The sequence below is a fragment of the Myotis lucifugus genome, unplaced genomic scaffold (assembly GCF_000147115.1).
Source record: "Myotis lucifugus unplaced genomic scaffold, Myoluc2.0 scaffold_65, whole genome shotgun sequence".
Taxonomy (NCBI): domain Eukaryota; kingdom Metazoa; phylum Chordata; class Mammalia; order Chiroptera; family Vespertilionidae; genus Myotis; species Myotis lucifugus.
In genome coordinates, this window is record NW_005871113.1 from 2,321,062 (window position 1) to 2,393,150 (window position 72,089).

At 39.2% G+C, this 72,089-nt stretch overlaps 1 pseudogene; it reads left to right on the forward strand.

Annotated features, from left to right (window-relative positions):
- Positions 1 to 21,412: 21,412 nt before the first annotated feature.
- LOC102443096 lies at positions 21,413 to 38,935 on the forward strand (annotated as a pseudogene).
- Positions 38,936 to 72,089: the final 33,154 nt, after the last annotated feature.

A 72,089-nucleotide genomic window follows, 5' to 3' on the forward strand; every position in this document is an offset into this window, starting at 1 on the left:
AGAGGTGGTCTGTGTCCCTTCCCCTTGAACCTGGGTGAATCTGTGTGCCTGTCACCATCTAGTGCAGAAGTGACGCTATGTGACTTCCAACATTAGGCCCTAAGGAGAGACAGCTTCCTCCTGGCTCTTTTTCTTGGGATGCTTTTGCTCTTCGAACCCAAACTTCATCCAATGAGGAAGCCCATGCCACATGCAGAGGCCTTGCAGAGGTGGTTCTGGCTGACAAGCCTCGCTGACAGTCAGCAATGGCTACCACTCATGTGAGAAGGGAAGCCTTTGAGATGACACCACAGCTGACAGCATTGACCGCAACTTCAAGGAAGTCCACAGAGTAAGACTGCTAAGCTATGCCCACTCACCTCCCAGAACTGGGGACAGAAGAAATGATTGCTGCTGTTTTTGCTACTATGGTTGAGGTGGTTTGTTATGCAAAATGTTCGAATTGGACCTGCCCAAATCAAAGCCCTTAAAATGAAAGTAAATGCCTTAACTGTAGAAAAGGAATGCATTATTAAAATTAAAATGTAAGAACACTGTGTGTTATAGTATTTTCTCAAAATAGAGAAAGGGTCAAAGAACATAAGAACAGTGATGGGTGCACTTTTTCTCTGTCTTCCTACTTAGCACTTTTCCTTTTCAGTAAATAACTGGGCATGATAAACATCTCTAACATTGGGCCTCCATTAGTAGTAGCCTTTCTTGTCTGGTATTGCACCAGGACTTGGGTTCAAAATAAGGCAGCCATACTCCCAGCTTTTTGGGGGGATAGTCCCTATCTATATTTCTGTGGTCCCAGAGTTATTACTAATGGCACTCCTATCTTCCATTTTACTCTCACAGGGGCTCTAATTTGGGCAATAAATGATATGATCATTGTGGTCTAAGAGAATAAACCAAACATGCAGCCACATCGGTCATTATTCTCTAAGTTTTTCTCACCCAAAATGAAATGATGGTTAATGTGTGAAAATTGCCTTATGTTGATTGATCTACTGAGACCACATCAACGGACCACGTCCCTGTGGAGGGCACAATGGTTAGGCTTCACCACATCATGATCAGAGGAGCCATGAACATTTGGGTTACATGGTTGTCCATCACAGTCATACTGAATTTAAAAGGGTTATGTATCCACTGTGATGTTATGCTCCAATGAAGCATGATTTGAGATGTGGGCAATAACCAAGGGAATATCCAAGACAGCCTGCAAGATTCATTTGTTCCAGGAATGCCATATAAAGCTCACAGCTTCCTTCTGCAAGGTATTGCTACATATCATACAATAGACAGCAAAGAAATAGGAGAAAATCTCGAAGTATTAAAGCCCTAATGCTATCATTTGCTATCTAGATTGAATTCTGCCTTGCTAAAGAAAATAGAAATAAAAGCCAAAAGTCAAGAAAGCTTGCAGAATGCCAGTATTAATCTTGTAGCATTAGAAAATGTTATACAATGGCAAAAGGAAAAGGAATCTCAAAGTTGTGTAGAAAAATATCCTCTGTTCAAGAAGGGATCCAGGCAGCTCTTTGTTCAGGTTTAAAAGGCATATAGGGAGGGAAATTTCCCTGTTTTCATCTCGTTAGCCTGTTTCCAGGTCTAAACATTTTTACAATCAGAAAAGTTCTGTTTAGGCACATATACACATTTTTTCAAAGTGCTTTCATGCAAAAGATACAACTGATTGAATTTTTTACAGAACCTAGTTAACATTTTTAATAGCTCTAGTTAATTTTAAATTTCTTTTATGACATTCAAGACTCTCATACTCCTTCTTATTTCTTATATATAGACTATTTTGGGTGAATTTTCAAATCAGGTACTTTCCTTAACTCTCTGCTTCCTTGTAGCAAAATACACAGAGGCATATGCTTTTGTTGAACATTTTAATTCATTATTTTAATGTGATATAATTGCCCATTTTCATAGGTATATAAATGCAGTTTAGAGTATTTTATCTCACACGCAAGTACATTTATCAACAGGATACTCTGATGATAGGGAAGGACTTACATTCATGAGTATTCACACGAAATAATGTGGAATGGAAATACCCTAAGCTTCTTGCTGTTCTCAGAGACCACGTCCTTCAGTTCAGATATTTCAGTGACAATTTGTTAGCTTTCAGTATAGTTTAAATTGTTTTAAGCACTCACACTTCTGTAAATTTTTCTAAAATAATAATTACCCTAAAGTCATGTGTAAAATTTATACATGATATTTAGATATACATGATATCTAGTATATATGCAGAACATATGAAATTGGCAGAACCTGGATATTATTCTTTAAGTGAGACTTAACCAGATTTTTATATTCTTGCTTTCTTAAAAATGGCAAAAGCTATTGCCATAGAAAAGCCTCTGTTGATCAGCATTGGTCCATATCCATCTGGATCCATAAATAGAAAATATAGAGTCAGAAGCATCTGTTTTAATCCTTATTATTTTAGAAAAGCTATTTCTTATTTTTAGTGTGTTGCTCTACTTTTCCAATAACATTGACTAAGCTACCTTTTTTTCTAACATAGTGCATAGGGCAGCATTATATTAATTGACTTTTAGTTCTTTATTTATATTAGGAAATGATAATACGTGATAGAGCTACAGAAGTGAGGGGCCGGACCCACCTACAGCACAGTGTTGGTAAGGAGAGCGACTTATTTCTCACTGATCAACATCACTGTTGAAACCTGTCAACCAGCTTGAAGGTCAACTATAAAAGTATCAATAAATATGAAACCCAGACTTCAAGCTGGAGAATAATCAGAAAACGTTCATCTCCTTGGCTGAGATAATGCACTCACAGGGACATGATAGTTTTACCTGGCTTTCTTTCATACAGCTCCAAGTTCATGGATAACACTCCTCTCACACTGTGGGAATAATACAAGCTTTGTAATAATTTAGCCCAGGCCTGGATAATAGGATTAAAATGGTATTAAATTTGTTTAGTTGAACAGCATGTAAAAAGCTTGCATTGTGTAGAGAAGCTATACTCTAGGCTAGAAGGATTTCCTCAAGAACAAAGTTGGGGAAGGTGAAGAGGAGGGATGGGAATGAACTAGGAGACAGTGAGGATCAGGCCAAATCATGAGGGAGGAACTGAACTTAGAGCCAGAGCATGCAGAGAAATTCTTGCTCATCTAGTGACACTATCCCCCACATCTCAGACCTCTGTCCTGTCCTGCCCCTTGCTCTGGCTTTTTTCTTTTTTAAAAATATTTTATTGACTTCAGAGAGGAAAGGAGAAGGAGAGAGAGATAGAAATATCAATGAAGAGAGAGAATCATTGATTGGCTGCCTCCTGCACACCCCATACTATGGATCAAGCCCACAACATGCGCCCTGATTGGGAATCGAACTGTGACCTCCTGGTTCCTAGGTCGACACTCAACCCCTGAGCCACACCAGCTGGGCTGCTCTGGCTTTTTTTAATTCAAACTTCAGGGAAAGCCTTGATTTCCTGACTTCCTGTTATTTCCTCTTTTCTTAGCCTTTATAGAAGATTGGAACCAAAATCAGGCACATAGAGATAATTTGAAGATATATAGCAATCATTAATATCTCCTCTTTACCTGCCAACCACATAAACAAAGACTGAGGATGCAATTTATGTGGTCTCATTTTCTAGAGTTTTGTATGGCTTTTAGCATAATAAACTCACAAATCAAAATTGTTATTTTTATATGCTTTGTGACTCAAATTTTGGGCTTAGAATTTATGATCACCACAAATCCACTGTTAAATATATAATTGCAGTTGACTTTATTTTTCTATCAATGTGAGACTTTTTATATCTATAGACTCTAAGCATTGTTTAATTAATTGCTTAGAAAGTATACATAATAATGTAATTGGTCATATGAAACAATAGTCTAGAAAGTGTGGTTGCTACACATTAAATCTACTCTCACTCCTGGAAATTCACAACAGATGGATTGCTGCTGAAGGGCTTCTGGTGGCCTGAACTTGATAGAAAAAATCCAGGGGGGGTGGGCGGGGCTTCCTATATTAGCACAGAGCTGGAGGGCCCTCTATGATAGGTCGCTAGAATTCCATCAAGCTCCCCTCTGTTTTAATACAATTATAATTCCTTTATAAGAGAGACACTGCAGTTTCTTGATTAGAAGTTGAGCTTTCAGGGCTGGTGCTTGGCAAGGTGTAAACATACTGACAGTATAAAAGATATGAGTATTTTGAGGTCAAATGTTAGAGTTGGAAAGTCCTCAGAAGTCATCTAGTCCTACTTGCTGCCCAGTCTCAGAATCCTTCATTTCTTCTAGCCCTGCACCCTCACCCATTTCCTAGACCCTTCTGAGGCTCTAATGAAAAGCAGGGATGCTTGGCCCAAACACATGTCCACATAATATAAGACTTTATATTCAGACAATACATTTGACTCCACATTGCCATTTATCCAGTTACTAAACAGGTAGTTTATTGTGTACCTACTATTCTGTATGCACCAGATACTGTCCTAGACATTTAACTCCTGCCTCCCACAAACTTCCGTTCTGTCGTTCACGTTGATGGATTTTCTCTGGTCCAAATGTAATGTTTTGAACATTAGTGCTTGCATGATACATTTCCCGAGGAAGCCAGGAGAATAATTCACTGCTGCCCCATGCCAGGTTGTGAACTGTAAAAATCAGAGCCACGTCATGGTCTAGGAGGTGGTCCTTGCTGGATACAAGAAGCCAACTGCAGTCTCACATGCCTTGTCACTCTCGTTAGTAATCATGCTGTTGAAATCAAGCATCTTTTTGCCGAATAACTCATCTGGCAGGACTCATATAGTTAAGTCTTCTAGGGTTATTGTGAGGATTAAATGAGATGCTCTAGCTCTCTAATCTGGCAAGGCCCTAATCTTTCCGGGTTATGAAGTCACTTTAAATATGGGTGAGCATTTTTAAAAATTATTTTAAATTTTATTGAGGTGACATTAGTCAACATTAACATATAGGTTACATGTGTGGGTTACTAATTTACAAAATCTGTATTTAGGACCATGTGCCCACCGCCCAAAGTCAAATCTTTTCCTGTGGGTGAGCATTTCTGAAATTAAAAAATATCATTCAAGTTAATGGATTGAATACATAAAAAACTTAATGTGGTATGTGTATGTGTTTGTATCTTTAAAATCCACTTTTGCTCCTTGGCCAGAAAAAAATATTGCTAGTTTTAGAAGCATGTTTTCTCAAGTTGCACATTTAATTATGATCTGATCCTGTAGGTCTTACCCACACTAGATTTCATTTAAAGAGTTTTACAATACCAAGCTCTTCAATGAATTTAAAAAAGTCATTTGGAAATAGATTGACCAGACATGTCTTAATGGTCAATTAATTCTCAGGTGCAATGATATCTTAATTTTAACGATCTGAGGTGTTGTGTAATTGATCACTCAAACATGTCCCATCCTGTTGGTTTCAGAAGCTCAGATTCTCTGAGTTTGATGGGAAATCGTAGTATTTTAAGAACACTAATTTATTTGGTTCTTTCAAGTCCTTCGAGTTGTCAATAGCTGATGAAATGTGCTATGCCCCATGCTTATACTATTTCCCCACCTAGTTCAGGGCTTTGCTCTGCTAGGACAATTTGTAGGGACCCCATCATTTCAAACATAGTGCTTAGGTCTATAGTGAATTTCATTTGATGGAAGATTACCGTAGTGATCACTTTTCTTCATCATTTAATATGGCTATGAAATTTGACAGTCTGAAATTGGTAACTGTCTGACATTTTTACCAAGTGTTAGCCAAGGTCCTTATTCTATTGATCTTTTCCTTCAGAATCTTCAATTTGGCACCCATGTTGTATTCTAGCCTGTAATATGGCTATGGCCTAGTCCCGTGGTTGGCAAACTGCGGCTCGCGAGCCACATGCGGCTTTTTGGCCCCTTGAGTGTGGCTCTTCCTAAGCCTTAGGAGTACCCTAATTAAGTTAATGACAGTGTACCTACCTATATAGCTTAAGTTAAAAAAATTTGGCTCTCAAAAGAAATTTCAATTGTACTGTTGATATTTGGCTCTGTTGACTAATGAGTTTGCCGACCACTGGCCTAGTCTTTTAAATTAAGATTTTCTAAACTTAGATTTAAAATGTTCCCAACAAGCTAGAATCTATTAAACTGTTTAAACAGCATAATCCACCTAAAATATGGAACTTTTTTTTTTTTCATTCTTTGTTCATCACCTAGCACAGGGCCTGGCTCATTGTGGGTTCTAATTTCAAAATGTAACATGTGACTTGTTATGTATAAACTAGAGGACTGGTGCACAAAAATCGTGCACTCATGGTGGGGGGGTGCAGGTCCCTCCGCCTGGCCTGTGCCCTCTCACAGTCCGGGAGCCCTTGGGGGACATCCTTAGCAGTGGAGGCGGGAGAGGCTCCCACCACCGCACTGCACTGCCCAGACTGCATTGAGCTCCTGCGTTGAACGTCTGCCCCCTGGTGGTCAGTGCGGGTCATAGCAACTGGTTGTTCTGCCGTTTGGTTGATTTGCATATTAACCAAACTTCCTCCTAACTTCTGCCTGGCACAATATGGCATCACTTTCAACAACTGGTAACCCACAACAAACAGCATACAGCTGATATTACTCCTCTGTTTTGAATGAGCCCAGACAACCGTCCCAAGAAGCCCATGAGTCTATGGTACTGAGTTGGAAGAAATAAAGACAAAGAAGCAAAACATTTTATTGGTCCTGGAAAGAAAATACAGAAAGTCAAAACTTCTCTAGTATGGACATGTGCAAGTTTCACAATCATATTATTACATTTTGGATTGGAAGATTGCTCCAGGTGCAGTTACCTGATCAGCATGTGTCAGATAGATTGGCAGCCACCAGCATCCCTTTGAAAAGACAACCCATACAATTATGAGATTTGAGCCTGAAGCTAAACTGACAGGATTTCTAATGCCAAATAATGGCAGAGAATATTAAGCCAGGGCTTTTATGATTCAAAACAAGTCTCACCATCACAGAATTGCCTGGTGATTAAGTCTAAATTGTTCCTTCTACCTTAAAGGTAATGTTTCATATCACACAGTGTCTTATAGCATTGAGAATTGAATGTCTGTCATCTGTGTGACCAATACATATGAAATGAATAAACCATGTGTTTGCTTGGGCATTTTGAAAGGGCATTTTTGTATTACAGTATTTTCTTTATTGAAGATGCGAATGTTTGTGTAGTTGTCACTTTTCTTATTGAATATGTGTTAGGTCCACTTTTTTATGAATTACTGTGGCTCTTGTCTAAAGTTTTGAAATTATATCATTCTTGCCTTCGTTTGGCCTAAAGATTTTTCTCCAGTGGATCAATGCCATCTCAGCATGGCACCAAATGTCTTGTTCCCATTTAGTTTACCATCTATCCACACACCATAGTAAAGGATTCTCCTGTTTTCCAGTTTGCAATCACCTTCCTTCACTCCATCATAAAACAGCTGATTCTTTTCTCTCTCCAGTGCATTGGTTTTACCATAAAGTTCTGGAAAATTATACGCATCCTAAGATTCCTTTCTTGGTGCTTTGGTTCTGTCACTAAATGGGGAAGTTGGAAATACTTTTTAAGGTCATGAGTTCTAGACATTCAGAATGTTGGTTTACTCCTTCTGGATGATTTTCAGTTAAAGCTGAGTCACTGTCATTAAGCCACCAAATATAATGTCTCTGGTTAATCTGAGGATACTACCCAGAAACATACCTGAATGTCATGCTGCTTCAGATCTCAGTTCAATTATCATCTTTTCAGAAAGGCTTTCTCTGATTCCCCCACCCCACCCCCAAGCTGGCAGTCCATCTTGCATGCTTTTGACAATGGTTTGTCTTAGAATATGACCTATATGTTTATTTGCTTATTTGTTGATAGCCTGTTTCCAGTGTGTTTAAGGAAAAGACTTTGATTCATTTCTGCTCTATTCCCAGCTCCTAGAACTACCCTTGATAAGGAGCAGGTGCTAAAAAAAAATACTGATAAAATGAATGAAGGATGAAAGAGGTTAATTATTCACAGACCCATACTTTAGTCTAGAGCAGCCGTGGGCAAACTACGGCCCGTGGGCCGGATCTGCCCGTTTGAAATGAATAAAACTAAAAAAAAAAAAAAAGACCGTACCCTTTTATGTAATGATGTTTACTTTGAATTTATATTAGTTCACACAAACACTCCATCCATGCTTTTGTTCCGGCCCTCCGGTCCAGTTTAAGAACCCATTGTGGCCCTCAAGTCAAAAAGTTTGCCCACCCCTGGTCTAGAGCCTGCTCCCATCCTATCCCTTTGGGTTCATTCCTTCCTTTGAGGATAAATGTCTCAGTGAACAGAGGGTAGCTTAAATAACAGAATCTAATGGTTTTGGCGCCCCATTACTAGAGAAATGTGATATTTAAAGGATATCTTCTTCAGATGTATCATCTAATCCAAAATAGCTGTTTATTTCAGAAAATTCCATTAATTAGTGGACCTGACTAGCCTTATGAATTAAATCACTTTTGCCTAATTTACATAATTAAGTAGGTATCATGGTGTGTATTCAGTCAAGGATGGCACAGATTTATAAGCAAGAATAAATTGGCTTAAGCCAAGTGAATGGATTTTATGAGTCACAGCAATACATTTTCCTGATCATCATAGTGATTTAAAAAATACAAACTGCAGAGCAACCATTGTCATCTGGTGAGGCCTTACTATGTACCTGACAGTGTGAGGAGGGTTATATCTCATGTAAGACTCATGACAGCCAAACGAAGGGGGCATTCCCGTTCCCATTTAACAGATGAGAAAACGAAGGCTCAAAGGATGTATGAAACCTGTCTAAGGTCTTTAGCTGGAACTTGGTAGAGAGGAACTGCAAAATCCAATGCTTTTGACTCCAAATTCTGTCTTCTTGACCTATTTACCCTCCATTTCTACTTATGCTGTGACTATTGAGAGAGGATACAACCCTATCTATTTGAGGGAGCGCCACAAAATGGTTAAATTGAATTGTGTTGAAAGTAGAAGATAATATAGCCTGTTTAAAAGGTGTAAAAATAGTGTTCCTGCCTCCAGGCTTGGTTTATACGGACCGTTACTCTGTGTTCTCATCACCTCGCCGCTTTCTCTATGTGCTCGGCACCGTTCCTGCCTGAGAGACTGTCAGCAGAGAAGTTTTCTCAAGAATCCTAAGACACTCTAAATGGAAAAGATGACATTAATAGCAGAAGTGGAAAAGAGGGCAATTTGTCTTATGTTTCAATTTCATAATAGATCAATCCCATCAATGGAAAAGCTTGTCTTAAACCTCTCCTCTCCTCAACCCGCTTCTCTCACAAAAATAGCATCCCTCACCCCAGACTTTCCAAAGTATTCTAATAAAAAGTAGTCTTTTTGAAACTCTTGAATTTGGAGATAGTGTTTAAATAAAAAAATAAAAAGCAGGTTATAAACCTGGCCCATTAGTAGCCAACCAAGGGCTTTCATCCATGAACTTGTTCAGGAGTGGGTCATTAGTATTTTAAGTGCTTTTTGATGATGGAAAATAAATTAGGAGACAATAATATGGAAAAACACTGTCAGTGGAAAAAAATGCAACTGGTGGATTTGGTTGATCAGTGTGATTTTAACAGAAGCTAAAATCACACAAGACTTTAAAGGTACTCTTCGTTAACGGGTTTTTTTTTTTTTTGTAGTATGCTTGGCAAAACTGGGGGGATGGTAAAAAGATCAGTGGTTGCCAAGGGATTGAGGAGAGGGAGAAATGAATAGGAGGCATGGAGGATTTGGGGGCGGGGGGCAGTGAAAATGCTATATGTATGATATAATGATGGATACATATCATTACATATTTGTCCAAACCCTAGAATGTACAACACTAAGAGTGAACCCTAATGTAAACTGTGGATTTTGGGTATTATGATGTATTAAGGTAGGTTCATCAGCTGTAACAAATGCACTACTCTGGTGGGGAATCCTATATAATAAAAGCCTAATATGCTAAGTGTCAGCGTAATATGCTAATGATATGCTAAGGCTGCTCAACTGCTTGCTATGATGTGCACTGACCACCAGGGGGCAGACAGTCAACCGGTCGACCAATTGCTATGACATGTGCTGACCACCAGGGGGCAGATGCTCCGACCAGTAGGTTAGTTTGCTGCTGGGGTCTGGCCAATTTTGACTGAGCGAGATGGGCCAGACACGCCCTGGAGCCCTCTCGCTGTCCCTCCCCTGCTGGCCAACTACCCGCATCTCTCCCCAGCCCGATAGTGCACTGATGGGGTCCCTCGGCCTGGCCTGCGCCCTCTTGCAATCTGGGACCCCTCGGGGGATGTCAGAGAGCTGGTTTCGGCCCAATCCCGCAGGCCAGGCTGAGGGACCCCACTGGTGCATGAATTCGTTCACCAGGCCTCTAGTGCTGATAATAAGGGAGGCTGAGTCTGTGTGGGGGACGCAGAGGAAACATGGGAAATAGCTGTGCCTTCCTATTCATTGTACTATAAACTTTAAACTGCTCTAAAAAATAAAGTCAGTTTTAAAAGTTATACTTTACCTTTTCTGTTGTTATTTGAGAAGATAAAGCAGCTGAGAGTGACCTTCAAAGCTTGCTTAGGACAGTTTTCCCCTTGCCCTAAAGATGCACGCTGTGTCCCTGTGTGCCCATAGCCCGTCTAGAAGGCTGCAGTACTCTCCCGTGGGAGAGCTGTGAAATGTTTGCTCTAGATCTCAGGGAAAACCAATAAGATACAAGAGGAACAAGCTGGCGAGGGCGATATTTATGTGTTGGAACTGAGGAGAGCTTATTCACAGGGAATGCTAACACGATATCGCTGCAACCTGACCAGGAGCCAGAAAACATCACTGGAGATTCCCTGGCGGAAATAAAAATGTGATATAGGAGAATTTCAAATGAAAATACTTGCTGGTGCCAGTAATTTAGATTCACTGTTTTACCTTCTATTTTGATGTACTATCTCTGCATATAGAAACTTTTATCGAATGTATCTTGACATTAACACCTTTTGTGTGAGATGGAGTGGACGCTATTTCATAATTAAGGTAAACTTATTTTTTTAATGTCTGTTTATTTACTGACTCATAAATTATTATTATAGCTAGTTGTACTGGTTTTCTATTGTTGTAACAAATTACCACAGACTTAGAGGCTTAAAACAAATACAAATGCATCATAATTCCAGAGGTCAGAAGTTCAGAATGGATCAGCAGGGCTGCAGTCCTCTTGCGGACACCAGGGGACACTCTGGTTCCTCACCTTTCTTGGCTTCTAGAGGCTGCTTGCACTCATTGGCTTCTGGCCCCTTCCTCCATCTTCAAAGCCAGCATCCAACTCAGCATCTTCAGTCTCTCCCTCCTTCCATTGTCACATCCGGTTCCTGACTGACCCTCCTGACCCCCTCTTACCGGGACCCTATGACTATATTGGGCCCACCCAGAAAACCCAGGGTAATCGCCACAACTCAAAATCCTTAAATTAACACCCCCGAAAAATCCCTTTTTAAATGTAAAGTAACACATTATGTGTTCCAAAGATCAGGACATGGACATCTTTGGGAGATATGTAAATATTATGATAAAACCGAGCCTTAGTTTACCATGACATTTAATTTCCAGGCCCTTCCATGCAAGTAACCATTATTATCAGTGAGCACTGTGTATGAGACCTTCTTGCATATTTGCATTAATAAATATCTCTTTACAAAAAAAAGATATGTAGTATTAATTTTTTAAAGTGTAACTGATAATATGATGTACATTTTCATGTTCAAATAAATCTTTTCCACAATATACTAGAAGTTTATAAAATAAATATCATATGTTGGTATAATTACCATTCCTCTGTTGATGTATATGCTTCTTATTTCTTTTTTTTAAGTAAGCAGTTTTAATTGATGCTGCAGAATCTCACACATGCCTCTTTGCACACTTACTGGTACTGGAGTGGATTTCTAGGACTGGAAGTGACAAGACATAGAATATGTGCAATCAGAAATCTAACAAATGCCACAAAATTGCTTTCCAAAGTAACTGCACCAATTCACTACTAGCAATTATGGAGAATTTTTCCCCCCATTTAGGCTCAGCAGCATTAGACATTATCACATTCCTCCCCCCATTGGATTGTTTAAAAAATGGTATTACGTTCTTGTTGTAATTTCCATTTTTTTTTCCTGATCAGTGAGGCTGCAAGTCTTCTCGTGTTTACTAGCTATTTGGGTTTCCTTTTTTAGAATTGCCTATTTACATTCTTTTCCCATTTTTGTGGACCTTTAGAATATAAACTTAGAAGAGTTGTTTTTAAATGCTGGGTACTAACTTTTTGCTTGTTATATAGAATTTAAATACATTTTCCTTTTCTGTTGTTTGATTTAAAAGTTAATTTATGTCATCTTTTAGCATAAAGTTTTCATTTTGATGTCAAATTAATTTGTTCTTTAATATTTTGCTTTCATCTCTTATCTAGGATGACCTTCTTTATTCCAGAATTATAGATATATTTATAATTGTCATATACATTTCCTTATATTTTTAATTAATATAAATATTTAATTATAATTAATTCTAAATTTAAAAATTCATATTTTTAATTAACTTGTTTTGTGATTTCTATGAGGTAGGTATTACCTTTATTACTTTTTAAAGCTAATACTCAGATGCTCCAACTCCACTTATTGAATATGAATCATTCACTCAGTGGTTTGAAACACCAACTTTCTTCTTTTTTTAAAAAATAAAATCTCCATGTATATGGATCTATTTCTGGTTTCTTTTGATTTATTGATATGCTATTCTATTCATATTTTAATACCAGTCAGGTTTAATTTCCCTGTATTGTTAATATGTTTAGATATGTTTCTATAAACTCATTCTTTTTCAAAAATGTCTGTGATATTCTATGGTTAAGGGCTCTTTTATTCTACATTCACTTTTGCATCGATCTATCAAATTCCTTCAAAAATCCTGCTGGAATTTTGATTTGGATTATATTAAATGTAAGACTAACTTTTAGAGAATTATAATAAATTTCTTCATTTATTCAAATGATCATTTTTGTCACCCTGGATAATTTTCTGGTTTCCTTAAGAAAAGTCTTCCACATTTTCAGTTCATTTCTATTTTAGAGGGTTTTAAAAATATTTTTTTCTTATTGTCTTAATGCTCTGGCAAAACATTCCATTACAGTGTTTCAATTAAGAAGTGATAGCAAAGAAAAAAAAGTTTTGCCTTGTTTCTGATTTTCATCAAACATTAAGTATGATGTTTACTCTTGGCTCTTGGTCGTTTGTGAATACCTTTTATCAGTTAATGAAGTTTATATTAATTTTCCTGTTGACTTGGTTTGTAATAATTTGTTTAGGCTTTTTTATATATATGTAGTTGTGTCATGGGCTTTTAACTGCTGCGGCCTCAGGGAGAAACTTTAAGCCTTGGGCTATGTGGTCTTTTGGAGTTGATGGATGTTGCCAGACCCTTAGACTGTCCTGCTTCTCTGTGTCGTCTGCCTATATTCTTGGTCCCTAACTGGGGAAGACACCTCAGTGGCTTGCTCATTTGTCCATGATAGATGTGATGATGGAGAGTTGAACTGCCTGGCTAGTTGGATCACTGGAGAGCTTTTGAATCTGGCCCTTCCCTGTGAGGGTTTAAAATTCTGGTCTTTCTTGAATTCTATCCTATTTGTCAAACAAGGAACACCTTTGGATAGTTAAAAATGGATTAAAAGAAAAAAGTCCCTTTTGTTTTCTTCTGTCAGTGATTCACAGATTTTTTAAAATTCCATTCTCGTAATTAATGGTGGGAAGAGGTCTAGCAGCACATTTTCTGTGCTTAAATAAAGACAGAGTTCAGGAGACCTGTGAAAGTGGTTTTATTTTTATTTTTCAAATATGTGCACAGCGCATGCCCTAAAATAGACCACGTGACCATGCAGCAAATACCTAATTGCCCTCTGAGAAACTGGTAAGCATCTTTGTTCTGCTAAAATCATCCCCATCACTTCTGTTGTCATTCTGTTAGCTAGAATGCAGTCATGTGTGATCTATAATAATAAAAGCATAATATGCTAATTAGACCGGATAGCTGAACGACTTTCCGGATGTCCTCTGGAAGACCTTCCCTCATGAAGCCAGGGCTGCAAGGGCCAAGGCAGTTGCCGCGGCTGTGAGGGCTGAGCCCCTTGCACGAATTTCGTGCATGGGCCTCTAGTATGACTATAAGAAAAGCTGGGAAATGCAACCAAACTGGGTGTCCGGGGAAAAGAGGAGACAGGTTTTGGTGAATAGCCAACAGATCCAGAATTTAAACTCAAGTTTTACATGCTTTTTAAATTTATACCATAATTCCCTTTATTACTTACTAAATAGAATCCAAATTTAATTTAGTACAGAATAAATGCTGCCACAGAGCGAGGCCGACCCGGAGCTCATCCTGGCCAGCCTTTATTATTTCTCCACCTTGCAGATGACTGCCAGTCTCCCTCCCAACTGCCTGAATCCCCAGGCCTATGCCATATTTCGATTTTATTCTCAGTGTTCCTGCATCCAAGACCTAAGTTGGAACCTTGTCTTGAGCCAAGTTCACAAGATTAAGTTTCCCTTTGACCTCCATTTTAGCCTCCCCATGGCTCTCCTCAGCCAGAGGGCAAGGCCGCTGCTTCCAAATGGGCTCCTCGGAGGTCATTCTCTGCCCGATTATGACTGGAGGTTGCCAAGACCATATGGAAGTGTGCCCCTCCCCCCCGCGATGTGGGCAGGTGTCCTGTTCCAGTCCTTCCTCATGTCTCCTGCATCATGTTTTGGATAAACTGCTAGACCCTGCTGGGAAGTCCTAGTTTACAACAGCCTGCTAATCTTGGAAACCTGATCTTAGAGAGAGTCTGGAAAAGCTGTCGCATTTTAATTTTGCCAAGGTGCAAAGCACGCCAGCTCACACGGATCACAAGTGAATGCTTTATTGCCCTCCAAGATAACCCCACCATGACCTTGGCTAGCTTGCACTTTGTTCAGTAAAAGATACACCACGGTCAACTATGTTTATGAACTAGCTGAATAAAAAGTGTCAGTAAGTACATACTTAAATATTAATATTTACTAACCACTGTGCTACTAAACTAGCTACATTTTTTTTAAAATCTTGACTGTCTTTTCAGTCAATCTCATGGTTATTACTAGTTATTTTTGTCATTTTAACTTTTTGAAATTGTAGTACACACCCTCAATTTTCTCTACAATCTTTTCACTGACTCTGTAAAAAATGATATATGAAATACCCATAAGATGTGAACGTTTTCTATTTGTTTTCATTTTTTTTGTTATTGTCATCATAAAGAAACTCTCATTGGGTACATTGAAACAGGGAGCAAAAATTAATCTAAATGATTATCTCACACAATTTGAGATTGGGAGCATAATAGGTCTAATTCTAAACATAGAAATTTCTTTGCAACTTCTAACATCTTACAGTTTGAGTTTAGGAGAACAAATCTCTTGGTTTCTAGGAGCCACAAGATGCAATGTCATGAACTATGTGTTGCAAAACTGGGAGCTAAAAGCATCCCAAGTACTGTACTGCGCTTAGAATGAAGCCCTTGTTGGACACAATTTAGGGTTAATATTTTACATTCTCAGACATTCACTTAGGTACTCATCTGATGCAGCATGGTGCATATTTTTGGTCTCAGCTTTGCCTATGCTACTATTAAAATCAGGGGCTATGCCCTAGCCCAGTGGTCGGCAAACCGTGGCTCGTGAGCCACATGCGGCTCTTTGGTCCCTTGAGTGTGGCCACGAAGTTTCAATCGCACTGTACGTGCGTGCCCGCATGTGGTATATTGTGGAAGAGCCACACTCAAGGGGCCACAGTTTGCCGACCACTGCCCTAGCCAATTTGGCTCAGTGGATAGAAAGTTGGCCTGTGGACTAAAGGGTCCCCGTTGCAGGCTCAGTCCCCAGTAGGGGGCGTGCAGGAGGCAGCCAGTCAATGATTCTCATCATTGATGTTTCTATCTCTCTCTCCCTCTCCCTTCCTCTCTAAGATCAATAAAAATATATATAATTTGAAAAATCAGTGGCTATGGCCCTCGTTCTTGCCCAATGAATTGCCATTTGTCTTCTGGGTACTTACCATGTGCCAGGTGGCATTTTCCTGCTGTCACATGCCCCATCCATCTGTAAGCATTGCTCACTATTTAAGTGATAGTTCAGCTCTTTTATGAGGTTGGCTTTGGTATCATTTATTAAAGACATACTTGGCTTTAATGTTTCTTAAAAAAACAACTGACACCTGGTCAGACATCGCAATTTGAAAAGAAAGATCCAGGTGTGACGCAATTTGGAGGTAATTGGTTTTAGGCAATTAGAATAGTAGGTGCCACAGCTCTAAGGGAAGAACAAACTTGGCATGTTCTGTGAACAGAAAAAAGGCCATAAGGCTTGAGTTAATGCCCAAATCAGAGAGAGAGACAAGGTTGGAGGGCTTGTCGGGGACTAGCACACTTTAGGGCTTATAGACTAAGGTAAGGAATGTGGGGATTTCATCTCAGTATAAGGGGAAGGCACTGGAACAATGTTATGTGTCTCAGTGATGACATTTTTTTCCAAAACATCAATTCCTGATAACATAGCTTTGTAAACCATTAAGTTGTTTTGGTAAGGAAAATATACTCCAAGCCAATATCCAACATTTAATGGTAAAACTGTAGGCCTTGATTGCCATTATAGTCAGAGACAAGACAAGGACATTACCATCGTTATTTAATATTATGTTGGAAATTTTAGCTGCGTTAGGACTTCATCTCCAGCAACAGCCTCAAAGGGAATACTCAGCGGATTTGGGGAGCATGATGTCTAATAATGCCTTTCTGTCTGGTATCCGGCTCTGCAGACTCACTCACTGCAGCCTCCTCTTCTGTTAGCGTTGAGACACTTATTTTCTGTCTGGGGTGCCCCTCCTTGCACTGTGACCGAGAAAATGCCTCCAGGCCAAAAGCTGTGGTGATCTTCGGGCTCACCTTGCTTGTTTCTTTTTTCTCAGGTAACTTGGTCCTGCATTGTCTGTTCTGCACTGTCCATTGTATGGAAAGAAGTTGTTTAACATATTTGGTCATTTTTTCAGGTGTTTACTTGGGGGGGGGGTAAGTTTCATTTTAGTTACTCATCATGGCCAGAATCAGAAATTAACACTAAATTTTTAATGAAGGGTAGTAGTATTGTATTCTCTAGAGCACAGACCCTTTAATGATGCTCAAGGTGTGGTCCACAGCTTATCTACATCATTATCTCCACAGCGACCTATTAAATGCAGATTCCTGGGCTCTAACTCAATCTTGGAGACTGAGATATCTGATTTTAAAAGCATCCTACGTGATTCTGGACATTTTGAGACTCTGACTTTGGTCTGTCCTTTACCTTCTGCAAGAGACGTTTCCACCATTAACCCATCTTGCCGAGACAAGGCATGTAGAATATAGAGCTGGCTTTGATTTATTTATATATAAAATTAAATTTGTTGGGATAACATTGGTTAATAACACTACATGAGTTTCAGATATACAATTTTATGATATATCATCTGTATATTCCATTGTGTGCTCACCACCCAAAGTCCAGTCTCCTTCTGTCACCACATATTTGACTCTCTCCACCCTCTTCATCCTTCCTCTCTGGTAACCACCATATTATTGTCTGTGTCTATGAGTGTGTTTTTTTTTTTGTTCCTTTGTTGCTTTTTGTTTTATATCCCACATATGAGTGAAATCTTTTAAGGTTCATCCATGTTGTCGCAAGTGGCAGTGTTTTATTTTTTTATGGCCGAGTAGTATTCCATTATATAAATGTACCGCATCTTTATCCAATCATCAGTTGAAGGACACTTAGGTTGTTTCCATGTCTTGGCTATCTTGAATAATGCTGCCATGAACATACTTACATATGTCTTTACGAATAAATGTTTTCAAAGTTTGGGGGTAGAGCTGGGCTTTTGAAGAGCTCAGGCAAAGCTGCTCATTTCCATAGAACACAGTGCTCTGGATGCCATGGCAATGGGTTTATTTCTTGTACACCTTCCATAGCTTCTTCCAGAACTATGGACACTGACTGTGTGTTAGGTGTAGAGGTTGCATTTTTTCATTCATAAAAGACAGCACATATTCACCAAGATCACCTGCTCACCGTGACACTGAAGAAAAATGTCCTCAAAGCAGCATGGGGGTGCATCGACTTCTGAGTGGTGCACAAGATGGTTGCAGGAAGTGCCCACTGGTGTTTTAGAGGTGATGACATGGGAGAAAAACTTAGTGCGGGTGAAAAGAACCACTCAGAAGACCCCTCTAGTGACAAAGCTTTCTCTTCTGCCCACTGCATTTTCCTTTTCTGTTCTTCTTTACCCCGTTTACCCAGGCACCTAACAGCTCTAAGTATTAGTCAGTTACAGCGTTATTGCCTCAGGGCTCCTCCTTTTGAACAGAACATGTCCAGAAAGAAGGCATTTCAATAACAAAGAAATAGTGATAGAGTTTCCTAGCAGCAGTAACAGGCTTATGAGAGATATTTCATCTGTGAGTGAGTGTGTGTGTGTTTGTGTGCTCCAAAGTAGCTTCACTTCCTAAGAGGTAATTCATGAGAATTACATGTATTATTAGGTGTATTTCCATAATAGAATGCTAAATAGTCACGAAAAAGAACAAAGTACAAAGAAAATAAAATTGAAAAAATAAAAAGAATGAAGTGCGTCGATGCCTCTATGTTTGTACACAAATAAATAATAGCAATAATAGCATATTTGGAGAAGATGGAGAAAATGACATGCTATATCCTATTAACACTGGTCATCTCTGGAAGGTAGAGTTTTGGTGGGGAGGATGTTCCTCTCTACAGTTAGTTACTTCTGTAATGTTTGAATTTTGTATAATTTGGATAATCAGAAAAATAAATAATGAAACTCAAGGGGACTGTCAGCTTTGCCTAAGTGAAGACTGTCTGGTGATCATAAATCAAGAAACATAAAACACATCAGCTTAAGTGTTGAAGCACTTTCTGTCGGTTCAATTAAGAGAGAATGTGCGTTTTATTTTAAGATTGTGAAGCTGAAGAATCCAAGTTATCTTTTCTGTTTTATAGACATTGATCATCTTCCAGTGACTTAAGGGAAATTTCACAGAGAAAGGACACTTGTAGAGTGATGGATGTGGGAGAGGAAGGGAACAGATGATAAGACGCAAGTGTGTGTTCCAAGAAATGAGTATACGATTGGACTAGGGTATTGAACAGTTTTGACAAAGGGATCAATAATGATGACAGCAACAAGAGCAATCACTGTTGCTAAACAGTGTGTGAAGCACTTCCCTCATTTAATCTTCACAGCAACTGTCTGTGGACCCTTGACCTCTTTGAGTCTCACATCCTTCTTTGTCAAATGGGTACCTTAGCTGTCTAGTGCACAGGCTGGCTGTGAGAACTAGATGACTTACCATCGTATTTGAGACTCAGTAGGACTTGTTAGCTATGGTTATCATCCCCATTTTATAGAGGTGGGAATACAATCTGAAACGTGCCTGCAGTCAAGAACTAACAAGCGGCAGAGCTGATATCTGAATCTGGGCTTGTCTGTTCCCAAGTCTGCTTCAGTGTTCATGTAAATGGTCTACATTTTGGAGTTCTGTGTTCACTCCCCGAGTATCCTACCAGTTTGGATGCTTGTTTTTAGAGTAGTGATGTAAAGCCTGCCCCAATAAGACCTAGGGTTGTAGTAGATATACGTATTGGTGATGTAGTAGATATACGTATTGGTGATGCGTAGATATACGTATTGGTGATGTAGTAGATATACGTATTGGTGATGCGTGCGTGATTAGAAACATCAACAAAAATATACGTATTGGTGATGTAGTAGATATACGTATTGGTGATGCGTAGATATACGTATTGGTGATGTAGTAGATATACGTATTGGTGATGTAGTAGATATACGTATTGGTGATGTAGTAGATATACGTATTGGTGATGCGTAGATATACGTATTGGTGATGTAGTAGATATACGTATTGGTGATGCGTGCATGATTAGAAACATCAACAAAAACAGATCCCACATTTTCTAAAGTCAAGACCATGTTCTGTAGGTAGAGTTTTTAGGTTGAAGTACATTTTTATTAGCTGCTGATTTGAAAGGATGAGTCAAGAAAAGTCACCTTGACCAGGGAAGTTATTCTGGGGACTGAAGCGGAAACCGAAGAGACAGAAGCAATGGGGAAAAGGGTGCCTGTCTGTGGTCAGAGGTCAATGATCCTGAAAGCTGGGCTGCCTGGCCAGGAAGCAGATTTTAAACAGGCAAATCCATTGTCGTGTGTGCTTTGATGGGAAACGCAGAGCTCAGACTAGCTGTGTAGGGTGGTGCTGACTGTAGTTCCGCTTGTCCTAAATGAAATTGATTTCCTGCCTTTGCGTGCTAGAGAGAAAGTCCTGGTTAAGTTATTCAAACTGAGAAAAAAAAATGTCCCCTGAAGGAGCAGGGAGTGGAAATGAGGGTGTGTCGAAAAGGGAGCAAGAATGGGGCTCACAAAGCAGATATTTCAGAATCAGGCCCCTTGCCTGGCCTAGAGCGAGAATCATTATGGGAAGATAAGCTTTACTTGATTGGTTGTAACTCAAAAGCCAGGACAGGTTAGTTTAACCTACTCATCTCTCGTGTCTGGCACCACCATCTGCTCTGAGCCATACTTGCTGTGGGACACAGTGGTTGATATACCACTTGGTACATACCGTACCTGTCTGTCCATAGTTAACAGGATGGAATTTGAGGCAGAAAGCAAATTCTTAAATTCCAGTCACCTACCAGGTGGGCTTCTGTTTGTTTGCTTGTTTTTACCAAATCTCTGGACAAAGGAAATCTTGAACTTGTAAAAATCACAGGGGGATGTTTATCCACTTAACCAGCAGGAAGAACCTGGTTCTCTCACCTCCAGGTTGCAGCCTAGAGGAGGGCCCTCAGTGGAGCCCAGCTCTGTTGCCATCCTGATCTCAGATGTCCAGCCCCCAGAACTGTGGGAAATAAGTCTCTGTTGTTTATATGCCACCCGGTCTACAATATTCTGTCACAGCAGCCCCAAACTGACTCTTTGTTGTTGTTAATTCTCACCCAAGGCTATTTTCCCATTGATTTTTAGAAAGGGAGGAAGGGAGGGAAATGGGGGTGTGTGTGGAGAAATAGAGAGAGAAACATCGATATGAGAGAGACACATTTATTGATTGCCTCCTGCACCACCGCACCCCCCTCCCTGACCAGGGCTGGGGATCGAACCTGCAACCAGGTACATGCCCATGACCAGAAATCTAACCCTTTGGTTCAAGGGCTGACACTCTAACCAATGAGCAACAGCATCCAGGGCAAGATACTCTTATTATGCCAACACGTAACGATGAGTGTCTATGCAGGTAGGATAATCATTATTTGGGCAGGTTGCCAGCTATTTTTACTTTTCTATATGTTCTAGTCCAGTAATGGCGAACCTATGACACGCGTGTCAGAGGTGACACGCGAACTCATTTTTTTGGTTCATTTTTCTTTGTTAAATGGCATTTAAATATATAAAATAAATATCAAAAATATAAGTCTTTGTTTTACTATGGTTGCAAATATCAAAAAATTTCTATATGTGACACAACACCAGAGTTAAGTTAGGGTTTTTCAAAATGCTGACACGCTGAGCTCAAAAGGTTCGCCATCACTGTTCTAGTCATTTTACAGTAAGTATGTATTAGCTATATAAGTAAATAAATGAAAACCTCAAAATAACTTGTACTAAGGGGTGCCTATAAAGAACAAAAACAACCATGAGCAGTTGTCCATGTCTCTGGACCTTAAAGAAATCTGAGAAGACCTCATTCCCCTCCCTCTCCATCCCCTCCTTACTCCTCCCCCCCATAGTAACACCCTGTTTCCAGTCAGCTCTCAAAGAGCACACCTATGCAAAACATGAGAGTGGAAAGGATGGTCATGGATCTCACTTTGATTTTATAGGAGGTTTCTGTTCACAAAAGGCATTATGATGAGAATGATGAGACATGATGAGAATGACCTAACATAAAAGAGGGTCTTAGGGTCTGTTAATCCATGGCATGTTCCAAGAAGTGTGGAATAATGTTTCAGAATGTCTTTTTGCTTCTCCTTTGATGCAGCGGACTAAATCTTTGCTAGAGTGCAGGCCCCGGAGCTGGCTGTCCTTGAGGGGAATGAGGACTGTGCCAGAGGCCAGTGGGAGCATTTTGCTTAGACATCTTAACACAACTTTACAATTATTTGCTAGGTAGCATCCTTGAGTAACATATAATATGACTGTCTCCCAGCGCTGAGTAAGGAACTAGGCAGCTTGCTGGCAGCATGGTCCAAACCACACAGAGCTTGTGAGGGGTCCCTGTGTGCCAGATCAGTATGTGTCTGTGTACTGCATATACGGTCCTCTTGACTTCATATAAAAAGAGTAGATTCATATCAAAAGACAGATAGCACTAGTGTTTGTCTTTATTAATTGTGTCTTATAAACTTTTTGATTTTGTGGTAACTTGAAGCATCAAAAGATATTGATAGAAACAAGATTTCTTATAGCATCTAAGAAACCTAATCTCTGGCAAATTAAACTAGTTATTTCTCTCTGAGACTTTTCTGAATATTGCAGATGTATAATTTCACTTGAAATGAAACAAAAAACCATTTTCTAGAACCTCTCGAATTCTAGGTTTTCTGGCTGCTTTGGTCTTATTTCTTTTAGGAAAATAAGATCACCATTGCTGGAAATGAACAAATAGATGAATCCATTAAAAATCTTTCAGTCTGACTGGCATGGCTCAGTGGATGAACATTGACCTATGAACCAAGAGGTCATGGTTCAATTCCCGGTCAGGGCACAAGCCCAGGTTGCCAGCTCAGTCCCCAGTAGGGGGTGTGCAGGAGGCAGCCGATTAATCATTCTCTCTCACCATTGAAGTTTCTTTCTCTCTCTCCCTCTCCCTTCCTCTCTGAAATCAATAAAAATATATATTTAAAAAAATCTTCCATGAAGCAGAGTGACATTGTTTCTCTATTACAAACAAATAACTAGGTACAGCACAAATCACCGTGCTTTTTGCCTCGCTTGCCAGTGGTGTGGAGAAGGCACCAGGTAGCAGCTTGAATCTTTCCATTCTTATTAAGACACAGAGAAAGGCTTCACTTTGGAAGATTCTGAGAGAATCACTGTTGAAGAGCTGAGTTTGAAGAGCTTTGGAGACCAAGGATGTCATCAATGTCAGCCAATGGAAAACTCATTTGATCCTCTAGAAATATGCATTTATTCTCTTTTGACTCTTCTTCTCCAGTGGGTCATTTGTAGCAAAAGACAAATTCGTGGGTGTCTAAGAGAACAGAGAACAAGGAAGGGTACTAATCCATGCATTAATGCATTGCTTTCATCTGGCTCTACAAACGACTTACCATTCCACTCGATTTTTCCTCTGGGAAATTGGAAAAATGCTTCCGCTGGCCTCTGGCACAACCCTCTGGCCTCTGGGTCCCTTCAAGGACAAGCATCTCAGGGACACACCTGCACTCTAGCAAAACTGTTCACCGGAACAAAGGGGAGGCGGAAAGACATTCGGGAACATTCCAAACTGCTTGCAGCCATGTGTTAACAGACCCTCTTGTATGTTAGATCATTCTAATCAGCATGCCTGCCAATGCCTTTTGTGAACAGGAACCTTGGTAACTTTAGCAAGGGGAAGTAATGACATCAACAGCTTTTACTAGACCTCAAAATATATAATTGTTAGCAGCATGACAATTTTTTATATCAGTAACAAAATGGACATTTTTTGGTAAATAAATACAGGAAACTGCTTTTACATTTATGGGCAAAACAAGAATTAAAGCAATCAGAGATATGCCAAACATTTTTCTGGAAGATGGATTTTTAGTTGTATGGACAAAGGTCATGCAAACAAAGCAAAATGAACATAATATTAAGCAATGCAAATTTCTAGTGGAAGGAGTTGTCAAGAAGGGTCTGAGGTTTTTACCCTACTTACAAGCTAACAAGTTTGCCTGACACAGTTTCATGGACGCTGCCAGAAGACATGAGATTCCTGGGTCAGAAATGAAGGCCTATTTATTACTTACAGCTAAAGCAGTAGTCAGAGTATCTGCACTTTTGTGCTGATTCTTTGAGGCCCTGTTCCATAGGGTGATGCAAAGAAGCCAGGGTTCAGAGCTAATCTGTCACTACAGTAATCTGATGAGAGAGACCTAAGGAATTAATCATGTTCACGCTCTTGGAATATCTAAAGCAGCTACCTGTCAGTGCACAGCCTAAGTTGGGGGGTAGTAATCTGCCATGGATGTGCATTCAGTACCTCTGCATTGGCCAATAGGATCATGTGGGTTTCAAGTGTACATTTCTATGATACATGATCTGTACATTGCATTGTGTGCCCACCACCCAATATCAAACCATCTTCCATCACCATATGTTTGATCCTCTTTACTCTCCCATTTCCCACATCCTCTGGTAACCACCATACTGTTGTCTGTGTCTATGAGTTTCAGTTTTCTATCCCACATATGAATGAAATCATATGGTTCTTAGCTTTTTCTGTCTGACTTATTTCGCTTAGCATAATATTCTCAAGGTCCATCCATGTAACAAATGGCAATATTTATCTTTTGTTATAACGGAGTAGTATTCCATTGTATATATGTACCACATCTTCTTTATATCTTGGCCATGGTGAATAATGCTGCAATAAACAGGGGCACATCTATTTTTGCAAATAGATGTTTTGAAGTTTTCTGGGTCATATGGTAACTCTACTCTTAGTTTTTTTAGGAACAGCCAGACTATTTCCATAGTGGCTGTACCAGTGTACATTCCCACCAGCAGTGAACGAGGATTCCCTTTTCTCTACAACCTCTCCAATATTGTTATTATTTGTCTTTTTTATAATAGTCAATTTAACAGGTGTAAGGTGGTAATTCACTGTTAGTGGTTTTTTTAAATCCTCACCTGAGGATATTTTTTTCCATTGATTTTCAGAGTGGAAGGGAGGAGGAGGGGGTGGGGAGAGAGAAATAGATAGAGAGATATCGACGTAAGAGAGACACATCAATTAGTTGCCTTCTGCACTTGCCCCAACCAGGGCCAGGATCGAAACCACGACCCTCTGACCCATGGGCTGATGCTGTAACCACTGAGCAACCGGCCAGGGCTCATTGTAGTTTTGATTTGCATTTCCCTAATAGCTGGTGAAGTTGAACATCTTTTCATATATCTGTTGGTTGTTTCTATGTCTTCTTGGGAGAAGTGTCTATTCAGGTCCTCTGCCCACTTTTTAATTAGATTATTTGTTTGTTTGGTGTTGGGTTTTATGGGTTCTTTATATATTTTGGGTATTAATCCCTTGTCAAAGCTGTTGTTTGCAAATATCATCTCCCAGTCAATTGGGATGTGCCCGCAACCAAGGTACATGCCCTTGACCGGAATCGAACCTGGGACTCTTGAGTCCGCAGACTGACTCTCTATCCACTTTTGGTTTCATGGAATGAAGTGATTTGAACCCTGGTTTGCTCAGTTACAACCTCCCCAAGATGAAAGCCAATAGAGGGAATTAGTAATCCCAGACCTTTACTCTCTTGGCGGTTGCATTGCCTAGGGCAGTTGCTATCCCTTTTAGAACTCCCCTGATTTCTTTGATGAGAGAGATTTATTGTCAGAGGATGAGGCTGAATCAAATTTTTGGAAAATATTTATTATCTGGCTTTGTTTAAATCTGAAATTATAGATCCAAAATTGTATTTGTTCAACTATGTTATACTCTCTAAACCTAAGAAATACATTAGTTTGTAGTAAATTCCAGAAGTAACATTTAAAGTCAGGAATTAAATGAAATGGGTAGTGACATTTACATCCATGCTGGGAAGCTGGAAGAATGACAATAGAAAAGGCTGGGTACAGGTTTCCTGGAAGGTACCTGGAGCATCACAGTGAGCACTCTTCAGCAATGGAAAGTGGTCATAGACTATAATGTACAGCAAATGAACAGAATTTATAACATGGGCCTGGCTGATGCTCTTTTCTCTGCCTTCACAACAGTGTATCTTCCTTCTGCAAGGCACTGCTTGCTCACTCCAAGTTTTCAACCTTGATGAGATTCAGGTTAAAGTGGCCCATCCAGTCCAGTATTATGCATTCACACAGCTGACCAGTGAAGGGACCATTTCTGCTGCCACGAACACACTTTTCTCAGAAGAGTTCTTTGGGCTGGGAACATGGCTGAAAATGACCCCCCAAAAAGCTTTTGTGCATTTTGTGGCTTAGAGGTGGGACCTACATGCCAAGTGCAAGCCCTTGACTGAAAGAGGCCAGATTCCTCATTGAGTCCTAAGCAGTCTCTCAAGGGGATTTACCCAGGTGTTTGGGGGATTGTGCTGATTCACTATAAAGAGGCAGAGAGTCTGAGAGCCATCCTTGTTTCAACATCTGCCTTCCTGTGTGGTCCAAGTGTACTCGTCTGTTCATTTTTCCATCTTCACTTGTGCTTCCTGGAATTTGAGTTCTGATACTTGCTTGGTTAACTCCCTGTTTACTGATCAGGACAGCATTCTAGAAATGTGTTACATGCTTCAACTTTACCTGTGGTTCTGATTCTAAATATTAATTATCAATAATAATTAGAAATTAAGTAAATCTGCTTTGAACACTACAATTCTTTAATACAATTTAATACACTTATTAGCATTCCTAGAAATCTTTTAAACACATAATAATTGGTAGTATTCTTTCAAGTCTATAGCATAGGGTAACATATAGACTTAGAAATGTCCAGCCTCTTCCATGGCCACCAGGCCCCCACATTCTATTTTTCAGCTGTGATGATCTCCTTTAAGCTCCTCAAACAGGTTTTATTTCATCCATCTTAGAGGTTTCTTCCTCTCAAAAACCATCTACCCATTTTTCAGATCTGATTTTTCACATGGCCCATACTGTCCCCATCATAGATTTTTATCACTGTGTATTATGATAGTTTGATTTATTTTCTTCCTCCCTTATGCTTCATAAGCTCCATGAGGACACTGCCCACTTTCATTTTATTCTTTGCATTATGCCTCCTATCACAGCTAATGCTCATCATTGGTAAGTATCATTACATATTGGGAGATAGGGTGAATGTTTGAGAAGACCTGTGTTTGAGCCCAGGTCTCCCTACTTGTTGACTCTGTCAGTGAGTTTCCTCATCAGTAATAGTGTTGAAAATATACCTTGCTCTGAGGACCACATGAGATCACACTTGTAATCTCTAAAGATGTTATTACTCAGTCCTCTTGTGTTTGCATTCATTTGCAATGTTAATTTGTACTGCATTTTAGCACTTGTTTGAAATTATTTCATGTGTAAATGTTTTCCCCCTAAGGAAACCACAAGTAATAGATAATTTCATTTATTATTTTTATATAAAATGTCACCATCCAAAATTAATAGGCATGTCATAAAACAGGACCAAGTGAATGGAAGCTAAGAGATAAAGGATGGTAGAAATAGACTCATAAATGATCCAGGTATTTGAATTGCCAGGGAGTCTCTAGTCTTTAAAATAATGGTAATGGATACATTCATAAAGATGGGGGAAATCTTGAAGCTGTAGTTAGAAAGTTGGAAAATATGAAAAAAAATCAAATAAAAATTTTAGAACTTGAAATGATAATAACTGAAATTTAAAATGTAGGGATTTAATAACTGATTAAACACAGCAGAAGAATTGATTAGTGAAATAGAGGATAGTTTTTAGAAAATATTCATATTGAAGCATCCTGGAAAAATTAAGGACAAATGGGATGTGGTAAAAAGATCTAACATATCAGAGCCTCATAAAAGAAAAATGAGAAATGACCAAATTTAAAGAGATAATGGTTAAGAATATTCTAAACCTGATTACAAATATCAAGACAGATTAAAGTTCACAAATCCCATATGGAAGAAAAATCAAAGAAAAGCATACATAGGCACATCAGAATACAGCTGCTTTAAGAAAAAATAAATTCTTAACAGCATCTAATCCCAAGAAAACAAAGACACATTATCAAAGGAATGTAAGAAGACTTAAAGAAGTCTTCTCAGCAGAAATTATTAAAGCTTGACAACAGCAGATATAATTTAAAAGTCCTAAAAAATGGTTGCTGACCCATAAGTACATTTTTAAAAAATGATGGTGAAATAAACCACAACAAATAATTTTGAGGGAATGTGTCATCAACAGCCACATACTAAAAGAAATATCAAAGAAAGTCCTTCATCAGAAGGAAAATGATCCCAGCTGAAATCATGGCAATGCAGGAAGGGATGAAAACCAATGGAACAAGTAACTATATGAATAAATCTATATGAATATTGACATTTTAAAACAATTAAAATGGTTTTAGGTGCTTTCAAATAAATGTAGAATTTATATATATGAAAACTACATCATTTTAGGAGTGAGGAAAATGGAGTTAAGAAAAGTGAAAAGTACAAATTTAAGATAGACTATAATAAGCAAAAGATGCCTTTTGTGATAATTAAGGTGAACACGAACAATATAAACATATATCATTACAAAGTGAATAACAATTAAACAAAGAAAGCAATACTTTATTAATTTAAAAGATGTAAGAAATTAAAACAGAGTTTCAGAGAAGCATTGTGTGTAATAGCCCCAAGCAACTCAAATGCCCATCCATGGGATAAGATAAGTAAATTTGCATATATTTCCACAAGCGAGCTATGAACAATGAAAACTTCTGTGATACCATAGTTAAATCTCACGAACTATTGAGTGAAAGAAGTCAGACATATACGTATATGAGCCCCTCGAATGACTACACTTATTTCAAGTTCAAAACCAGTGGAAACTAATCCATGCTGATAGAAGTTAGACGAGCATTACCTTCAAAGTGGTAGTTACCGGGATGTGACACAAAGGAAATGCCTGGGATGCAGGCAGTATTTCATATCTTGATCTGTGTGGTAGTTGGCTGGGTGTGTTTCCTTCTGTAAAAATTCTTTGAGCTGTATACTTAAGATTTTTGTATTTTTTGGATGTATGTTGTACTTATAAAAAAATGCAGGTTATCCTTTCTATGTTAGTCATGCCTGCAGGAATAGGCTTACTAATCTCTATTTGTAATGGAAAGTGGTTTAGCATTTCTATAAATAAATAAATGGGCTTGGTTAACGTATGGTAGTAGGATTTGTATCATTTTAAGATATGACTAAATCCAGTTCATTAGAATATTCATCAAAGAAATAAGCAGAAATATTTAATGCAGTGCACATATTTTCTCCAATAATAAAAGGAGCAATTTATGGGTTTGGTTTTTTTTAGCACATGAATTGTTCACTTGTTTCCCATATGTCTGTCAAATTTATTTGATTACTTCAAACTTATGCAGGGTTGCTTCAAGTTTATTTATTTTATAATGCCTACAGGAAAATGCAATAATCACAACTCAACTCTAAAATGATGGTTTTTGTCATCTGTGGGTTAGTGGCTGGCCATCATTTTGCCTCCGTGTCATGGCATGCACTGGTCCCCGCATCCGAGCTGTGTGTCACAGTGACCCAGAGGACCAGATGTCTTCACTCTTGCATAAGCTGCACTCCGGCTGAGCACCTGCTACTGTCATTTTGTTCAGGGAAGTTGGCCATCCAGATAATTAATTATGTAATTGGTAATGTGAATACTGCTTTCTATAGAAAGTGATAGGAAGAAGTGAAAAGGGAGGGAGCAAAGTTTTGGTTGACTTTAGGAGGGAAGAAACTCCCAAAACGCATTTTTCCTTAGAGCATAAATCATCTCCCACCCACAATCTGCTTAGTTACCGCCCCCCTTTATTCTAGAACTCCCATCTAATTTAGACTTGATGGATTTTGTGGAAGTCTCCTCTAATCAGAATGGTTTCTCTGATTTACAGTTCTGGCTGTTGTAGGCTTTGCTCCAAGATTCCAAGAGAGACAAGACTGCATATATCAGAAAAAGGAGGGTGTGTCTCAATTAAATGAAATCTTTACTCCTTCTACACTCCGTTATAAGAAAAGACTGTGTAGTCAAATATGAACTCTCCAAGATTATATTTTTGCTGCCTTTTTGGCATGGATCAATTTAGCAGCTACCGTGATGCCCGAATGTATATTTATCTTACAATTCTAAGTTTTGGGTTTTAGTAAACATTTTTTTCTAGATGAGTGTTAAAATAACATGTAACAGAGAATATTACAGAATAGTCATTGAGCCACAAAATTCAGCATAAATGAAATACGGTTCACAAGTCTCCTCCATCCTTTAGACAGATACACACAGCAGTGGCATAGGGAAATTGTTTTCTTAGTTATAATGCTGTGGTCAAAAAACATCTCACCCAGCCGGCATGGCTCAGTGGTTGAGCATCGACCTATGAACCAAGAGGTCAGGGTTTGATTCCTGGTCAGGACACATGCCTGGGTTGTGGGTTCAATCCCCAGTGGGGCATGTGCACGAGGCAGCCAATCAATGATTCATCATTGATGTTTCTTTTTTCTTTTTTAAAAATATATTCCATTGATTTTTTTATAGAGAGGAAGGGAGAGGGATAGAGAGTTATTAACATCGATGAGAGAGAAACATTGATCAGCTGCCTCCTGCAGACCCCGCACTGGGGATGTGCCCACAACCAAGGTACATGCCCTTGACCAGAATCGAACCTGGGACCCTTCAGTCCGCAGGCCGACGCTCTATCCACTGAGCCAAACCAGCTAGGGCTCATCATTGATGTTTCTATCTCTCTCTCCCTCTCCCTTCCTCTCTAAAGTCAATAAAAATATATATTAAAAAAAAACCAACACATCTCAACATCTCATCACAAGCAACACCTCATTGCCTTTGTTAATGAAACTGAAATAGAGCTGTAGGATAAAGATCTCCGTCTCTGTTGTAAGGCTAAACCTGCTGCACACTCTTCTTCACCGAGAAGACTATCAATAGAGCTGCCTTAAGCTTCCTTCTGTTCCCTTAGATGTAATTAGACACACACGTGGAGGAGCCTAAAATTGAGCTTTAATGCATCAGAGGCAACTTTTAAAACCAGCTTCTCCTTCTTTTCCTCCAAGGGCTAATTTCAGTGTTCTCTATTATGGGGTAGAAATTCGGCTCATGAGCTAGTTAAATTCACTTGCAAAGAAATAAAGCTGCATTTTTGCATATCTCTCTTGTGACTTTAAATTTCAGCCCTTTGTACTTGGTAAGGAAGAGAGGCCACAGAAGAAAAGAAAGGGAAATATGGTTAATGTTTTTGAAAATCAAGTAATCACAATAAGCTAATAACAACACTATGATCATCAGCATTTTATACTCAGAGATTAAGTAACTTGCTGGAGGTCCCACCGCTAATAGGAGGTAAAGTCTGCCTGCAAACCCAGGAAGATGAGCAGCAGGCTGCCTACTCAGGACCCCGAACTGTCCTGCTTCTGTAGGAGAAAAAGGAAATGGATAGAGTCAAGGGTAATTTTAAAAATATAAGAACTCACATTTTTGGAAATAGAGAGAAAGAACTTAGAGATGAAGGAAAAAATGGGAAGGGCCATGGAGAACTAATGAATGAGGTTCCCAAGAGGCAGGAAAGGAAAGAAATAGAAGCTGGTGAGAAGCCAAGGCACCTCTTCCCCTGGGACAGAAAAAAAGAAAACAGAAAACATGTGTGAAGACAAAAGTGCTTGGAATGATGAGAAATCATCATGTAAGGGCTTTTTTTGGTTTGTTTGTTAATCCTCATCCAAGGATATGTTTCCCATTGATTTTTAGAAAGAGTGGAAGAGAGAGGGAGAGATACAGAGAGAGAAACATCAATGTGAGAGACACATTGATTGGTTGCCTCCTGCACCCTCCCTGAGAACGGCCAGGGAACCTGCAATCAAGGTACGTGTCCTTGACTGGAATTGAACCCGGGACCCTTCAGTCCATGGGAGGATGCTCCCAGTGGTCGGCAAACTCATTAGTCAACAGAGCCAAATATCAACAGTACAACGATTGAAATTTCTTTTGAGAGCCAGATTTTTTAAACTTAAACTGTATAGGTAGGTACATTGTTATTAACTTAATTAGGATACTCCTAAGGCTTAGGAAGAGCCACACTCAAGGGGCCAAAGAGCCGCATGTGGCTCGCAAGCCGCAGTTTGCCGACCACTGCTGTATCCACTGAGCCAAACTAGGTAGGGAATGTAAGAGCCTTTCTTAAAAGGCTTCCACTTTTGGAATAAGAAGGGAACGTGCACTTTCTGAGAGGGAGGTAAAGGGTGACAGAGCTGGAACAAAAATATATGGATGGGGGATGGGTGGGGGGAATAAAGTCCTATGTGACATGTTTGTGAAAAGCTGCATTTTTGTAGATATATATTGCTATTTTTAAAAGTCTGACATCTTAGTAATTTACTTTTTTTTTTTCTTCTGCAGTAAGCTTTATTGTTTCTATTTGGTCCAATGCCCATGATAGGAGAGGGCTTCAGGGTGGTTAAAAGAATGGCCAGTAGCTTTGGGGAGACGCTCAGGCAAAAGGCAGACACCAGGGGAGGCAGAGGGCCCCTCACAGGCCTCGGGGCTCCACAGGCCCCTAGTTGTGCTGGAGGCTGAGCCTTTCCTAGAGCCACTCGCCCCGCCCAGCCTGGGGCCGCAGCCTGCGGAGGGAGCCAGGTGTGGCCCGTCTTCTTGATGAGCTTCCCCTCCTCACCCGGAAGTGGCTCTGCAGGACTTCAAAGCTGAGCGTCTGCGGGGGCAGAACAAGGGCACACAGCTCCAAGGGGGCCTGCAGGTCCACAGGGGCTTGGGTCAAGTTCTTCCCCAAGGCCAGGTGGCCTCCCTGGCCCCTGAGTTCTGCCCACTCACCTTGGGGAGGCCTCACCACGTCCTGGGGGAGAGTGCGGCCACCGCGCTGGGTTTGCAACTTTAAGAGACGCCTGGAGTCCTCGTGCTTCTCCGCCATCTCGCCCACAGAGAGGTAGGTGTGGGCGGCCCGCAGAGGCAGGTTGGCCAGGCCTCCACCTCAGTGAAATAATTCTGATGAATTTGGGAGCTCATGGTTGTTCGGCAATAAATAAAATTAAGTCGAGTTAAGGTAGAAAAGAAATCGGTGTGTTGGCTGGTCTTGGAGGTGGTTCTGAAGGTGGGGAAGAGTCTGTTCTGTCCAAACACGGTTGAAGCAAGAGACAGATCCAGGACTGACCAGGGCACTCAGTAATTTACATGTTTAGATTAAGTTAAATGATGGGATTATTATTAAGTGTGTATGCAAAGGTAAAAATGTGCCAAGTGAGAGCTGAGGTGTGCTGTGAGTATTGGATTCCGAACACTTTGATTTTAAAAAAGGAATGTTAATAACTTTTTATATTGAATACATATTGAAATTATAGTATGTCTATTGGGTTCAATAAAATATATTGTGAAATTTTAAAAAATGATATGCAGTCCGTAGTTTTCGACACATCCCAGACTGTATGAGTTTAAGCAGCCATATTAGGGAGCTAGACAGCTTCTGTTGAAAAACAAATTTTATTTTAGTGAGAAGAATTTCTAAACAAAGGAAATATGACAGTATCCAAATCGATACTGGTAGTTGTAAATCAGAATCTCCGTCTCTACACAAGGAAACTAAAGAAGAGGACAAATCAGAAATGTTTTCTTTAAACAAGAACATCTCACTCTCATTATAAAGATTTCAGTCTCAAATCTCTTTCCCCAATCCCAAGTAAAAGTCTTCAAAAGATTTCTTTAAAATTATAAGAAAAGCCCTGGCTGGTGTGGCTCGGTTGGTTGGGCATTGTCTCGAGTACCGAAGGGTTGCCGGTTGATTCCTGGTCAGGGCACATGCTCAGCTTTCAGGCTTAATCCCTGGTGGGGGGTCAGCAGGAGGCAGCTGATAGATGTTTAGCTCTCATGTCGATGTTTCTCTCTCTCCTTCTCCTTTCCTCTCTCTCTCTCTCTCAAATCAATAAAATATCTTTAAAAAATAAAAATAATAAAATTAAGTCAAGAGAAAGGATTATTTGAAGCTGAATGAGTTAGAGGAAAATGTTTGAATTGACATAACATTATCACCTCAACATTCTACTTACAGGGACAGTTCAGAATTTTTAACTGAGGCTTAAAATATTTGGCACAAAATAACTACATGTTCATGCATGAATGCTTGTTGCACTTTGTCTTCTAAGGCTGCATTTAAAAACATATCGGAAGTGATGTTTTATTTAAAAATTCTCACTATGTATTATCTTTATCTTATATTAGTGTCCATCTTACTATTTTATAATAGCACTTTTTTGTATTCATTTAACCCTCCAATAGTTAGTCAGAATTTGATTAATATTTATATATGCATTCATTTACATTTTTACTTATTTTTAAAATTTAAAATCTATTATATTTTTAGTTCCATTTCAGTCTTAAATATACTCTGAATACTGAATACTTTTAAAATGAAATACAGGTTTTGGCATAGTATTTCAAAATTATAATTAATTTATAATTACTGAAATGCTAGTTTATCATTTTACTGCAGTAATGTAATCAGAGCAGTTGGAGAGACTAGCACTAAAACGACTGATTGTGATTTGCCGTCTCTGCTTGAAGTTGATTAAAAACCAAGGAATCTAATAAACTGAGGGCAGAGGGAGGGGCATCGAGGCTGGGATCTAGTTAAAACATGCTATCACTCTCAGCTGGTGAATCAGCCAAGAGCCAGATGGAGGAATGAGGAACACGTTGGAAACTTGATGTGAAAAGTGGTTTGTGACAGAGAATTAAATGCTTAAAAAATGATGGTGGAGGTTGAAGGAAGGTATATTAATCAGAGTCTCTATGAAAGGCTCCTAGAATAAAATAGCTAAACTGGCCTGTAGTTGAAGCAACCGTCCTCTACCATGATCAGGAAGCTGGGGACATCAGGGCAACCTGCTGTAGCTGCAGCCTAGGATCAGCAAGTGCCTGTCCCTCCTGATCAACTGCCTCATGACTGCCCCGTGACTGGAAAGACACAGGAGAGTGGCCGGAGGCTGGAAAAAGGGACATCCCTGGGTCCGTTCTGTCCAAACACTGTTGAAGCAAGAGACAGATCCGGTGCTGGAACAGGGATTCCAGTTGCCACAACCACTACCAATTGCTTTCAACACCCGCAAAGAAAATGACTGGACATGATTAAGCCCTTGCAGAAACACCTATGTCTTCATGTCTTTGAAGCACAGGATCATGGCCTCTAGCTCACTTCTGCTTCATAATCTTACATGAATGGATCAAAGAAGCAGAACCAAAATCACATCCAGAACTCGGCTGTGAGTATAGGAAATCTTATTTTTAGTTTTGAACTGTCTATAATTCAAGAAGACACAACTAGCAAGAAACACAGTAGAGCAAACCAGTCATAATCACTAAACTGGATGATAAAACTTCACCATAATGAGTTCATGTTAAATATGGATTGTCATGACATAGTGGGAAGTTACAAAAAGAGACCTATGACCACTTATATGCGGTATCTAAAGTAATCAGACTCATAGAAACAGAAAGTAGAATGGTAGTTGCCATGGTGGAGGGGCAGGGACAGTGGGGAGCTGTTTAGTGGTATAGAGTTTCAGTCCTGCAAGATGAGTTCTGGAGACTTGCTGTACTGCACTGTGCTTCTAATTAATACTGTAATACACACTTAAAAGTTGTTAAGAGAGTATAATTTATGTTTTGTGTTCTTACCACAATAAAACACAACAAACATTTTCAAAAAGGAAAAAGAGATTTATATAGTTCAAGAACTTTGCAGTTTCCTCCAAATCTGGGCATTGATGGTCATTACTTGATATGGTGTATGCCAGTTTTCCTCACCTAAAATTCAGATGTCAAATGTATTGGATTTATCTTGTGATCATTTGTTAACCAGGGAACTTACATGCATATATGCATAGCCTATGGACACAGACAATAGTGTGGTGAAGGCCTGGGAGGGCGGGTGCCGGATGGAGGGGGTCAATGAGAAAAAAGGGGAGACATCTGTAATACTTTCAACAATAAAGTTAAATTTTAAAGGATAAAATCACCTAAAATCAATATCTATCTATAAAAGGCAATATTGGATTATCTCATAATTTTAAACAGTAATTGCCCTCAAATTCAATTAGAATCCCTTCCCTAGAAGTTCTGGTTGGAAAAACACTCTGAGTGCTAGTATCATGAATATTTTACCTAAACAGTTCTGCTTATACAGAATTTAAAAGATTGAGATAATATTTCCAAAATAAGTCACCCTACTAGACAGATACAGCACAAAAGTCTTTAAACTATTTGCAAGATCACTAATCCATTGTGAAATTTGCCATCCTCTTCTTTGTGTTTTACAAACACGTTTGAAAATTTAAATTACACAAAGAGTAGAGAATGGCTACAACAGAAAAGCCATATTTGATCTTTGTACGTAGATACTTATTGTATGTGTAAAGGGCCACCTATAGCATAAAATTAGAACCCTTCTGGAGATTAGAAATGGCTATAATTCCTGCAATCTGCTGCCAGCTCCAGGAAAATAAAAGTCCTTATAAATTTCATATCAAGAATTGTTTTAGTATTTTGTGGGTTTGTTGTCTGTAGGCTTGTGGGTTAATTTTTGAAGGGAGAATAAGGGTAAACAATTTTGTTCATTGTATTGTGAAATTTAACAAATATCAAGGACTTGAATTACTCTGACGTTCATAAACCTTGCTTAAATTTCTTAGAATTATTTGTTTTCAATTTGTGATTGATTTCTTGGTAATTTCCAATTTTTTCTAAAGTCTCATTTCCGGTTCCCAAATATAGTAGTGGCATCTTTCAAAAAGTCAAATGGAAATGAAGTGATCTATTATTGCCTATGTTCCGAATCAGTTTTTTTACCAGGTCAAAACATATGAAATTCTATTGCGTTGTCTCATTCAGTCCAAGTTTCTGCTTTTTCCACGGATTCATTTAATGGCTTTTAAAGAGGAAGGTTATCCTCCTACCCGTCTCTGGGATAAAAGTTCTTAGCGTACTACAAAGGAGAAATAACTCCCCAGCTGTTCCCTGACCTCACCCCCTCAGAAGTTGGGTTTCTAAACAGAAGGTGTTTCAGTATGAAGACGTACATTTTGTACGTGTTTCCTATCTCAGCAAAAACTGACTGCAAAGGTCAACTTCAGGGTGATCTCTTCAAACCCACTGGATTCCCTCACCCTCATGTCTGTTTCATTCTTCTTTATAGATAATTTGATAATTTCCAGAGCTGAACCAGACAATACAGAGACTCTGTTTGAATCACAGGCCACCTCTTGGAAAGAAAATGAAAAATTCTGTTCACTGTATGGCATCCAGATATCTGGGTGTGTGATATGGGGAAGCAGTCCATCTGGATGGTGCTCTCTGTGCCAGGACTGTGGGTGGCAGCAGAGGCAGAGAGAGAAAAACCAGGATACGGAGGTCAGGGATGAGAGGTGGGGCATATGAGGAGGAGGGAGACAGCGCATGGCCAGTTATTCAGTCTAATAATTGGGTTTTGCTTTGCTGAAGTGCAGGCTAGATGCCTGCAATGTTATCAAGCACACACGAAGGATTTTCAACTCTTTTTTTAACAAATGAAAAGTCAAGAAACTACTTTATCGTCAGTTTTGTTCGGTATTTCTTAAGTCTTCATATTTTCCTCAAAGATCAGCCAAAAGATAAATTTGGTAATTTTTGTCTTCAGGCAATTGGCCCACTTCAGCTAAGTTATCAAATGTGTGGGCATAGGGTTGTTCATAGCATTCCTTTACTATCCTTTAAAAAAAATGTACTAACAGCAAAGGCAGTGAGGCAAGACGGTGGCCACCAAGAGGAAATGACCTGGAGCCTTGGGGTGGGGTTCAAAGGAAGAAGCTGGAAAGGAACAAAAAAAGATGACAGGCCACAGCTAAGCAGCTGGACTTGGCAGAGGAGGTGGAGAGAGAAGACAGAGACTGCACCCCAGGCCCCATTTGCAAGGGCAAGTGCAAAAAGAAGGAATGGATTCTCCTCTTTTTTTTCCAGAGGAATACATTTCAGAACAAGACGTTTAATGCAAGACTTAAGAATGTGGATGCCTCAATCTAAAGCAGATACTAAAATGGATCGTAAAGATAAGTTATTTGTGATTAATGAGGCCTGTGAAATGTGAAACTACATTAAATGTTTCTATTTTGAAGCTAAGAAGAAACAAAGATCTCTATATGTGGTTTTCAAATTCACCTCATAGACCATCTGTTAAGTTTCTAGTTCAAAACATCCATACCCTCACTGAACTAAAGATGACTGGAAACTGTTTGAAAGGTTCTCAGCCCCTTTAGTCTTTTGACCTTGCTTTTGATGAATTACCGCAATAAGCTTTGATAAAAGAACTCTTAAGTCAGACCTTCAGTACACCCACCGCACTGTCATCCCCAAAGCCAGTCATTTGCAAGCCACGTGTTTACTTTCACTGTTTTGGATAATAGGATATCATTTCAGAACTTTCAGATCATAGGAGAAGATGCTGCTCTTATAGAAATAGGGTTTCATTTTGTCTTAAATCTCAAAGATTTTCCAGGGAAGTTTAGGAGTACCAGCTTTATATGAAAATCCTCACTACCAGTCACCAAACATCCATCGGTGTGGCATAAGACCCATCACAGCTGCAAAATACAAAGAGAAACAGCAAGTTAAAGAGGCATAGAAACTGAGGGAGAAAGAACCAAAGATGATTCTTCCATATGAACCCACTGCAGATGTTTTTGTTACACCAGCTAAGGAACAACAGATAAAAGTACAGTGGGTAAAACCAGAGCCAAAAGTTGATTGGAAAGCAAGAAAGAAAGGGGTTTTCAAAAGGCAAAGAGAGATGAAACAAGCTGAACAGTGGGAATGCAAAATGAATCCCTGGATAACTAATTTTTCATTTATCTTACATTTATTTTGTATTCAATGTATAAATAGTTTTATTGTTCAGGACTCTCATACATCTAGTTAGTGTAGCAGTTAAAAGAAAGAAAAAATTAAAATCTCATGGCTTTCAAAAAAATAAACCTTTACTGAGGAATAATCGACAAATGTAATTGTATATATTTCAGGTGTATATTATCCTTTTAATGTCTATGGACTCAGTAATGATGATCCCTCTTTAATTTCTGATGTTGGCAATGTGTGTCTTCTCTCTTTTTTTCTTATTTAGACTGTCTACAGGTTTATCATTTTAATTGATTTTTTCCAAAGAACAAGTTTTTGTTTTTATTAATTTTTCTCTGTTTTTCTGCTTTGAATTTCACTGGTTTCTGTCCATATTTTTATTACTTCTTTTCTTGCTTTAAAATTGAAATTTTCTTTTCTAGTTTCCTAAAGTGGAAAATTAGGTTACTGATTTTATCTTTCTTCTTTCTTAGTGCGTATGTCCAATGTTACCAACTTTCCTGTAAGCACTGCTTTAACTGCATCTTCCAAATTTTGATAAGTTGAGTTTTCATTGGATTAAAATATTTTATACTTTCTTTTAAAACTTCTTTGACCCACCCTAGTTAAAGTTATAAACTTTAAAATGTAATACTCCTCATCTCTTTTCTTGCTTTACTTTTTCTCCCCTCTCCACTACTTGTAACCTGCTAATATACCATGTAATTTTTTATGATGCATTTTTGTTGTCTCTCTGTTAGTATTTGACTTCCACAAAGGCAGACTTCAGGAAGCTTTCTCAGTTTTGTTTAACGATGTAGTTCAAGTATCTAAGCCTGTGCCAGATATACAATAGCACTTAATACATGTTTGTGACTGAAGTAGAGGAATTCTAGTACAAGCTTGACATATAAAAAGGGAGAGGAGGAAACGGTACCTTTGACCAGGATTTATTTAGCTTTGGATATTGCAATTTTTAAATCTTTATTGTTGAAAATATTACATAGGTCCTCCTTTTCCCCTCATTAACCTCTTCCAGCCAGCTCCCATCCTCCCCCTCTCTCACCCCCAAGCCCTCACCACCCCATTGTATGTGTCCACGGGTTTTGCATATATGCATGCAAGTTTATTGGTTGGTCTCTTCCCACCCACCCTCCCCTGCCTTCCCTCTGAGGTTCAATAGTCTGTTTATGCTTCTGTGACTCTGAGTCTATTTTGATCATCAGTTTATTTGGTTCATTAGATTCCACATATGAGTGAGATCATGTGATACTTATCTTTCTCTGACTGGCTTATTTCGCTCAGCATAATTCTCTCCAGGTGCATCCATGCCATTGCAAATGGTAAGAGTTCTTTCTTTTTTACAGCTGCATGGTATTCCATTGTGTAAATGTACCATAGTTTTTTGGTACATTTACACAAGTGCCATCTGCTGATGGGCACTTAGGCTGTTTCCAAGTCTTAACTATAGTAAATTGTGCTGCTATGAACATAGGGGTGCATATATTCTTTAATTTTATTTTATTGTTTAAAGTATTGCAAATAGTAGTACATATGTCTCCTTTTTTATTTTTTTTAATTGTTTTATTGCTTAAAGTATTACAAAGAGTAGTACATATGTCTCCTTTTTTTCCCATTGACCTCCCCCCCAGCCTCCCTTACCCCCTGGCCATATATTCTTTCTGATGAGTGTTTCAGGTTTCTTAGGATATATTCCTAGAAGTGGGATCACTGGGTCAAATTGGAGTTCTATTTTTAATTTCTTGAGGAAACTCCCCATACTGTTTTCCACCATGGCTGCACCAGTCTGCATTCCCACCAGCAGTGTACTAAGGCTCCCATTTCTCCACAACCTTGCCAACATTTGTCGTTAGTTGATTTGTTGATGATATCCATTCTGACTGGTGTGAGGTGATATCTCATTGTCATTTTGATTTGCATCTCTCAGATGATTAGTGACTGAGCATTTTTTTCATATGTCTCTTGTCTGTATGTCCACTTTGGAGAAGTGTCTATTTAGGTCCTTTACCTATTTTTTAATTGTTTATCTTCCTTTTGTTAAATTGTATGAGTTCCCTATATATTTTGGAGATTAATCCCTTATCAGATGTATCCTTGGCAAATATGTTCATGTAGTGGGGTCTCTTGTCGTTTTGATGATGGTTTCTTTTGCCATGTAGAAGGTTTTTATTTTCATGTAGTCCCATTTGTTTATTTTCTCCTTAGTTTCCATTGTCCTAGGAAATGTACCCATAAACATATTGCTATGAGAGATGTCTGAGATTTTGGTGCCTGTGGTTTCTTCTAGGACTTTTATGGTTTCACGTCTTACATTTAAGTCTTTTATCCATTTTGAGTTTCTTCTTGTATATGGTGTAACTTGGTGGTTGGCATATTTCTTAATATTTTTTGCTTTTTAAATACTACATGGATTTGTGATAAATTAAACTCTGATGTTTGTGTGAAGATTTTGTGCCCATTTGATATCATCTGATCACAGCAGAATATCCCTTTAATATAGTCCATCAGGCATGTCCTTGTGTCTCTAGAATCTAACTGATTACAAATTCTGGCAACTCTGAGTTAGAGGTCTGTAATTTCCAGTTAAACCAAAAAGTTATGTACTTTGTGAATCACTGCACAGAAATCATATTCTTATGTCTATAAAGAAAGGAATTTATATAGTGTGATTGATCAAGGTATTAATTATGTTTGGGCACACACAAAAAATGACATGAATTTTCTCAGGTGATGTGGTTGGCCAAATCCATTAGGATATGGGATGCCTGACTGAAATCCTGAATGGCCAGAATTTGAAGCAGAGGCTTATGCTTTATAAAAGTCCATCTATTGCACCCATTTTGCTTCATTTCTCTGCCACAAAATGCCATTTCATGGAAGAATATGCTTTAGTGGCTATCGAAGAAATATTCATCATCACTACAGGTCCTTACCCCCTGGCTGGTGTGGCTCAGTTGGTTGAGCATCAGCCCATGCACCAAAGGGTCACCGGTTTGATTCCTGATCAGGGCACATGCCTAGGTTTTGGGCTCGATCTCAGGTTGGGGTATGTGCAGGAGGCGGCTGATGGATGTTTCTCTCTCACATTGATGTTTCGCTTCCTCTCTCCCCTTCTCCATCTTCTTTCCTTTCTCTGTAACATCAATAATAAAATAGAATAAAGGTGCTTATCTGAGGCATTGTACTGATGCTGTTGATGAAGAGTATCCTGGCTATTTACAGGCATACATTTAAATAGAAAGGTTATAACCTGAGAAAATACCAAAGCATCTAATACTTTCATACAACTTGCTCAACTCTACTCTTTTCTTCTATCTTGCCTTGCTCCAGGCAGAGAGCTGTGGGAAAGTTGAAGATAAGCCTTTATAGAATCCAGCATGGATATGGTCAGGGGAAGGAAGTGAGCTAACATACAGGGATAGAATTCCTGTTCTACTGGTCATGATCTCAGCTCCATTTCCAAAAGTCTTGCTCGTGTATGGATGCAGAGGATGCTGTAGAAGACTGCACATTGCATAACTCTATTTCCAAGACTCTTTTGCGAGGTCGCTTCTAGTTGGTTCCTGCATAGTGGGGGGTTGATAAGGAAAACGATGCTGGGAAGAAGGAAAATGCCTCCCTCCCCCTGCTTCTGGCAGTGTTCGGACAACAGCTGCTGTGGCATTGGGAGTGTGGCTCTTTAGCGATAGTGTAGGCTCCTGGATTCCCGTTCAGCTGTAGTTGTGCCCTGTTAATGTGCAGCAGCCCATAGGTACCTCTGTTCACACCAGATTGTGGTTTAGAAGCAATAGTAGCATCCTGACTTTTAATAACCCTTTTCTTCTTTCTACTCTTCCAGCCCCTCAAACACCTTTGTAGCCAACTTTCTTCACTAAATCATTTTCTTTTTGACAAATTGAACGCGATTTTTATTTTCCGATTAGTCCAAATATAAGAACACATAGTACGGATAGTGATCCTAGAACACACGTCCTCAAAGGTGGAATCTGGGATTTTTTATTGACCAGATTGTGCTTGATCATGAAATAACCTCCAATGACAGAGGAAAATGAAATACTCAGAATCTATGCCTTATGGTGGCCTGGGATAAATTGTCTCTTACATGAAAGACTTCAGGAGACCAATTATCTGCTGAGACTAGAAGGGATGATTGCAAGGATTCTAGGTTTGCTGGCTGCTTCTGACTTCACCTGAGAGTTACAGAGAAAACCTAAAATGCTAAGTATTGTAAACTCTTAGCTCCATGCTTAGTCAGACAACCACAGATCTTTACTGATGGCTCAGGAAGAATCTCTAGCTCCTGTAGCCTCTAAACTCAGGACAGATGCATTTGAGAATCAGACCCAAAATTTGTTCCTGTGGGCTTGCAATGTAAACAAAATTCACTGCTTTGCCAGGTCTCTTACATAAGAGTTAGGGTGCTGGTTGGTAAGGAATGGGACCTTGGGAACTGGACTAGAAATGGGGACATTTGAGAGTACTCAAATGAATCTAAGAAACTTGAACCCCTAAAACTACCTGAGGGTCCTTTGCTTTCAGAAGCAATGCCTTCTCCCCTTTCTGAAGAATATCTTTCCCTTGCTTGAAAAGCCAGCAATTACCTCACAGGACTTAGTTGCTCTTTCTCCTCCTGATCTATCCTTAACATCCATCTTTGCCTCTAGACCAGGGGTGGGCAAACTTTTTGACTCCAGGGCCACAATGGGTTCTTAAACTGGCCTGGAGGGCCGGAACAAAAGCATGGATGGAGTGTTTGTGTGAACTAATATAAATTCAAAGTAAACATCATTACATAAAGGTACGGTCTTTTTTTTTTTTAGTTTTATTCATTTCAAACGGGCCGGATTCGGCCCGCGGGCTGTAGTTTGCCCACGGCTGCTCTAGACCCACAATTAGAAGTAGATCCCAGAATATATCAAGGGATTAACATTAAAAGAATGAAAATATTTTGCCAGTTTATATTGAAAAAAAACCCCCCACAAAAACAGTAACAAAAACTCAGAGCATATGTGTATCAATGGTTTTTCAGTGGGACTGAATGTAATGGACCCTCTTGTCCAGTGGGGATAATGGGATCCCAAATGGCTGAGGCAGAGGCCAAATAGCAGGGCTTAATTGCAACGTATATTTGCATGTGGGGCTACAGTGACAATCAGTACAATTTAAGAACACGAAAACTTCCAGAGCAAAAGGCATTGTTAAACGAACAAAGCTTAGGACATTTCTCATCTGTCCAGTGGCTCCTGGTCTTCCCCTCGAAGACAGTGGCATTCCAGAAGCTGAACAAGCTTATTGACTTGAAATAAAACAGGATGTTCTCTTCCAGAATTATAGAAAAATGAATGAATACAGAATATCATTTATTTGGTCTTTGATATTTCTTAAATCTTTGAGATTTGCTACCATCTGTCTGCTGTTACCAGGGACAAAAAGAATGACTAATAGACAAAAATATTAAAGTAAATACTTGAAAATTTGATATCTTCAGATATTATATTGTGCTAGTCTGCTTGAGCTATGATGATCAAATACCACACACTATGTGGTTTATTTTATTTTTTAATAGTTTTTGATTTTTTAAAAAACAGGAAGGGAGAGGGAGAGAAACATCGATGTGAGAGTGCAACATCCATTGGCTGCCTCCTGCATGCTCCCTCCCCGGATTGAGCCCACAACTTGGGCATGTGCCCTAGATCTGGACCAGCAACCTCCTGGTGTATGGGGCAATACCCAACCAACTGAGCCACACTGGCCAGGGCACAAACTAGGTCGTTTAAACAATATAAATTTATTTTCTCCCAATTCTAGAGTCTAAGATTAAGGTAAGAGCTCTCTTCTGGCTTGTAGATGGCTGCTTTGTCCTCACATGGCCTTTCCTTTGAGCTATCTGGGGCTCTTCTTCTGAGGACACTCATTCTATCAAATGAGGACTCTACCTTTCTGACCCCATTTAACCTTAATGACTTCCTGTCTCCAAATACAGCCACACTGCGCGTTAGTTTCAACATATGAAGTTTGAGGGTACACAAACACTTAGCCCATAACATATATTTATTATCAGGTTTGTTGAGCTGTTTAGATATACACACACAATGCAAGTACAGTGGGGCCTTGACTTACGAGTGTCCCGACTAACGAGTTTTTTGAGATACCAGCTGTCTCTCGGCCGATTTTTTGCATTGAGTTGATAGAGTAATTTGAGTTAACGAGCTCCTTAACGAGCTCGGTCTCGGAACGAATTAAACTCGTAAGTCAAGGCCCCACTGTATACTTTCTGAAAGTAAATTTTGTCCTACCTTAAATGACATCCTTGTCTACATCACCGTTTCATGATGTTCTGAGACACATATAATCAATCATTTTTAGGGGTTGGATCTCCTCATATGTAAAAGACACTGGCAAAGCAAAGTACATTTCCAGTCCCTTGGTGGTTATGACAAATTATGTTACTGTCTCTTTGAAGATGCTCAGCCCACTGAGCATTTGTTCTAATATTCATTTCACATGTTCCTTAGAAACATATGCAAGGTCGGTATCTTTCCCATTTTTTTTCCCCTGTAAAAGCAGCAAAGTGTTGACTTTGCAACCTAATTTATTGACTCCAAATAAGTTTATCAAATTTATTTACTCCACATAGGTAAAATTGGTAAAATTGGATAAATTGTTTAACAGTTCTGTGCTTTATTGGCACAACAGGGATAATAATAGTCCCCACACTGTAGGACTGTTTGAGGCTAGAGATAATCCATGTTGAACCCTTAGTCAAGGGCCTGGCACTGTCTACCACTAATCTAAGGGCACAGACATAAGATATAGTTGAAACCATTCACACCAATTAAAGTATTCTTTTTAAACAAGAAAGCTTTGAAAATGGAATAGGGCTTAGTGAAGCCAAATTGCAAATTCACATTTTGATGCTCTATTATGGTATTTCATCCCAGTTAGCTGCTTTCCCCCATCCATGGGGATTTCAAATTTAAGATCTTTATTTGTTCCTAAGTCACCTAGCTTTGACCTCTTACAGAGACCTTTGTCTGAACAGGCCAAGGAATAAGAAGATCAAAATATTGTTGTAGATTTATTTGTGATTCTAAATCCAATGGCCATTAGGCCTCCTCCACCCTCCCCTCTTTGCAGGTGAAGTCACAACATTCATCACCCACTCCACTAATTTTCAGGACAGGTCACGACTTTCTCACTAAATAATCTGGACTCGAAGGCCAGGATGTGGTTGTTTTCAGATGATGGCTGAATCGGCCGCTGGCCCGCGCCAGCCTGGAGGAACTGCAGTGTTATCAGTCTCGACCTTTTATCCCCAACAAATTAATCCTTTTCTCTGCGAGTGAAATTGAAAAAGCGTAGCTACTAAAATAGAGGTCCAAGTCAAGCTGCCCTTCTGTCAAGTACCTTAAATTTTAGCTTTGCTCTGCTAACAAGGTGACAGGCAAGGTATAATTAGCACTAATCGCATGCTTATACAGCCCCGTCCCACCTCACCCCTACATAAAAGTCCACGTAGTCCACATTTTAATAATGAGCAGTGAGTAGTAAGGTGTGCAACTCCATGTAGGGAGTCAGTGGTTTAACTCAGATCACTCCTTCGTAGCTTTCAGGTCCTGCTTCTGGGAAAAGACTTGGAGCAGGCTAGCATTTGAAACTGTTTTGAAAATGACCTTGTTTCTGTCTCCTTGCTCAGATCTCTCCAGGGAAGATTTTGTTCTAGGACATCATGCTCAAGCCCATGGTGGGTACTCCCGAAAAAAAGAAAAAAAAAAAAAAAAAAGAATGGCCTTCAAATGAGAATTCTATTTCCCAGAAAAAAAAAATCTAAAAAGGAGTAAATAAAGCAAAAACTTTTAAAAGGGGAGAGTTTTCTTTCTAACACTGTAATGTAGCAATGCTAAAAACTTCTCCTTAGCCCACCTGCATTCCCATCCTACTTCCCCAATGGTAAATCTATTAGAGAAGAATTCAGATCTGGTTGATGTTGGATCAATGAACTCAACTCCATCTGGGGACCTCCATGAACTCAGTTTCACCTCTCAACTGGCTTCTGTGTATTACTAATACAGGGTTGCTCTGTGTCCAGGATGTCTTTAGCCAAAATATCTTCTTTTTTTTTTTTTTTTTTAGTGCAAATGCATAACCATTAAACACACTGTTGGGTGTGGGGGGATAGTGATAATAAAATGAGTATGACACAGTTTCTTCCTTTAAGGAGCTTAGTCCAGAGGAAGGCAAATCCTAAGTGACTGTCCAACTGGTAGCTATAATGTGCACTGACCACCAGGGGGCAGATGCTCAATGCAGGAGCTGCCAAGCTGTCATGACTTGCCAGCAGCAGTTCTCTCGGGTGAGGCACCCAGAACCAGAGATGAGGGAGCCCTCTTGCAATCCGGGACCCTGAGGGGAATGTCGGAGAGCCTGTTTAGGCCTGATCCCGCAGGCCAGGCTGAGGGACCCCACCAGTGTTGACATAAAGTCCTTGCTTTCCTAGAGGTTACATTCTATTAAATGAAAAAATTCTTTACTTGACCAATTATTTCTATTTCTATGGTTGTTCTGAGTCTATATATATGCAGAACATTGGATATTTAATCTTACCTAATAATAGGCAAACATGTAAATTGACCTTCGCTACACTAACCAGCCAATCAGGAGAGTATGCAAATTAACCTAACAAAGATGGCGGTTAATTTGCATATGTAGGCTCTAAGCGGTGGAGCGAAGCCTGATGGCCTGGGGGGCGGGAGCAGCGAAGCCTCAGGGCTCCAGGGCCGGCTCCAGCTGGAGCCTGGCCAGAGTGAAGGCCTGGGTGCCGGGTGCCGGAGGAAAACGGTGCCAGCAGCCAGGGGAAAGGAAGGCCTATTGCACAAATCTCTTCATGCAACAGGCCTCTAGTATTCTATAAAAAGCAGAAATAAATGCTATGTCTTTATGATCCATAATTGATACATATATTAGATTAGTTTAGATACTCATGGAAATCATCTGAAATGCATTGTTAGCCTCTGGCCAAAATCGAGGTTACCATGAAGGTATACATTTCTACTTGGTCTTAGGTAAGTGATAAAATAATACACCTTAGACCAGGTAAACAAACATTCCTGTTATGGGCTGAGTTGTGTCTACAAACTCATGCTGAAACCCTAATCCTCAGTAACTTAGAATGTAACTATATTTGGAGGTAAGGCCTTTAAAGAGGTAATAAAAATGAGGTTATTAAGTGAGCCTTAATCCAATATGACAGGCACCCTTATAAAAAAAGTCATACGCAGACCAGTACAGAGGGGAGACATGTAAAGAAACAGGGAAGAAACCAACCCTGCCAACACTGTGATCTCAGACTTCTAGCTTCCAGATTTGGGAGACAATATATTTCTGTTGTTTAAGCCACCTGGTCTGTGGACACTGGTATGCAGCCCTAGCAAACTCATATAATTATGTGAATAAGGGAAAATTATGTTTTTTTGTTTTGTTTTGTTTTTTGTTAATCCTCACCCAAGGACATTTTTTCCAATGGTTTTTAGAGAGAGAAAAAGGGAGGGGAGGAGAAAGAGAGGGAGAAACATTGATGTGAGAGAGACACATCAATTGATTGCCTCCCCCACATGCCCTGACCAGGACCAGGGATCGAGCCTACAACCAAGATACATACCCATGACCAAATTTGAACCCGGGACCCTTCAGCCCATGGGCTGACCTCTATCCACTGAGCCAAAACAGCTAGGGCAAAATTATGTTTTTAATAATTCAAAAGACACTAGGCTGTGCTTTGGTAATAATCCCCTGAATAGCTATATGAAAAGGGGCAACCCCATCAAGGTATTTACCAGTTGAGCACTTTTATGTGAGCATAAAAAAGAAAACCTCTAATGTGTTTGAGTCATTATGCATTTCAGGGTCTATTCCTTATAGCATATAGGCTACTGTAATGAATACAAAATGGAAGGGAACATCCTAGATAAAGAAACTAGTTAAGGTAAAATCTATGACTAGTTTCTTTCAGTGAGAAGGAATCATTGTTTCCAGGAGATAAAATTTGACTTATTGATTCCCTATTGATGTCTTCCCTGAAGCTTTATCAGACTCTTGCAGTGGTTCTCAACCTTCCTAATGCCTCGACCCTTTAATACAGTTCCTCATGTTGTGGTGACCCCCAACCATACAATTATTTTCGTTGCTACTTCATAACTGTAATTGTGCTACTGTTATGAATCATAATGTAAATATCTGATATGCAGGATGTATTTAGGCGACCCCTGTGAAAGGGCCGTTTGACCCCCGAAGGGGTTGCGACCCACAGGTTGAGAACTGCTGCTTTAGAGACTTCTGTTACATTATATGTCAGTGATAGTGAAATGATGGTTAAGGATTAACAGAACATGCATTTAAGTATGAGAATGGTATAATGTGTTCTCAAAGAACCCAATTCAACATGCCTGAGCTTGTATTTGGCTGGACATGTCTGCTATGAGCAAGAACAAAGTGATTATTAGGTCTCAAGAGTATTATTTTCAGGTCAGGGAAAAAGTCAAGGGTGACGGTCCAACTTTCAGTGTGCTTTCTTGTCCCATGAAGTGTTTCCATGGCCAGCATGCTCTCCTGGTGATTTTGACAGTACTTACTTTTTATTTTATTTTATTTTTTTTTTTAAGAATATATATTTTATTGATTTTTTACAGAGAGGAAGGGAGAGGAATAGAGAGTTAGAAACATCGATGAGAGAGAAACATCGATCAGCTGCCTCCTGCACACCCCCCACTGGGGATGTGCCTGCAACCAAGGTACATGCCCTTGACCGGAATCGAACCCAGGACCCTTCAGTCCGCAGGCCAACGCTCTATCCACTGAGCCAAACCGGTGCTGGCGTGTACTTACTTTTTAAAGATGAGGTCATTTCAAAACTCATTTGCATAATAGAATCAACTTTCCAGATCATTAATGATAAATAAAATTTTAGTGATAAAATCCAATTTCAATAATAAGGGTCCAAATTGGTCAAATTATGATTCCTGTTATAAAATACACACAGGGTTGTTTTTTCTTTAGATTTATAAAAACACTGGATGATAATTAAATTCATTTTTTCTTCCTAATGAGAACATTTTATACCTTGGCTTTGAATAGCGGGTTATTACTGTCATCTCACTCATGCTCTGCAATCTGCCTGTAACACAGGGAGAATAGTGGGTGGGTTAATTTTATAGATGAGAAAGCTAAGCCCGCCAGAAGGGCTTTCCCAAGGCCCCACAGCTGGTAAGATGTAGGGCTGAACCTCAAACATTAACCTTTTTCTACTTATATCATTGCTTTATATATCCGTCTGTGCATTTTATACCTTTCAAACAAAATATCTGCCAAACAAAACAAAGAATTAAGGGAGCTACATACATGTCCATTGGATTTGGGAACTTGAGATTGAACCAATAAAGCATATTAAGAAGCAGAACTCAATTGTGGCTTTATAGCTCACCGAAATATACATGCGGCGTGTGTTCAGAAGCTGAGACAGTAAAATGAGCTAATAGATGTAAAAGCATCTGACACAGTGCCCGCCATCTCGTAGGCCCTCAATAAAGACTAGTTGGAGCCAAGTCCTGATAAAATATTGTGTGTAAAGCCATCTCATCAATTCCTTCACTTTAAGTAACTCATCTGCAGAAGATAGACTTTTTGATTGTTTATCACTCCAGGTTCATTATTCAGTGTGAGGAGAAGTTAATAAAGTGAAGCTAAAGGCAGAAGAAAGAAGACAACCTCAGACAATAGGGTTATTTTCTAGGTCCAGAAATATAAACAATGACCAGGCAGCTTTTACAGTGTGAGAAGCAAAGAGAAAAATGTGTTTCTCTGGAAACAGCAAAATGTTAGGAGGCCCTATTATTAACTCAGAATTGTGACACAGGTATTTCTAATTGTATGGTTCTGTTGGAATTTGAAATATACTATTTTAAAGAAGCAAGAATACAAATGTCTTTCTCATTGCTCAGTGACTGTTTTCTTCCAGAAACTGATTTTTATTTTATCTTTGAACATTTTTATTGGTGTCATCATCTCATAGCTACTACTAAACACTCACTAATCATTGCAATTACAACGGCATTGGAGCAGAGTAGAAGCCCAGGCATCAGAAAGAGGGGGTCTAATCCTGGCTCAGCTACTCACCTGTATTACCTTCTGTAATCCCTTTACTTCAAGGAGGTTTCAGCTTTTACAACTGAAAAACGAGGAGCTTAGATAAGGTGACTTCAAATGATTCTTCCCAAAGGCTAATATTTCCAGACCAACTACAACATTTCCTTATTTTGTGTCTGCATTGTTTTACAAATATTTTGAAGGCTTTGAGAGGTCTTTCTTTTATGGCATTAGCTCCTATAATCAACAAAGACTTAATCATTTTCTTTTTATTGACTCAGGAGTGAAATGTCCAGGGCATTTTTGGATGGCTTTTAGCTTCCTCCCTCCCCTCCCCCCACCCCCTCCGTCTCTTGATCTTGCTTCTCAGTCCTCTAATTTCTGAAGGTTTTTTCATTTTAGCGCAATAGCAAAATTTCTTAGCATCTTCTGTTTTATTTCATTTGTATTTCTCTGATTTGGCCTTCATAAGTCCCCAGCCCTCAAAGAAAAAAAGGGGAACCCAGTAGGGAGCCAGGGTGCCCACTGAGTATCTATACAAATGGAAGGCTTGGGGAAATGCCACTGTACACATCCCAAGTAGCACACTCTCCCGGTAACTCTTTGGATTCACAATCCAGTCTCTTGGGATAGATCACAGGAATGCTAGTGCTATGCTCCTTGTTGGGTGAGAGTAGCACAGCATACTCAGCTGCAATGAAAAGGATCTCTAGACAGATTGTTGTTTTTTCTTCTTGTATTAAAACAGTAGCTGTCTGATCACTTATGATTCAATTTGAAACTCAGTCCTGAAGACTCTTGAGTTGAAATTCAGTCCTGAGGCTATTCAGGTTTGATCTGGGACTTCTTCCTGCAAGTGGTTAGAGGCAGAAAGCTCCTGCCTCTTCCATTGTTCAAGGATCTTCTTTCAGTGACTCATTTTCATTTCAGTGAGGTAATAATTCTGATAAATACTTGAAGAGTGTAGCTTCCATTCTGAATTTGTATGCTAGGTTAGATGCTAATCTCAAATCCTCCAATTGCTGCCTATAAAAATACAACTCCTTTGTTGACAACAGGGTTCTGAAGGGTTGCTGGAATCCACTAATATTGAGAAGTACTCCACTACAGCCCTACTTTTTTACAGCACTCCTTTTTCTTTCACCCCCATCACTCACACTAAAATGAAGATTTAACATAAAGATCAGGTTTTAAAATTATGTTTTAAAATCAGAAAATCTAGCCACACTGGGCTCTAATTTCCACATAGCAGTCAGCTGTGGCTAAGAAGTAACTACTTCTTTAGTCAAAGAATCCATTCTTTTGCTTACTGTATTCCCACCCAGCTGCCTACATTCATTTATGCTTTGGTCCTTGCTGGCATTTATTTATGTTTACAGCTTCTCTTCTACAGCAGAGACTACAAACTAAAATGAAAATCCAATGGTACTAGTCTAGCATAGGTGCAACTATCAACCAATGGGCTCCTAGTAATGCTAGAATGAAATTGTAGAGTTTTAAATTTTATTTATGTATTTGTTCATCCATTCACTCAACTATTATGTGCAAACAGCTATGTTAGCTGTTGGAATAGTGGTGAACAAGATTCACAATCTTGGTGTAAGATTTTGAAACTAGTGGGATAAGCTGGATGTGTAAATAAATAATTAAAATGTGATAAGTGCATTGATAAGAAAATATGAAAAATGTACTTTCAGAGAGTTCTTAAGTCTATAGGAAGCTTTCAGAAAATAAAAAGAAAATCATGCAGTTGTGACAACCCAAAGGAAGGGGAAAAGGTGTTTCAAAGAATGAGGAACAGCAACAAAAGATGCTTTTTAATTAAGTAATTAATGAAATGTGTTGATTGAATTTAGCAAAAAAGATGTCTTCTTAGGAGAACTTGTTGAGACTGGATTCTGTGGAATTGTATAAAGACAAATCAGATTATAATGAAAGTTGAATTGAAAATTAGGAAATGAAGACAAAAAGTATAGAAAACGCTTGCAATTCTGTCACGGTCATAAACCAGTTCATACTGTCACCTTGGCTCTGGGAAAAAGATGAAAGCTAACAGTTTTGAAAATTTATTTCAAATTAGATGGTGAGGCTTCAAAAATATATTTATTATTTCAAATCATTTTTCTGTCCTATTGATTATGCTAAGTTAATTGTTTCTGTAATCAAGAGCACTCCTAAAGAAAATATTTTCTTGTCTACATAATTTTAGTGAACCTCAAACTGTACAATTTGGCTTCACTTCACAGATTTTAAAGAACATCAAATCTCAAAGCAAATTTTCCTTTGAAAACAAGCAAGAAAAATTACAGATGACAGAACCACTTCCAACACCTGTAGTGTACACCAATTAAGTAGATGTTCCGTAGTGTCATTTGAACCTCCTGTAAATGATGTTGGACTAGGTAGATGCTGTCTTTATTGTGGTAAAACTACAGGAAAAAGAGAAGTTATCCTCATTTTCCATGCTTTTAGATCCCCACCTTCTCCTTCCCTTCTTCATAATTACTTGCCAAATGATCTCCAGTCAACCGAGTTATCTTGTCTTGAACATGCTGTCCTTTTTATCCAGAATTCTCCACCAATTAATGTCTACTTCCTTCTTCAAAGCCTTCCTTCATCTGGGATTACTCATCTGGGAAACTCTCAATAGATTAACTCCACCAAATCATATGTATGCTTCTGCTTTCTGGTGCTTTGATAATATTTGGAATTCAATGTTCTATTTTTTGTGAATTTTATCCAAACTTTTTATTTTTTTTATTTATTTATTTTTATTGCTTAAAGCATTACAAAGGGTATTACATATGTGTCCTTTTTTTTTCCTCCCGCCCTTGACAATATATACATATATATATTTAAAAGCTACATTTTATTTTATAAGTCATGTCATGGTTTTATGTTATGATCCTTGCATAGATTTAAAATACATGCATACAATAAATATAAATTGTATATATACAATGCAGGAAAAATTATAATTAGGAAATTTCATGTCAAATCAATTTGTCACTAATGATGGATCTTTCAAAGAATATTTTTGTTAATATAAAACCTGAATCAAAAAATGAATAGTTAATTAACCTATGTATTTGAGGCAAAGTATTAATTTTAGCAGTTTGCTGAAATTTAGGCAACTTTTCAATTAGCAATTTGCAGTTAAAACTAAAATGGAAGAAATATTGAATTTGGATAATAATTTTTGCATATGTGTTTTAATGGAGTATATTTTAGAAACTGTAAAATTACCCATTGTAACAATTCAATGACATTTAGTTATTTGTTTTATATTTATTTATCTTTTGTTGTGGTTCCATTCTTTCTTTTTTACATTCTTTGTGTTAAGCAAATATTTTTTAGTGTTTTCACTGTTGAGTTACTCTGTTGATATATTTTTTTTATGATATCATTTGACTCATTTGCTTACTAATTGCTCTAGGGATTACAGTATGAATCATGACTTACCAAAATATAATTCCAAATTATACTAACTTAATTCTGATTAAAAAACATTCTTTAATACAAGATATCTTCCTCCCCCAACTTTCAGTAACTATTATTGTAAAATATATCCATATATGTTAAAAGCTCAATAATACAGCACTGCAATTACTGATTTACATCTATCTTTTAAAGAAATTAAGAAAATAGGAAAATATATTTGTTACAACCTCTATTACAACCTACATATTACACCAGGTGGTAACCTATTTCTTCCATATAGGTTACCACCTGGTGTTACCTCCTTGAGGATTTAAGGATTAATTTCAATATTTCTTACAAGCCAGGTCTGCTAGCAACAAATTATCTTTATTTATTTGGGGATATCTTTATTTTCTTTCACTGTTTTTTGTTTTTTGTTTTGGCTTATAAACAACAGAAATGCATTTCTCACACTTCTGGAGACTGGAAGTCCAGGCTCAGATGACCTCCTTGTTGTATCCTTGCAAGGCAGAGGGCAGAGAGAGCTGCTTCCACTTTTGAGGAGTAGTTTTGCTATCCAGAATTCTTCCGTGGTAGTTTTCCCTTATCAGCATTTTAAAAGATAAGAATTTTATTGATATATAATAACATACCACAAAGTGCATCATCTTCAAAGTACCATTCAAGTGGTTTTTAGTATATTCATAAACTTGTGACTTGATCACTGCTATCTAGTTCCAGAAAGTTTTCAACACAAACCTAGGCCCTATGGTCCGCTACACACCCCCTGGGAACCACTAATCTACTTTCTGTTTCTTTCCATTTGTTTATCCTGGATAGTTCTTGTAAATGCAACAATGCAACAGACGGCCTTTTGTGACAAGGTTCTTTCACTTACCATGATGTTTACAAGTTTTATGCATCTTGTGGAATATATAAGAATTTCTTTCCTTTTTATATACCCACTAGAGGCCCAGTGCACGAATTCATGCACAGATGGGGTCCTCGGCCTGGCCGGTGATTGAGGCTGATTGGGTACAGTGTTCATACAGTCTACTGTTGTGTATAGTATTGTCCTAGACCTTCACTCACCACTCACTCAGTGACTCAGCCAGAGCAACTTCCAGGCTGGCAAGCTCCATTCTTGGTGAGTGTCTTATATGTAGGTGTACCATTTTTTTTCTTTTATACTGTACCTTTTCTATGTTTAAATATTTATCATTGTGTTACAATTGCTTATAGTATTTAGTACAGTAACATGGTCTACAAGTTTGTAGCCTAGGAGCAATAGGCTGCGCCATATAGCCTAAGTGTGCAATAGGCTATCGGGCCTAGGTTTATGTAAGTGCAGTCTGTGATGTCCACACAATGATGGACATATACCATCAATAAGCAACACATGACTGTAGTATGAAATATGCTGTTATGAATATTCTTGTAAAAGTTTTTGTGTGGATATATATTTTAATTTTTTCTGGGTATCTAACTGGGAATGGGATTGCCGGGTCATATGGTAACTGTGTGCTTAGCTTTTTGAGGAATTACAAACTACATTCTAGAAGTGTGGCCCCCCCCCTCAGGACTTTGAATATATTATTCCACTGCCTCTGACCCCCATTATTTCTGATATTACAGAGTACAGGTAGCTAAGTTGTAATTTTGCTGGTTTTATTGTTGCAAAGATTTAGTGTAGTTGATTAATTCAAGAAGTTTTGTTGGCTAATCTAAACAGAACTGGGAATAATAAGGTGCATAATGAGTCTAAGTGGTTAGTTGAAATGAACTGAAATTAGCCAGAGTGCTGAATTAGATGAAACAAGTACACAACAGAACACTTTGTAGGCATAGAGTGCCATATTTAAGGAAAATTACAGCACTCCACAGCCTGAGTTTTTGTTTTTTTCCCCCTTGACTTTCCATCATTGGGAACTTAGTCATCAGAGGTCAGTCTAAACAGGAGAAAATTTAAATGCATACTTGGTGGATCTAAGGCAGAGTGGTGTTAGAGAAGAACTGAATCACAATTTCAAATAAGAATAATAACTGGTTACTCCAGGGTTACATTTGTGGTCATCTCTCATTGACGGAAGCAGAGAATTTATGTTGCCTTCTGGGTCTACTGTCCTGTTCTAAAATCCAAGGGGAATAGTTCCTCCTGGTGCTTTTAGATGTTAAAAAGGGGACCTCAAGACTTAAATTCCAAGGTAGTTAAGCACCTATTTAAGTTGAATGGAATATTTAAAACATGCTAAAATTAGAAAACATCAAATAATTAGAAGAGCCCTAGCCGGTTTGGCTCAGTGGATAGAGGATCGGCCTGTGGACTGAAGAGTCCCAGGTTCGATTCTGGTCAAGGGCACATGTCTGGGTTGTGGGCTTGAACCCCAGTGGGAGGCAGCTAATCAATGATTCCCTCTCATCATTGATGTTTCTATCTCTCGCCCTCTCCCTTCCTCTCTGAAATTAAAAAAAAAAAAGATAGAAGAAAAGCCCAGGTTGTGTAGTACTGACAATAAAAGAAACCAGATCATTCAAAGGTCAGTGGAATTGCTGACAGCACCGTGATATAATACAGCCCGCCTACCAGCACCATTAAACACTCAGGGGAACAAAACTCCTTTGAGGGAAGCACATGAAGACAATAGATCACAGCCAGCTTCTGAAGCTGCAGCTGCTTTCAGTCTTATAGAAACTTTGAAGTTACCTTTGATTTTTTTAAGTCTTCTTTTTATTTTTAGATTCCCCCCTTCATAATATCTCTGGTGTTCATCCTTTCTATATTAGAGTTCTCCAGAGACTTGGGACGAATAGGGTATACACATAGAGCAATTTTAAGAAATCAATTGTGTGATGGTGGGGACAGGCAAGCCCCAAATCTGTAGGGCAGACCAGTGGGCTGGAAATTCAGGTCAGAGTTGACATTGCAGCCTTGGGTCTGAATTCCACAGGGCACCAGGCTAGAAACCCAGGCACAGTTTCTATGTTTTCTGCTTGAGGACAATTCTTCTTTGGTACATCTCAGTCTTCGATCTTGAGGCCTTCAACTGACTGGATGACGCTCACCCACATCGAGTCATCTGCTTTCCTCAAGGCCTACTGATGTCAATGTTTTAAGTGTTATTCACACCTAAAAATATCTTAACAGCAACTCTAGCCTGATGTTTGACCAAAGAATTGAGTACTATAGCCTAGCCAAATTAACACACAAAATTAACCATCAAACTTTACTTCCTATTTCTATATCTATCTTCAACTTAGGCTTTCATCACCTCATACGTGAAATTATTAAATCAGACCCACACCCACTGCAGGCTAGTTTTCCTCCATTTTTCAACTCACCTTTCTTACGGTATTGCCATATTCCTATAATATTTTTTTTCTTAAAGTTCTTCATGATCTCACCCAGGCTACTAACCTGATTCCCAGCTACTCATGGACTCTCCTCACTCTATTCATGGTGATTCCTACTCTTCTCCATGTGAGTGGCTCATTCTGTGCTGGTCTCATTATAGTTGGGCTGCCATGTTTCCTCCTTTAACTTTCTAATACTCTCTCTACTATGGTTTATTCAAATTATATCTGCTCCAATTCCCCTGGTGATCTTGTGTCTCTGGAGCATGTTATCCATCTGTCACTAGTAGCTTCTGGTTTGGCAGTTAGTTGTCCTCTAGTTGTTTGATAGATGTTATTTTTGTCCTCTTAATGAAATTGTAAGATACTTGAATTAGGAATTGTTTCATTTTTCTTGTATGCACCACATCACCTGGCACGGTGCTAACCAGTGGTTGCATGAAGGATATCATTTGGTCATTAATTGATTTTGGCAAAAGAAATCTGTAACATTGTACAATTTAAGCTTAAATTATACATTAAAAATTGCAGCTGGGAACTAAAATAATATATAATTCTAGGTCCTACCTTTGGACTACTGAATTAGAACCTCTGCGGGTGAGTCCAGGAAACTGTATTTTAAACTATATTTTTAAAAACTTTCCCAAGATGAATTTGATTTTGCAAGTGTGAACACTGGTATTTAGGAATTACTAGAAATGTTTAAAATTGGTCTTTTTAAAGACTGGTTCCAGAAGGCATCTAGGTCTCAGAGATTGAAGCTTCTGATATTGAAGAGTTGGGGCTCTATTCTAATTCTTCCAGGAAGCTCAACCAGGTTCTAAATAGAGGAGTGCTGGGATATATTAACCTCCAAGGGAAAACTAAGCAAGCCTATATAGGAAAGCCTTCCTTCAGACAAAGTTCCTGAAGTTTTCAGGATGTCCAAGGAGAAATATCCACTCTAAGAGAGCATATCTATCCCTAATTAGGCAAGAACCCTTTAAAATTCTGGAGTTCTACACAAGGTAGTTCTTAGTACAAATTTAATGTCCATTAAAGGAACATATCTACATAATTTTATCATTAAAATAGTCTAAACACAAGGCATTTACAAAGTATGACTGATTTAATAATCTTTGAAAGTGAAATTGACTTGGTATTATGATTTAAAACTTTATTTAATGTTTTAATATAAAACTTTTTAATGTTTTATTCAAGATGCGCCATTGAATTATGAAAAATGGCATATATTTTACCTTGAATATTGAGTTATTCTAATCAATAAAATTACTTTTATTAATTACTCTATTGAGAATCACATAGGATGTCAATTTATTAAACTAAAGGGAAGTCAATAAAATTAGATAATTAATGATATATGAAACTGTAAATGAAAATTTATGACTTCACACAAGTGGCAGCTGATTTTGATTACAAACATGAGTAAGAATGAGACCTAATAATTAACTTGTCTTAACTGTAGTGTAGTATGATAAGCTTAATATTAATATGTTGAAATGTGATTAGGATTTATTACATTCATTCATAGTACATTTACATAATATAATTTATAGAGGACAGCTGGAGCAATGTTATTAAAGTAAGAGAGAGGAAAATTATATATATCCAAATGCCAGCATTGGAATTGAAGCTACTAGTAGTAACATTATACACTTCTCCATAAGGGATTTCCACTGGCTAGCTATTTTAGAATAGCATTGTTATAGTTAGCTATTACACCATCTCTGCTGATCTCTTAGGCTAATGTTCATAGCTTTTTTTCTTTTCCTTTGCTATATCATTTCACTCCTTTAAAGAACATGCATGGCAATTTTAATATTAGAAAGATATAGGCTTTGATTATAATAAACATGTGTTACTGGTAATATTTAAAAAGACATATATATGTACAGATATGTATATATACACACACGGTGGAACAAAAGTAGATTTATAGATGTGACTATGCAAAACAGAGATTATTCTTATTTATTAATTACTAGAGGCCCGGTGCACAAAAATTTGTGCACTCGGGGGGGAAGGGGGGGTCCCCCAGCCCGGCCTGTGCCCTCTCGCAGTCTGGGACCCCTTGGGAGATAACGACCTGCTGGCTTAGGCCTGCTCCCGGGTGGCAGAGGGCAGCCACCCGGGAGCAGGCCTGCAGCCCCTGGTCAGGCTCAGAGCAGGGCCGATTGGGGAGTTGGGGCGCCGCCCCCTGTCATGCACAGAGCAGGGCGGATCGGGAGGTTGCGATGCCACCCCTAGTCACGCTCAGGGTAGGGCCAATTGGGGGGTTGGGGCACCGCCCCCATCACACTCAAGGCAGGGTCGATGGGGAGGTTGCGGTGCCACCCCCTGTCACGCACAGAGCAGGGACGATCAGGGGGTTGGGGCGCTGCCCCCTGTCACGCACAGAGCAGGGCCCATCAGGGGTTTTGGGGCTCCGTACCCTGTCACGCACAGAGCAGGGCCGATCAGGGGGTTGAGGAGCTCCCCGCTGTCACTCACAGAGTAGGGCTGATAGGGGAGTTGGGGCACTGCCCCCTGTCACACACAGAGCAGGGTGGATCAGGGGGTTGGGACGCTGCACCCTGTCACACTCAGGGCAGGGCCAATGGGGAGGTTATGGCTCTACCCTGTCACACACAGAGCAGGGCCAGTAGGGGGGGGTTGGGGCGCCACACCCTGTCACACACAGAGCAGGGCCGATCAGGGGGTTGGTGCGCTGCACCCTGTCAAACACAGAGCCGCAGGGCAATCAGGGGATTGGGGAGCTCCCCCCTATCAGGCACAGAGCAGGGCAGATAGGGAGGTTGTGGCCCCGCCCCTGTCACACACAGAGCCGCAGGGCGATCAGGGGGTTTGGGTGCTGCCCCCTGTCACGCTGATCCCGGTGCCGGGAGCCTCGCTGCTCCGCTGATCCCGGTGCTGGGAGGCATATTATCCTTTTACTATACAGGATAGAGGCCTGGTGCATGGGTGGGGGCCGGCTGGTTTGCCCTGAAGGGTGTCCTGGATCAGGGTGGGGGTCCCCACTGGGGTGCCTGGCCAGTCTGGGTGAGGGGCTGAGGGCTGTTTTCTGGAAGCGAGTGACTGAAGCTTCCAACTGCTCCTTGTTTTCTTTTTTTTTTTTTTAATTCTGGGCCAGCTTTAGCTCTGAGGCCTTGCTGCTGAAAACATCGATACAATGTTGCTAAAGCCCAGCTGAATGAAAGCCAGTTTCTGGGCTTTTGTTTAGCTTCTTATTTGCAACATAGTACATAGTTGCTTAGAGTTGCAACTGAGAGGCCAGCAAGTGAGGCGGGGAACGTTGGAGTCCGCAGTCACTGCAGCAAGCAAGCCTCATGTTCGCTTCCAGCTGCCTGGCTGCTGGCCGCCATCTTGGATGACAGTTAATTTGCATATACACACTGATTAGCCAATGAAAAGGGTAGTGGTCGTATGCCAATTACCATGTTTCTCTTTTATTAGTGTAGATTGTATCATTTTCCACATGATCAACTGTAAACCTACTTTTGCCACCCCTGTTTGTATATTCCCTACTATATTAAGTAGATACAGAGAATTAAAGTGAGTCAGGTATTTTGGACCTATATTATGAGAGGAGGAACTGCTTTGCACTGGGGTCACAATCAATGGCCGTATGGAAAATGTACAGTAAGATAACTGACTCTCCAGAAGTTCCAAGAGGGAATCTGTGGATCTTCCATCTTCTGGGAGATGATGGTTCTGAGTGACCTCACCCTTTATGCTTGGATATTATTGAAGCACACTAGGGAAGAAAGTGACCTGACATTAGACAAGACAGAAATGGAGAGGTGTCCAAGGAAGAGTTAAAGGGGGAAAAAAGAGATAAACAAACATGTGGGCACATATATACACATATAGTTCATCATGTGATAAGGGCTATGGAGAAAAAATAAGTCTCTAACGGGGTTTAGGGACCTCGATGTTGTTATGTACATAATTTTTTATAGGGTGGCCAGGGAAGGTCTTTCTGGGAGGATGGCTTTACAACAAAACCCTGAAGGATGTGAGTGAAATAAGGCATGCAGACAAGATGCAGAATTTACTGGCAGAGGCAACAGCAAAATGGCCTGCTTAACACTCAGGAACTCCACCAGCCAGTGTGGCAACAGCAGAGAGAGCAAGGGGGAAAGTTGAAAGAGATGAAATCAGAGAGGTAGCATGATTCTAGATTGTGTAGGACCTTGAGAGTCAGCACAAGGACATAGAATTCTGGCTGCAATGGGAAGCCATTTATAAGGTATGGGGGCAGCGGGGAGAAAGTTATCTGACCTACAGTTAATAGGATCACTCGGTGCTGTGTTGAGAATATGTTACAATAACAGGAAGGGCAAAGCAAAAGCAGAAAGAGCAGTCAAACATTTCTTGAAATAATTTGGTGAGGGATTAGAATAGCGTAGATTCTGGTGGAGGTGGTGAGAGGTGATAGTTTCAAAGGGTTTACTGTCTGATTGAATGCAGGGTGAGAAAGAGAATGACCCCAAGATTCTGTCCTCAGCAATTAGAAAGATGTAATTGCCATGAACCAAAATGGAGAAGGCTGCAGTGAAAAGTTATGAAGGAAGATCAGAAGCTGAGTTTTAGGACATGTCCATTTTGAGATACCTGTTAGGCATCCAAGTAAAGAGATGGAATAAAGAGTTGAACTTGAGACTAGAGTTTATGAGTGATCAATAATAAATGATGTTTTTAAAAGCATTTCAGCTGGCCAACTTTTTATTTTACCTATTTTCTTCAGCCATTTATAGAAAAACACATTAAAAAATTTACTGTTAGTGGAGGCTTTTTATGTACAAACACATTTACAAGTACAAGTGCATCTGCTCATCGTGACACCCTCCTGTGGCTGCCATATACTAGCCAAGCATCTCCAGGCAGAGTATGCAGTATTCATTGCATTGCACGCAGTTTACCAAGTTAGTCCTCACGTGGTATCCATCCACTCCACACCCCCACCCACTTCTTGGCAGAGGACTGGAATCTTAAGGTTTTTCTTATTAACATTTTCGTCTTACACATGGACAGTGCTTACTTTAAAAAAAATCACCAGATGAAGAATAGTTTCATTCCTTAGTCCTGGACTGTGGCACTAACTCCTGTCATAAAAGCATTTATTGTACCTTGAAAATGGTAGGAATCCTGCTGCCAGATTTTGGTTTTTCATACTGTTGAATTTCCAATGTGCTTTTGGATGTTTCTCTCTCTTAATAATACCTATTAATAATTCCATCTCAAGCCAAGTCCCAGAAATTTTGCCAGCTTCCTCTTCTGTTCCTTGGACTTTAATTTTAGTTGTACTTTAAATAAATTATTAATGGAAAATTATTTTCTTGGAAAGAAAATCGGTATGCCGATCTATCCCTAAATTTGCCATAAGTATTTCAGAGCACACATTGCTACACAGATGATGCTCCAACCAACTGAGCCACCCAGCCAGGGTTGATTTACTCTAGTTAGAGTAGCTGGTCTAGAAGGCTCTGAAAACTTCTATTTAGTTTTTTATCTGCTTTGAAAAACAAAGAATTCTATCATGGTACCAATTATCCAATACATTTTTATGGACTATTAAGGGTGAAATATTCCATACTCTTCATCTTATAGATGTAAAAGGCAAGATGCTGCTAAGTTAAATTATTTATAAAAGAGAACAATTTTTCAATAGAACTACATCTCTGACTACTATTCAATAAATGAGGCCCCTACCTTGCTTTGGCTTTAGAACCTTTTTTGGATGCTATAGAGGTAATTTCTAAAAAAAAAAAAAAAGGGGGGTGGGGTGGGGATTAAAAAAGAAAAAGATGCCTGAAGATGAGGCTATGATTTCACTCTTCTTCCAGATTTGCTAACATTCCAACTGAGTGATCTCAGCAGTGTTTATTATTTAAAGGACCTCTTGTTGTTGACATTTTTTTCTTTGTTGAGAGAGTCATTTTCTGAACCAAAATAGAATAAAATTGGATATCTACATCGTGTGTATTTATGTGCGCAAGTGGCATTTTAGAGTTCTTTTGAAAAGGCTGTTTTTAAATGTTTTGCAAGAAGTCAGAATGGTCATGAAGGAAAGTCAGGAAGCAGATGGTATATTCATGGAGACCACAAAGGAATGCAGAATTAACATAGGGTAAAGGGAAAAGTATATACATACAACTGTAGAGGTAAGAAAAATGGTTATATATTCTCTGTGATAAAGTATATATCTCAGTCAAAACATGGGACAGGGCAAAATTTCTCAGCCCTAGACACACAGGAGAATCATCTGGGGAGCTTTAAAAAATCTAGCACCTGAACTGCACTCTACCCAAATACATCACTATGAGATAGGGATGGGACTTGGGCATTAGAGCATTTTTTTTTTTAAAGTTCCGCAGGTGATTCTGACAGGCCGACAGGCAGAGAGCTAGCAGAAAAGGGCAATAAAAGAAACACAAAAGTGTAAATGTTTGGAATGAAAGAATAGCAACTCATTCCTCAACTGCAAAGATAAAAATGGGCCTGTCTTAATCTCCAGAGAAGGACTGAGTTTCTCTCTTGATTTTATAGGATCTGTTATTTTTCCTCACCAAACAGAAAACCTACGAGATTTTGAGCAAGTGAACAGGCTATCTGGGGGCAGTTAATTCTGTACCACTTTGGGGAGAAGTCCTTTCCCAAACTACCTCCTCTTTTATTCCCAATAGCATGGTTCTTCTCTACTTTAGGCATTTCCCCCCTTTAACACCCGTAGCACAGACAGGATTTACAGTCATTGCATTCTTTTGGTATCGAGTCTAGAATATCATTCATAAACCACTTTTGCTTTACCTGGGCATGTATTGCTTTTAGCTTTGCTGAAGAAAGCATTTCATTCATTCATCAAATGTTTAATGAGTACTTACTATGCGCCAGGCACTATTCTAGATGATGGGGTATAACAGTGAAGAAAATAGAGAAAAATTATCATCATGCAACACTTAACATTCTATTTATTCTTTTAATTATTTGATTGACATATGCATAGGTTTGTACATTTTGTAGCTACCTGGAGAAAAATCTCTCAATAGTTGCTCCTGAATATCTTGTGGTTGTTTTTTAATCAGAAAACTTTTCATTTTGTTTGTTGATCAAAAAGGATTTCCTTGGTGATATGTGGGCCAGAGTCACTCAGGTCACCTCCCATCACCCAGAGCCAAGGAGGTAGAAGTGGGTAAAGTAGGATAAATGGTGATTGAAGGAGATTTGACTTTGGGTGTCACAATACAATATACAGATGATGTAATATAGAATTGTACACTTGAAATCTATATAGTTTTATTAACCAATGTCACCCCAATAAGTTCAATAATTTTTTTAAAAGAGTCTATGCCCAACTGGTGTGGCTCAATGGTTGAGCATCAACCCATAAACCAGGAGATCATGGTTTGATTCCTGATCAGGGTACATGCCCTGGTGTGGGCTCGATCCCATGAGGGCGTGCAGGAGGCAGCCGATCGATGATTCTCTCTCACCATTGATGCATCTCTCTCTCCCTTCCTCTCTCTGAAATCAATAAAAACCTTTTTAAAAATTAAAATTAAGAAAAGAGTCTTTGGCAGAGAGAATCAGACAAGGTCTGCTTGAACAGGCTTGAGTAATTTCAAATTCTAAGCTAGATCTTTCAGGGAAAATGAATTTCCAGAAAGGGATTTTCCTAGAAGTGGCATTACTTTAAATTATACTTACATTTACATGCAGTAGGCAAGAAAATGTTACATAGCCAACAGACTTTTTTTAAAAATTTCTGAAACTATTGCAGCTAAATGTGAACAGGCATTTTTTGAAGAGTCGCGTTGTGTTTTAGCTGCAGGAAGGGGAAAGCTTTGAAATAGAAATGGGGCAAATTAAACCTCTCAGATTCAGGGTTTTAAAATATGCTATGAGGATAGTGGTTCTCAGCTGGGCACCTCGTCCTGCTCCACTCAGATCCATGGAAATAAATAGCCCCTGCCAGTACGCAGAAGGCAAGGCAGAGAGCAGGGCAGCCTCACTGTAAAGGCGAGTTGAATTGAACAACTTGACCCCAGCAGTCAAGGTAGCAAGGAAGATGACATGACTAGGAAGGAAGGAGGGAAGGTCACTGATTCTGCTGCCACCTGGTTGGCTCCTGATGATGGGGGAGGAGGAAGATGTCTGTGAGGCCTTCGGGTGACCTGGACCTGGATTAGAAAGCATACATTCAGTGCAGTGAGTCTGGCAGCTTTGCGGTACGAGGGAGAGCTGAGCTCAGAATAATATAGTGAGATGTAAACTGTGAAAAGGTTAGAGATAAAAGAAAGCAAGAAAAAATAATTACCATGAAAATGGTGCCTCTCGGCTGAAAATGCCTTGAATTCAAGAGTGTTCTTTTATTTACCTTTGAGTTTTTGCATAGTGCACAAAACAAAGATGCACAGTGAATATTCGCAGAATAGATGAAGAGCAGCCGCAAAAATGGCAAGAGCTGAAACAAGCTGGACTCTGAACATGGCATAGTATTCGTGCAGCTCAATGTTTGGACACCAGAATGAATGGCAAGCCCCTGGCAATGGCAGGGTGGCCCCATCCTAATGACCCTTGAGGGCAATTTTGAATGTTATGTACGAGGTACTTTCCATCTTACTTCCCAACCTAAACCCTCCATTTACGATGTGGCTCACCTACAGGGAAGAGATAGACACTGACTTAATCTCCGTAGTTAGAGTTTGCCTCCCAAAAGGTGATGAGTTCCCAGAGACACCTGAATGCGTAATCTTGTTTATTTGTGCATCTTTCAAAGAGGTACCAGGCTCCTTGAGTTGGGGGTCAGATATTATTTATCCTTATCCTCCTCCAAATGTTTTGAGCAATTTTGAGTACATAGTAAGTTCTTAAAGCATACCTATTGAGTGAATTGATAAATAATGAATAATTGACTCTAAAACAGGAATAATGACTATAGTGAACTTATTATAATTTTTAGTACATTTTTATGTTTACCCCTGGTATGATTGATTTTTCCTAAAAACTGTTGTTACAAAGATTTCAAATAGAAAGTCCTATCGTATGGTATTATAGTAGAATAATTATCTGAATCCAGAAAGGCCCATGTAGGCATTAATCAAAATGCTGGTTTGCTGCAACTGGGCTGAAAAACAAAAGCCCTGGTGGAATAGCTACACAAAGATTTTAACAACAGGGACTCTCATATTAACAGCACCAGAAGAATAGCAGGTCATTAAAAAAGTGCCTAAATTGGCTTTTCCTGCCTGTTACCCACTGGTTAGAAATGTGAGGATGCTATATAAAAACTAGAATTTCATCAGGAATGAGAAGACAGAGTGTCCCTTTCCAATTACCCAGGACAAAAAAAAAAGAAGAGTTCAGCCTCCATTTCTGTCTTCCATGTCTTCAGCCAGTGAAGGTACAGGACAGCTCAGAGGACACATGCTTTAATGCTGTCTCAGGTAACTTTTTCTCATGTATAGTGTATGTAGTATAGTGAAGTAAGCATGATATAGCATAACAGCATAGCATAGTGCAAATAGTGTAGTAAAGTATAGCATAGTGTACTATAGTGCAATATAGTATAGTATAGCATAAAATAGTATAGAATAGTGTAGTATCTTATAAAAGGCTAATATGCAAATTGACCAAATGGCAGAACGACCAGTTGCTATGACACGCACTGACCACCAGGGGCCAGACACTCAATGCAGGAGCTGCCCCCTGGTGGTCAGTGTGCTCCCACAGAGGGAGTGCCGCTCAGCCAGAAGCCGGGCTCACAGCTGGTGAGTGCAGCAGCAGTGGCGGGAGCCTCTCCTGCCTCATAGAGGCACTAAGAATGTCCAACTGATGGCTGAGGGAGCAGGCCTAAGCCCATCAGTTGGACATCCCCCAAAGGCTCCCAGCCTGTGTGGGGCTGAAGGACCCCCCCCCCCCCCCAGTGCACAAATTTTGTGCACTAGGTCTCTAGTAGTATAATATAGCATAGGATAGTATAGAATAGTATAGTTTCAGTTTTCCCTCTATATTAAGTGGAGGCAGGTGATATCTAATCCTCTCTCATGGTCAGTATGTTTATGAAAATTATGGTTTTACTTTTGAAAAATTAATCAGATAAAGTATGTTGGCTTTTTAAATTCTTAGTTTGTCTTCCTTCTTATGGTTCATCAACATACCTAGTGGTGAACTGGTGGAAAAAGGAGTGATGTTCTAGAACTTGACTGATTTCCTTTGGAAGCATCAATAAAGACCAATATTGGCTATCCACTGCGCTGAGGCAATACACTAAGTTCTTCAGTAAAAGTGGAAAGCAAATAAGAAAAAACTTCAAGGAAGTTTGGAAATCTATAATTATCAAAAACAATGCCGTGTAGTCCAAGTACATGCATATTAAGAGGCTTCATAATTAACACCCGATTTGGGATAAGATAGACTTAGTGAGGGAAAGACCCGCTGGTAGAGGTATCCTGTGAATCCTCTTTTGACGAGGTCAGGAGTATGCATTAGGCAAGAAGAGGGACACAGTTTTGCTAGGTAGAGGCATTGCATGTGCAGAGGCACAGAGACACATACATTGCATGTAAAGATGACGAGGGGAGGAGTAAATTTCAGCCATTGCTCAGTCATTTGGGAAAATATAAGAAATGTTCTAAGCCAGACAGAGCTCCCTCATTCCCTGTGCCTGGTGCTGGCACCCCTAGCATTCCGGACTGATATGCAGCAGTTACAATGATGTCATCTCACCCAAGCTGCCCTGCCCAATCAGCATTGATTTTCTTGCCCTTTTCAAAGCACCTTCATGACTAGACAAGAGAATGCACCTACCACTGTCAGGGCTCAGCCAGCCCCGAATCTCCTCACTGATCGCACACACTATCTGCGAAATAAGCAAACAGATGCCCGGTTCTTTCACAATGAACACATGTCGGAGACAGAACCCTTATCAACTGCTCCAAAATTGCATTTTCACCTGAGTCTGTGGAGTGTGTTCCTCTTTAGGAGGAAATTATTCTGAATATTGTTTAGGGGCTGTCTGTCATCAGAACCAGTCTTTCCTTTTCCTTTCCTTTCCTTCCTCCCTCCCCAATGATCTCATTTGCTACCTCTACCAAGAATTCACCGCATAAGTGACCAAGTTACTGATCTAGTCCTGCCTGCTTTCAACACGATTGATCAAGAGTTGTTGTTTCTCAGCTGGGCCTCCTCTGCAAGGAAGTGGCTCTAGCGCTGTAGGTTGCTTGCTTGGAGCACCAGAATTTGCTCTCTCCAATAGTGTCAGGAATCAGGATCATCTTCTCCAGAGGATTCTGAATTGTAGCATCCTATCTCATTACAGAAGATCTTGTTGGGGGAGGAAGGGGAGCAGTGAACAGAAAATGTATGGAGCCAGAGTCAGGGGTTAGTGGAAGGAGCTCTGAGCTGAAACGGGCCACTTGCAGTCCATTACTAATAGTAATTAACTAGCTGCCAGGCAAGTCCATTCTTATCTCTGGATCTTATTAAAAAGTCTGTAAAATGAGAGATTTGGACTACATAATTTTTTAAAAAATATGTTTTTATTGATTTTAGAGAGGAAGGGAGAGGGGGAGAGAGCTAGAAACATTAATGATGAGAGAGAATCATTGATCAGCTGTCTCCTGTGGACTGAGCCTGCAATCTGGGCATGTGGAAATGAACCTTGACCTCCTGGCTCATAGGTTGATGTTCAACCACTGTGCCACACTGGCCGGGCTGGACTACATAATTTTAAAAAGATGTTCCACCTCTAAAATGTTATGACTTTACTTCTTTCTAGATAACAAGAAAGCTCCCAGAAAACAGACTCATTGAAAACATGTATTTGTTCTGAAGTTGTTTTTGAATTTTCCCATTAGTGCCTTACAGGTACACGAAGGAGCAAAATATTTGGAAAGAGGAGACCCAGGGTCCCTAATAAAAGTCTTGTGATTTGCTCTAAATGGGTCCTATTTAACATGCTTTCTGTCTCTCCATAGAGGCAAAGTTATAAAGAGAGGACTCAAACAATATAGTACAATTTCTTTTTAAATCTGCCTCATTGTTTTCTAACTGTTCTGTTGGAATCATATGCCTTACCTGGAAATTGAAGTACTGTTATCGTTAAGAAAAAATGCTGCTTTTCTATCCTCTGACAAATGTTTAAGAAAAATAGTTGTTTACCCAATCAGCAGCTGAATTCATTATAAAATGGCATGAGTAATTATGGCAATTTAGGAATCTTTCTTCCTTTCTTTACTTATTTTTAGCTCAGTGGTAATTGCAGATAAACTGGTATAGAAAATGTAACATGGAACCAAAACAACTGATGTAGTTCTACATGTACGGGAGGCCACGCTGAGTTAGAAATGGGATTAAAAAATCTGCTAGTAGAAGTGTTTTTTAGAAAAGATATATGTTTTTAATGGACTTTGAGCCAGCTGTAATGAAATATCAGGGGAAAAAAACACTTAACCTCATTACATCTCTAAAATTAGTCTCAATTTGTCCTAAGTATAGCTAAATATTCTTAGGTATTGGTGCCATCTTTCTCTGTCAGATAGGAACATGGAACTGATTAACTTTATACAGTCTATACAAGAAGACGGTTACAAAATGTGCTAGTAACTATTTATGAAAAGAAATACTGACCAAATGCAAGCATTTACAAACAAGAACAAACAGAATCCCAAGCAGGTTGAGTTCTATCCGGTGATAGAACCCTTATGTTTATCTGAGGTAAGCCAATTGCTGGTTACTAACATCAGCCATTCACAGTAACGTAAAGCCAGTTGGGTGGTTTTTCCAATGGGACACTAAGTCCTAGGTCTATTAAGTGACGGCCGGTGTGTCCTAGCTTTTGTTACTTTAGCTATGTCTTTGCTATTGCAAATCAAAAAACTCAAAGAAAATCTCAGATACGTTAAAATAAGTTACTTGATTAAGTTTAAATCATTTGAAACATTTAATTGTTTAATTAAATAAATGAATAGCTAATAGACATTCATTTCATTCTAAGAACAAAAATATACAGTGAGCCCCTCCCCCACCTGCCCAATTCCTAGCTCCACTTTGTCTCCAAGTAAATTCTGAAGCTTAACCAATTTTTAACTGAATTCACACAAACCTGTTTGTGTGCTTAGACAACTCACTTTGTCCTTTTCAACTTGTTTTTATAGAAATGTTGCTTTCTAGTGAGTGTAGGAGAGAAAAAATAGTGCAGAAATGGAAAATATCTTGCCCTGTTAGCAGTGAAAATATATTTATTTTTATAAAGAAAAGAACAATTCTCTATTAAAAAATACCTCAAACATTGTCTTCTTAGCAATTACACAGTTGGAAATAACTGACTTAACAGGATAACAGGAAATTACCAAATCTTGGCAGAGGAGTCAATCACTATAATTGATTTTATTGTATATCTGTTATATTATTTTTATAATGTTTAGTAATCAATTACAATTAGAAGCCTATCATGAAATTAACTTTAGCTGTTGGGAAAACTGTAGAATGATACCCAAAAATACAAACAGCTATAAGCATTTGTATTCCATGATTTTTAAAATGCACACTGGAAACTGTGATTAGTCTTGATAAGGAATAGGGTTGTGTCTTTGTTTTTGAGGAGCCAGAAGTTGAAAAGACTTGAGCTAAGCATGGTTTTAGGGGTATGGTGTGGTGTGTATTTGCAGTGTGGACGGTTTAAGGTTATATAAAAATTGGTTCCAGTGCCTTTATTTTGAAGCAGGCAACAGGTAGTCTACCGGTTTGAGGAAATAGTGCACCTCTCTTGGAGGTGCCTCTTGCCTGATTCCAGAGAATTCATGCCCATTGGAGATTGTCTTGTCTTAGATAAAAATACATCTTAAAGTTCAAATTGATGAACCAGAAGGTTAGGTTTCTTCTCTATGATGGACCTGTTTGCAGAGGACTTTCATTCTCAGGAATCATTTGAAAGAAATCCTGTTGACACCTTTGAAATTAAATAAAAAATGCCTCTTCCCTGCTTCCACCTCAGGCCAAGGGAATGGGTTTGATCCACTTGAATGTTTTCCCCTTTGCTTATTCTGCTTTGGAATGTCCTTTAAGTTAATTCTTCACAAAAATAAGATCTTTTAGTTTATTCTTGTTTTGTATTTAGTCATAAATTTTATTGATCATTTATTCTTAGATTTTATTTATCCTTCTAGATTTATACCTAATTTTTACTGATAATGCACTTGCCTTGCCTTTTAT